The 72089-nt window shown below is 43.6% G+C and overlaps 3 protein-coding genes across 7 annotated transcripts in view; 1 reads left to right on the top strand and 2 right to left on the bottom strand.

Annotated features, from left to right (window-relative positions):
* The window catches only part of trim44 (tripartite motif containing 44), a 38279-nt gene extending 31524 nt beyond the window's left edge, over positions 1 to 6755 (bottom strand). For 2 of the 5 annotated variants that reach the window (XR_004775756.1, XM_027029101.2), the window contains exons 1-3: positions 6507 to 6754; positions 5307 to 5857; positions 3906 to 3983 (exon numbers count right to left, since the gene is read on the bottom strand). Coding sequence is in view for 3 of the 5 variants with exons in the window: in XM_027029101.2 (XP_026884902.2) it covers positions 3906 to 3983; positions 5307 to 5804 (576 nt within the window). In the remaining 2 variants the exon portion in view is untranslated. Of the gene's footprint in view, positions 1 to 3905; positions 3984 to 5306; positions 5858 to 6160; positions 6407 to 6500 lie in introns of those variants that run through there. The other 3 variants (XR_004775757.1, XM_035523784.1, XM_027029102.2) reach the window with 3 other exon arrangements.
* A 12597-nt stretch (positions 6756 to 19352) lies between these two features.
* fjx1 (four-jointed box kinase 1) lies at positions 19353 to 21607 on the bottom strand. Its single transcript, XM_027029095.2, has one exon. It carries the CDS (start codon positions 21203 to 21205, stop codon positions 19922 to 19924), a length of 1284 nt encoding a protein of 427 aa, XP_026884896.2. The 5' UTR covers positions 21206 to 21607; the 3' UTR covers positions 19353 to 19921.
* Positions 21608 to 41475: 19868 nt separating this feature from the next.
* Positions 41476 to 68223, top strand: pamr1 (peptidase domain containing associated with muscle regeneration 1). Its single transcript, XM_027029099.2, has 14 exons — positions 41476 to 41618; positions 49078 to 49254; positions 50425 to 50550; positions 51048 to 51162; positions 57932 to 58149; positions 58678 to 58785; positions 62514 to 62684; positions 62986 to 63174; positions 63786 to 64970; positions 65106 to 65291; positions 65484 to 65550; positions 65829 to 66061; positions 66556 to 66917; positions 67116 to 68223. Exons 1-14 carry the CDS (start codon positions 41489 to 41491, stop codon positions 67671 to 67673), a joined length of 3825 nt encoding a protein of 1274 aa, XP_026884900.2. The 5' UTR covers positions 41476 to 41488; the 3' UTR covers positions 67674 to 68223.
* The last annotated feature ends 3866 nt before the right edge of the window (positions 68224 to 72089 follow it).

The following is a 72089-nucleotide window of genomic DNA, read 5'->3' as shown; positions in this document are numbered from 1 at the left end:
TGGGCCGAAGGACGTCGAGCTGAGCGTCAGTGCGGTCAGCGACAGCTCAACCCCTTCCCAGCCCTGAACATCAGCAGAGAAACTCAGAGAGAGTCTCTGGTGTCCAGCACTGACCTAGGACCAGGCGGGGGATTCAGGGACCAATCAGTGCTCGTCCCAGCCCAGATTGCATAGACGTGGGCCGGTAGGCCACGTTTCCCCTCTGTCATCCCAGCCTGACCCAAGACCAGCTCAACACGAGAAAATGAAAATAACCTGATCTCAGATCAGAGTGAAAAGGTAATTTTTTTTATTTGACCCTGGGGGAAACCTGTGCTCATGGGAATTGATGGAGAAACCAAGAGAGGAAGACCAGTTACCCATTAGGGTATCAGCTCAGAAACCCTGAGTTTAGTGTGACCCTCAGTTTAGCGAGACAGAGAGAGAGAGAGAGAGAGAGAGAGAGGAGAGAGAGAGAGAGAGAGAGAGAGGGAGGGAGGGAGATGAGGGGCAGTAGGAGGACAAAAACAAAAGGAAGAGGTGGTGTGGTGAATGTGGAAAAGAGAGAACCATTCTGCCTGCCTCTCTCTCTCGTTCACTGTCTGTTGCGTCTGTCATTGACTTAAGCCTGTCCTTGAGCCAGCTGGAGGGCACATCATTCCATTTCCCTCTCCCCACTGATCTGGATCTCAAACAATTACCAGCCCATGGACCATGCCCAGTGGCACACAGGTCAAACGCTCCCCACGTGCCTCTCTCTCTCCCGCCAGCTTCCTTTTGCCCCCCGACGACATCACGACGACGATGTCCACTGATCGGCCTTCCGGAGCAGCGCACGCGGAGGACAAGCTCTAATCAACGACGTGGAAACGCCACCTGCTTCCTCAGTGCCGCTGCAGGAATCATCCCGTTAACTCCACAAACGGAGCGGCATCGCTGAGCCAAACTGGAGGGAAGAGAGGCAATCGTGAACATGGCATGAGCTCTCAGGACCACCCAGGACCAGCGCACGGCCGTGGCGTGTGAAGGATGGTTCAGTGTCCAGTGTCAGCAGCTACAAAGAGCCATCGATAGGAGGAACGCATTAGCAGCGCATTAAAAGCAAATGGCTTTGATCCGTTTGTCACCCTCGACCAGAGTAATGGCACTCTTCTAAATGAGCTTTTTCAGGACAAATCTGCATGGCTTTCTACCTCCATTATTAGTGCATCTCTGTGGTCACAATCAGATGATCAAAAATGACACATTAACTTGAGGGGGGGGAGGGAGAGTGAGAGATTTTTAATTTAATTTATTTTTTCTCCCCAAGCAAAAATGTGAATGGGGAAGCAGAATTTATGAATGACTGCTAACATAATGACTTCAGTTCCTGAGTCCTACATGTATCTGTAGCATAATGGCACCTGAAGAAACTATGAGGCAACACTACACAAGCTAATTAAATGAGAGTTCTGCAGAGGGTGAGCTGAGACAGACTATGACAGACAGGGATCACTAAAATCCACAAGCAGTCACTTGCTCACTTCCTATTGCAATGTTAAGGCTCCAGCAGACTTTATGGTGCTATAACAGAAAAGTTAAGCAGACTGGGAATGCAGGTTGTTCTGCTTATTATCGAGTCTGTGGTTTCCAGAAAGGGAGGGAGAGACAGAGGAAGAGTGTTGGGGGGGCGCTTAGTGCACAGCTCCCCCACAATAACATTATGCCCTATAAAATTACACATACATACATACATATATATATATATATATATATATATATATATATAAAAACACTACAGAGTCCTGTTGGAATATATTAATCTAAACTGGCAGACATGGAGCTTCTACATGACATCTAAGGCAGGGCACATAAGTAAACAAGCGGACTAATGAGTCAACAATCTGTGCTCCTTCACCCCTAAAGCCCAACATTAGCAGCCCCAGTGCTAGAGCTGCAGATTCCCCATAAGGCATCTGGCATGTCTCACTAGGCTGCCTCACTGTCGATTTCAGACAGCACTGGCAGCCACTAATGCAAATCAGACGAGTTCTGAAATTCCCATGGTAGTCATTCATAATTGGAGTAGGCAGCCAGTTCTTAGCTCCTCCCACACACAGACCACCCACCCTGGTCGCAACGCTGAGGTGAACGGGCCAGGAATAGGCCAGATTAAAGAAACACTGGGCCATGCCCTCATATGTTCTGTGGTATTGGGAAATTAGAGCGAGAGCGAGAGAGAGAGAGAGCGAGAGAGAGAGAGAGCGAGAGAGAGAGAGAGAGAGAGAGAGAGAGAGAGAGAGAGAGAGATGTAGGAGGAAAAGTCTAAGGCGAAATAGCAAAAAAAAAAAAAAAAAAAAAAAAAAAAAAAGGTCCCGGAAGGCCGTGGGCCAGAACTGATATTTAATCAAGTTAATACACAACATGGCCGAGGTGAGCAGCCCCCATTAAAGGACAGGTTCCCTGGTTTTCAGCATGTACCTTATTAGAATGGCGTTTCATCATTTAGAATCACAGCAAAGCATTTCGCCGCAAGAAATATACTGCTTGTGTTCAGTTTGGCACTAGGCTTAAAAACCTTCCAATAGGCAACTCATTTAAGCCTTCAGAAATGCAGATAAAACTAATTGTCTTCGCATATTTTATGTTTATTCAGGACATGATTTGAATAGAAGCTGGCATTAATATCGCATTGAATTTTTGGAACTACCTGCAATGGCCACAGTATATCCTCAATATCACAGATAAAGTCAATAAAACCTGACAGGAAACATGGATTGCAATTTATTTTTCATAGACCATCTAAAGATATGTGGTTTTTCCACTGTGAAAGCATATATACTGGCCCGCTAGAGTGTGTAAACCCAGTGAGAACCAGCGGGGCAGTTGTGTGTCTCAGACCTGCAGCTGGTAAAGTGGGCAAGTGTGCACGATTATACACGATGGCAAACAGGATGAGGTTAAATATGGTGTGGCTTGAATGAACACGTACCTCCCCTGTTGTGATACTGCCTTTTTACACAGTGTTCAAATGAATCTTGAGCATTTAAATAACTTACTTTCGCTGCCCTCCAGTGTGTTGTGATGTGATGGGATAACTTACATAATGTGATACAAGGGGTATGCCAGGCTAATCTAGGACTTCACTTTCAGGGAGCAGAGATAATGTCTCTCTTCCAAATTGACCCAAGGTTTTTGGGTTTTTTTGAGCAGATATTTTGCAGTATTGGTCTGGCCTGGAAGTCTGAGATGGGTCTTGATCTACAGGATGTCTCAAAAGTAAGAGAACACCCATATAAAACAAAAATGATTTGGCAGATGATGAGCCAGTTTTAGACACAAGCTATCGGGAAAGAGGGAAACTGTTAGGCCATGTGAACAACATGGCAGCCATCTTGAACTCATTTACAGCATTTAGCTGAAGCTTTTATCCAGTGACTTACAATTATGACTGAACACAAACTGAGCAATTGAGGGTTAATTGAGGGTTGCCAACAGTGACAACCTAGTGGTGGTGGGGCTTGAACTGGCAACCTTCTGATTACTAGTCCAGTACCTTAACCACCCACACATCAAATTGGTAGAGAAGTCCGCCATAAAAACAGCGGTGTATTTAATGTCAACGTAAGTGTGTTCACTCGTGTGAAAACAGTGATTTTTCTTCTGTACAGGCACGGTATGAAGGATTGCAATTATCCCAAGCAGAACGTGTAGAGCTCATCCTCATTTATGGAGAATGAAGCACGTGTTATTGAAGAAGATTTCGACCAATGCTACCCAATAGGTCTCCTATTGCAAAACCATTGTAGTTGGTGTTTCCTTACTTTCGAGACATCCTGTAAGGATGGTATATCCTAAGAAGAATACTCTACTCCATATATAACATTCAGACATTAAATATTTGGTCAAACAAAAAAAATGAATAGAAGTCACTGTAACCCACTTACATCTGGACTTGTCCATTTGGTCTTGATTTTCTCTGCCATTTCTTGAGTACATGCTAGCAGATCTATACCCTCTTTACTCTGTGAAAGAGAGAGAGAGAGATTTTAGTTCACAGTATATTCACACTTGTCTATAGATATTCTACAATCATCTATCCCAATCCATGTTATTGATTAGGTTTTAGGGGCTATTCATGTTGGATTTTTCGTTTAATGGATGGGATGCAACCACGGTAACTGGTAGTGGTTCTAAAAATAAAATGTCTTCTATTAACTAAAAGGTGCATTAGTCAAGATTCAAGAAACACCACCTCTAGTTTTTAAGTAGATGAACACAACATGGAAACCATTTTGTTTTCTGCCTTACATTCCCACCCATGAACAGAACGCAAGCCTCTATGAACAGTGTTCAGCAAGAGTTCAGTTACCAGTTTTCTAGTGTGAGCAAAGCTGTCATGACTTTACTTTCCAGCGATGAGGTAAGCTGTTTATTAAGAATATTTCATTATTTAACATGCCACTATCAAAAGTGAACTACTTAGAACTGATTTATCCCACTTGGCAAATTATAATGACACAGCATCACCTTTCCCCCGGAGACACTTATTGTCTAATGTTAGCCAAGCAATCTCTTCTTGGTGCAGACCCTTTCAAAGTTTGTAATGCCCATGTTTGTGCAGCATCATTGTGCCAGGATAAAAGTGGAATGTTCTGACACGTATGCATATAATATATTAACATATTATCGTGCGCACGTCATAAATGCATCAGGGCCTCCCATCTTTAGGTAGTCCCTCCCTTTCTCTCTCTCCCTCTCTCTCTGTATGCAAGTCTGTTACTCAGCCAGTTGAGCGCATTATACATATCGTGCTTACATATCTGTCCAGGAGGGAAGTCATTAACTCTGCACCCAACTACATCCCCTACACCACAAACACGTGGCAATGCAGGACACCAACCAGATTCCGCCATGTTTCCTTAACCAAACAGACGGGAACGGGGTGGAGGAACAGCTCAGCAAGTGACTGACAGGAAGTCAATGTTAACAAAATAAGATTCCGTCCCAGGCACCAAATACAAACCTGCTGATGCCATAATTCTTTTTTTACTTTCTACATATTTAGATTTATTTGAATTAGTAAGATGAAGGAGAAAATGTAACATACATTTTCTATAAACATAAGATGTGTGATTAAGCTATACTGTTTATTTTTATTTATTTATTTATTTATTTATTTATTTATTATTTTTTTTTAAAAAAAGTAAACAAATGCCCCATGCAAATGTATTTCACCCCGGCAAAGTTCTTCAGTCCTAAAACTATCAGTGTGCATGGGCTGTGCCTCACCGTGTGTGTGTTTGTTGACGTGTGTGTTCTCGGTACTCCCCTCAGCTCCCACTCACCTTCTGCCACCTGTAAGCCTCCCTGAGCGTGATGATCTCATGCTCCCTATGCTCACCCTGCACTGCACACACCACGCACACGATCTTCTCGTCCTGTTTGCAGTAGAGTGAGCCCTCCTGCCCGTGTTCCTTACACCTCAGCCTCTCCACCGTCACCGTGTCCCTCTTCCCCAGCTCCGACCCGCACGGACGCTCCGCCTCCTCCAGCTTTCCGTCTCCGGTCGCGGCAGCCCCGGAGTCTCCCGCCTCGCTTGCGGGCTCGTCGGGGCGGGCGGGGGCATCCGCTTGCGGACCTGGCAGGCGGTAGGGGTGGAGCTGATGTCGGGTGGCACGCTCGTGCTCGTCGGCGTGGGCGGGGCAGAAGGCAAAGCGGCAAGGCGGGCACACGCGCGCGGCAGGCAGAGCTTCGTCCGGTTCGCAGGCGTCACAGGTTCCATCCATCTGGGGCAGACCATCCTCATCCTCACGGCCAGCCTGGCATGCTCCAGGAGGGTTCATAGCAGAAGCGGGCGGAGGAAGGTAACACTGGGTGGAGACGGGAAGTCGCGAGCCTAGAGGCGGATGAAGGGCAGTGTAAAAATAGCACCAGCTCAGGGCCTACCGCATCCACACATGGAACTAGTATAGCATAGCTTCACTTTCCTCAGTTGTGCTGGGACTCGTGTGCTAAATCACTCTCTCACTTGAACACCCCCCCCCCCAAACACACGCACAAACTGAAATTGTAAACAAAGACCTGCAGCTGTCCCAGTGTAGCCTAGAGACAAACACACACCACTACTCACATTTAAACCGTGAGCACACTGAAAAAGACACACCAAGAACACACACACATTCTCACTGAGAGAACTGACATGAGCTTCAGCCAAAGTCAGAGATTCCAGCCCCTCCTCCAGGAGTCTGGCAGCAGTTCCTGACCCTCCTCGCTCGCTCTCGTCCGACATTCCTCTCCATCCTGCTCTTCGCCCCCACTGCAGGACGGCATCGAGGCAGCGAGAACTTCCTGCTTCATCCGCCTATTCGCACAGCAGGATGTGGACATCCCCACTTCCAGTACAGTCTTTCGCACACATGCACACTTACTCTGACAGGCTGAACCCTCAGTACCAGCCTGCAGCACGCAAATGCTCTGGGCCTCACACACTGCATACAAACAGAAAGCAAACACACACACACACACACACACACACACACACTCACCGTGCTTTCTCCCCTTCCTTCCTGCTGGCCTGCGAGGAGCTTTAATCCCCTCTCTCTCCCCTCTTGCCACAGAGCAGTAGTCCAGCAGAGCTGCAGCTAGCACTTCCCTAGCACTGCTCACCTCTCCTCCTCCTCTGCCCTCATCTACTTTCCCTTTCAAGCCGAGCTCGGCTCACTCCACTTCCTCGTTTTGTAGCTTCCTGTTTCTGCAGCTGGAGGATCTGTTTTAACAACACACGCACGCACGCGCACCCGCGCGCGGATACGCGCGAGCACACAGCGCGAGGGAGAGAATTGCTGGGGGAGGGAAGCTGCCAGCAAAACGAAGAGCCTTTGAGGTAGAAAGAAGATCCACAGTAATCCCACCGACTGGCCATTAACCGCGAATAAGCCGCGTCTGCTTTTGACGTTTGACAATATCGTCTCATCGTGCAGTCCAGGGAAAACATTTCGGCTATTAAAAAACAACGCCTAATGTGTTCTTGTTTTTGTCTTTCTTTCTTTTCATATTGATCGCAGTTCAGCCCTGATGGGTCTGTCATGTGTGACTTGTGCAGAGATCAACGCTACACAAAGAAGCCATGGATTTAGAGGGCCCAGTCCCCTGGGAAACTAAAGGAGGGTCTTCTACTCAGGCCATTACAATCAAATTATAATCGCCTAATTCTACACCTACCCAGTCTACTTCTCAGAGTGTACTGTCAGTTTAGTTTACATTTCACTCACAGCCTCTAATACCAAAGCTCTGATGCAGCATCTGAAGTAATTCCGAGTGCCAAGTTTAAGACCTTGAAGGACGGATTCAATGACACGTTGCCTCATGCACTGTAAGTGAAGTTTTCCCCATGTAGCCCTGCACAGATAATTAGCCTGCTGTGCATGCTGACCAAGGGCCAATTTATTTGAATAGAACAGGCTGATGTAATGATGTGATCTCACTGCAGAAGAAAAACTCCCTGTCGTTGTTCCATCTGACACATTGTTTTGACCCATGCCATGGCCCAGATCGGACTATACAGCATGCTAGGAACGCCCCAACACCAAGGCCTTAAATGTGCCAGAATCTCTCTGTGGCAGAGAAAAGATGCCACAGTAAATGTCTGACACAGGAAAGCTGCTTTACACAAAAGCCCTGAATGTGCAGTTCTGCCCTTAAGCATCGCGTGCGTTCCCACATGGAGCAGCACAGCAATGACACACATTTACACGCGCCGCAAGAATGGCGTAATTCCTGCACTCCCAGCCTGGGCTGCCTCAGTACCTGCCAGGCCTAAATAAGTCTTCTGATCAGTCATCTCAGGGCTAGGCCCCCTAATGTCTTCTGTCACATAGCAGGACGCATATTAAAGCCTGTAGCACCTGACAGCCCAATCTGTTTGAAAGGGACAGAAGGAAAGGGCTTTGCTACGTCTCTCCATATGTAATATTTATGCCACAGACTATGACATATGTGAGTGAAGATAAAGAAAAGGACTAAAGTGAAATACATTTTTCAGGCTTTTATAGGATATTTAATTTGAACAGAAGTAAAATTTGAACAGGTTTTTGGGCAATCCCTTTTACCATGACCATTTATTCAGGTTTAAAATGCAAGTGTAAGGCTTCTGTGATCATAGCTACATTTTTAAATAAAAACGTTTCATGAACCAGTGTGTTAACTTACTCCCCCCCACTATGCCATAGAAGACCAAGGGTCACTGCATTGTTTTAGATATAGTGCTCTTGGCTCTCTCCTCGTGTGTACTTCAAAAGGAATGCAAATGGTTCACAGAATTGAATACCAGTGCTGGAGATGTTAGAAAGCCCGGGTGTAATAGAAGGGCGTTCTAAAAGCAGTGGTCTCAGTGTGCACCCCGTGTGGTCTGGGCCTTGGTGGGGAATGATTTAGGAGGGGGGAAAAGTCCCAAATGAATATTTTATTGTAGAAATTATGCATGCATGTTCTTCAACTCTGTGAATAATAGCTACACAGCTGAGTGGTACGTCGAGTCATTGTAAAAAAGCTACTCCTCACCCCCAAAACTGAAGGAATGTTACATAAATCCTCTTATTAGTAATCTCTGCGGGGATCACAGCAGAATTTTAAAAGTCATTTCTGGGCTCCGAGGACAGGCGACAGCGTCACACGCTGTGCTCGCCATGCGGGTGCCGCTCGCTGTCGCAGCCGCAGCCGCTGCCGCGCGCTCGGCCTCGTGGACACGAAACGCAGCGCCGCGCCGCGCCGCGCCGCCTATCGCGCGCCGCTGCTCTCCCTGTGCACGCCGCTGCCGCGCACGCGCCGACGTCACCACCCAGCATCTCCTCCGGGAAAAACGCACCTGCTTCTCGATAGCGATAGAAACCCTGGCTGACATGCAAGCAATATTTTCACATTTCTGCTTTGCTTTTCTAGGTCTGGTTTTCTGCACTTGTTTTTCTTTAGGGTATGACGCAATGATTTCTTTGAGTTTGCAGGTACACTGCTGGGAAAAGCTGTCCTATTCTTGCCTCCTCCTGGAATTCTGCATTGTTTAGTTGATGGAAGTAAGATGCGCTATTAAATATTGATTGTGAGGTTCGATAGAGAATTAGAAGAAATGCAGTTAGCAGCATCTACAAGATGCCGACACCGCATGACAAGCAGTTGGGCCAAACAATGCTGCATTCATATGTTTCACTTTGCTTTATTGCTCTCCGAGGCGAGCCATATCATGCCGTATAGATGTTGTCAGGGAATTCTTTCCGTGGGTGGAGATCTCCATCACGGCCCTCCCGTCCAGGAGCCTGCTGCTGAGTTTTATTATGGGGGCCTCAGCCACTGCGGGGCCACCAAGCCGGGAGATGAAATGCCACCACGTCCTGTTGCATCTCTGGGGCTGTTAGTTAAGGGAGATAATAAGGGAGCATAGGCTCCGACTGACACACTCACACTCCTCTCTTGCATCTGGGGCCATTGTGGGGCATTGTGTTGCCAGCACCACGTTTTTAAAGTCGGTTCATTTGCTGGTGGACTGTGTGTGTCCGTAGCTGGAGCAGAGCAGGGCATTATGTCAGAGTACAGGAACCAACTGGAACCAGACTGTCTGCACTTGGCCTATAACAATAACACTCTATGTTTCTCCAGTCACCAGTTGCTATTAAATTTACATTTGCAGCATTCGCAGACACCCCCTCTGCGGAGTGACTTACAGAAGTGCTTTGTTGTCACCACCCCGCGTGCTGCTGGTTAGCCTAACTGCAATGGTCTGAGACCAGTTCTGCAGCTTCTATGATAATATATGAGATTCACATTTGGTGGACGTAGCTGGTCCAGAATCAGCAGGAAAATATCTGCACCCAAAGCTAGAAAGCCTGTGTTATGAGTGGACAGGCAGTAGTGTGCCACTGGCCAAAGCCAACGGTGTCATTAGAATACACCCAAAATGCACACACAGTGCCTCTTTAGTTTTGACTCAGGGGCAGGCCTTCAGTTCTGCTTTTAGCACATGCTTCCTGGAGTCCAGGTGGAGCACAGGTGCTTCTCTGCACCACCACTGGATTCTCCTGCTAACCACGACGTTTCCCCCTGCAGCGCAAGCTCAAAATCCTCCCACCATCTCCTGCCACTTTTACCAAGTGTTTGTTGCAAGTGCCTAGAGAACTAAGTGCAGGTGGAAGGAGATCATTGAATTCTGACGGTATTATAAGAGCAATTACCTCAGTCGGTACGAAGTAAAAAAGCGGCTCTTTCATATCGACAAGGCCACAGCAGGATAATTAAACTTGGGGTGTGTGTATGTGTGTGTGTGTGTCTGAGACAGAGAGGCAGAGAGAAGGATAGTACAGGTAGCGAGCAGAGATGGACTGAATTCCTTGCAGATGAAGAGAGGCAGAGATAAAAAAGATTCCTATTCACTGTGACCTTCTCACTTAGAGTCCAATATCAGCTTCTCAGACTCAGCCATTTAGACTGTGTGTGTGTCTGCATGTGTGTGTGTGTGTGTGTGTGTGTGGGAGAGAGAGAGTCAGTCTTTAATGAGACTTGATTTATATTCCTAAAACTTGAGGTGACTAACATTTAACACACATTGGTTACCAGTCCATTAGTGCGCTGCCAGTGATGATCGTGACCAAAACAAGGACAGAAGGATGGGAGATGGAAAACTCAAGCTGCTCATCCCCTCACTGGGGCAGCACGGCTGATTAATGCAGCACAGCCTTTCGGGGTCTCCACGCTTCTGTAGGTCACTGTAAGAACCATCAGAAAAATGGAAGTTTAATGAAAGTTAAGCTTGTTGGTTTAACTGTTTGTATGAATGTAATGTGTGTGTTTGTGTGTGTGTGTGTGTGTGTGCACGCATAACTATGTTTGAGAAGAAAACTGCTCAGAGCTAAAGCTGATTATGTAATTATATGATGAGCATCCAAAATAGATAAACAAAGCAAGTGCGAGAAGGTCGGTTGAGCTGTCATTCAGGCAGTAGTAGAGTGGCCCTGCTGATTTGTATGGTTCCTGCTTTCCTGGAATCAGGACACACAAGGACACTGAGGGTGATGATAATATCTGTCAGGCATGAAATTCAGGCCAGAAGGATAAAAGATTTTGATTTTTTTTTCATGCTGGTGTATGGACACCTGAAAATAAGTGTACAGTTCTCTCTCTCTCTCTTTCTCTCTCTCTCTCTCTCTCTCTCTCTCTAAGAGAGAGCATAAATAAAGCATAAATAAAAAACAAAATAAGATTATGTTTCCTGTTGTTCATTGTGTATTTTTATTTGTCTGTGTATGTGTGAGTCAGACTGCACATAGGCAGAGACAAGGGAGGGAGAGAGAGAGAGAGAGAGAGAGAGAGAGAGAGGTAGATATGGAGGTGTACGTGTGTGAATAGTTTTCTATAAATTGAGTGCAGCAGATGTTGCGTTCTGCCTAGCACAGTGATCTATGAAGCTTTGCTATTTATACAGCACTCTATCAGCCTGCCTGGTAGAGGAATCGAGGTGGGCTAGCCTGAAGGACAGACGAGACAGCACACACATTAAGGCCACACAGCTGGTCTCAGGGAGAGACCACGCAAAGGCTTCACTTCATCAACAAGACCTGATGGCTCTTTCCTGGTGGCAACACAGGTTAACAGATGTTGAAATTTGCTCTTTTTTTTTTTTTCTTCAATTTGCTGTCACACCACACACTCAAAAAGTCAAAAAGCCTCAGTAACAAGGCATCTGGGAGACATTGGCTCAGAGAGTTATGGAAGCAGATCTTTCAGTAGACATGGGTGTATATTGTTCTGAGCTTGAATGCATTACGGTTTAAAGAGCTGAATTCGGCAGACACATTTCTTATTCCGGTGGCATTGTGGAGACGTCAGAAAGATGTCCTGCATTAATCACCAATGTGAACAAAAGAAAAGGAAGAAGGTAATTTTGTCCTGTTCTATTTTTTTTACAGTAGCCTCAGCAAAAAAAACAAAACAAAATGTAACAGATGGGTGAACAATACGCGTTAAACGTTCTCTTTATTTATAATCAATCAGCTCAAACATTGGGAGCATAAAACGAAGCCCCATCACACGCGCACACACACACACACACACACTCACACACACACACACACACACACACACTACTAGATCCTTCTATTTACACTTTATAACAATCTTAAAGGCCCATGCTGCCACACTGTTGATGTAAACGTGTGTCCCCTTTGATGTGAGCATTAAGTGCACACTCTGATGCTACCAAACTCTAGACTCTAACACTGCACTGTGTACATCAGGCCCCGAGTGAGCAGTAAACGTTGCCAGTCGTAGGAAACCCCGCGTTCACTCCGCGTCATTCGTGAGCCGGGCGCCTGACTTTGAACTGACGCTTCATGTGTGCGGTGCTATGTTGCCTCTAAAAACGGCAGGGTCAGCGGAGGAGAGGAGCGAACGCGCCGGCCGCCCGGAGGGGAGGAAGGGAGCAGATGGGGAGGGGTGGAACAAAAGCAAACGTTGGCTTTGAAGTAGCCCCGTCACCTCCTCCTACACCCGCATACTCATCAGCATGTCATAAATCGCGTTGTGATGTGTGTGTGTGTGTGTGTGTGCGCGTGTGTGTGTGTATGCGTGTGCGTGTGTGTGTATGCGTGTGTGTGTATGCGTGTGCATGTGTGTGTGTGTGTGTGCGCGTGTGTGTGCGCATGTGTGTGTGTGCGTGTGCGCGTGTGTGCATGTGTGTGTGTGTGTGTGCGCGTGTGTGTGTGCGCATGTGTGTGTGTGCGTGTGCGCGTGTGTGCGTGTGTGTGTGTGCGTGTGTGTGTGCGTGTGCGCGTGTGTGTGTGTGTGTGTATGCGTGTGTGTGTGTGTGCGTGCGTGCACGTGTGTGCGTGCGTGCACGTGTGTGTGTGCGTGTGCGTGCGTGCACGTGTGTGTGTGTGCGTGTGCGTGCGTGCACGTGTGTGTGTGCGTGTGCGTGCGTGCACGTGTGTGTGTGTGCGAGCATATTTTAGAAATGCCTTTGCCAAATTAGGACAGTGTGAGTTACAGGAACACCTGGAGAGAGGAGGAAGAATGGCTACATAAATGACTGAGATTATACACGCACTCCAAATCCCCTCTCAAACATGTTCACTCTGCACACACACACACACACACACAAATATCGCTGCCTGTCATACAAGCACTTTAGTGTGTGTTTACGCACTTGTTCAAACACGCAGCCCGAGATGAGGTGGGCTTTGTGGAGAAAGTGAGCAGGCCGAGAAGAACCCCAAAGGCGTCAGCTTCATGCATGGTGATGGCAGCGTGAAATGCTGACTGACTGTGGAGCTCTCGTGACTCCCAGTAAAAAGAACAAAGAAGGAGAGGAGTGAGAAAAAGAGAGAATTAGAGGACAGGAGGTTAGGTAAACACGACATAAATAAGGCCGCACCCCGACCGAGGTCTGCTCGCTAAAACACAGCCAGGGAACATTCCAGAAAACACACTGTCCAAACACTCCAGTCTGCTTTTGCATGCACATGCACACACACAAACACACACGAACACACACACACACACACACAGAGCGAGAGGGAGAGAGAGAGATGCAAATTCAAATGTACGCTGAGCATTTGCTAGTTGTAGGAGACTGAAACTTGTAGAGGGCATGAATGTTAAGACTCACAGTATGGTGGCTCCGTCCTGCCCTTAAGCGCCACCTTCCACCTTCCAGCTTCAGGATTAATGGGAGAATATGAGATGAATTCCTATGAATTTCTTCTAGAACTTTGGCTCTCTGCAGCAGGGTCACGACATTTATCTTTAGAAACAGAACATGTAGGAGTGAGGAAGAGGAAGTCATAAAACACGAGCGAGAAAGATGAAAACGGGATAAAATTTCCCAGGTGACTATGGAAATGCTCCACACTGAGAGGCAGGAGCTCAGGTACTGCTCTCCTGCCGCTGACTTTAGTGAGGACGTCTTTACAGTAACCTCGATTAGTTCCAGCCGTCAGCTGAGCCAGGGTAAAGCCATCATCAGTTCTGTTACAAATGTATACACACACACACACACACACACACACAGAAAGAGAGAATGTGAGATGGAGAGGCGTCTGTTAAAGTGTCAGTGGAAAAAAAAGGATCAGGGAACATTTCAGACTACTCTGTGTGGTGTTGTCATGCCAACCAGCCTGTTGTCCTAACGAGTATTAGCTCTTTGAACCAGCTTCTGGAGCTGATATGCCCTGTCCTTGTGTCTTGACGTTTCACATCGAAGTGCATGTTTGCATGTGTGTGTTATATTTTATTTGTGCGTGTGTGTGTGTTTGTGTGTTGCTTCAGCTACATTTCTTACATTTCAGCAGAGTCTAGGTGCTGTGAGGAACAGTCTCTTCTTCATAGAATCAAAAGCCCCACTCACTATTGTGCCATAATTACTACGTGTCTCCGAGCAGAAGGCAAAGACCTGCGAGAGAATGATGATTTAGGGTGATTCACTCCTCCTACCTCCTGGCTGCCAAACGCGCTGAAAGCATCCAGACAGGGGACTTGAAAACATGCCCGCCACTCTGCATTGCATCTTGAATGGTCACACGGATAAGCAAGCCCAGGCGGGCCTGGTGTTCACTACTGTTGTGAACCCCCATCTCTCCCCGAACAGCTCATCTCACAGCCAAACGTGAGGTATAAGCGCTTGGGTATTGGCAACCTGAACTACCATATGCTGCTGAGTAGCTGCCCTACTGTAACAGTTCGCTTGTAATCACCTTGCATGGGGCAGCGTGGCCCACGTCATCACACTGACTGGCCGAGTGTGCCACGTCCGTGCGCTTCACCCGGAGACTCCTGCATTCTGATAGCAGCAGCCTGTGGTGTGGCACAAAGCTCTATTTACATAGTAATGGCTGTATTAGCATGGCCCTGTGTAAAGGCAAATGACAGGATTACTTAAAGGAACTACGGAAAACACACATGCTTCGCACGCCTTCAGTTAACAACGTAAGAAGCCAATCGGCCGCGCTTGGGAAACGTGTCAATTCGGCGTGACGTAGGCTTCGGCCAAAGGGATGCCACGCGTACCCGTGTTGGTGGTCCAATTGATCGGTCGCCGGGCGAAACGAGAGTGGGAGAGAGTGACAGTGGAGTGACATAGAAGACAAACTAGGCTTTTTCTCCCCCCTCACATTGTTTCTAGCAGTATTCAAATATTTGCTCCAAGCGATCATATACACAACAGCATGCAATAGCGCAGAAAGAGTCAGATGTTTAATAGAAATAGAGGTTGCATGCATCTGAAAGGAGCAAGAGATCTCTCTCTCTGTCTCTCTCGCTCTCTCTCTCTTTTCCCACCCACAATAGATGCTGACAGCACCTACGGGCGTGCATGAATGCCAGGCATTCATTGCATATGTATTTAGTACGACGGATGTGGAATGAAGAGTACAGGCAAGGAGCTGGGGTGGGTTAGAAGTAGCAGAGATGGCCCAACTTCTGTGGTAAACAAACATCACCACACATCCCGCCAAGCCGAAATTCTGACGCAGCTCCTAAATCCACTGCAGGATCCACTGCACAAGTTCAATACAACAGACTTAAATAATCAAACATCATTTATACCCACAGATATTATCTGCATAATTGGTTGTTCTTATTGCTCAGAACTGTTTTCTATTGTATTTTGTTTTGCCACAATACACCGTTCATAATAGGATATTGTCTGTTGACATAGCTACGTAAATAGAGAGAAAACGTATTATTCCTGGATGTGTGTCTTTCACGAGTATTTCAAAACTGCACACATGGATCAGCAAACTTCACCCTCAGGGTTTATACTAATCCCATGAGTATGTCACCCCGCACAGTTTGCTTTCCAAATCAATCAGATGAAAGCAAATGCTGGAAATTCTGGACCAGAATCCATTGCGAAGCCTTGCAACAGTATTTGAAGGCATAGCTTGCTCTGAAGCCAGGGTAAATTACAGCTGGTGTAAAGACAACAGACATTTTCGTTGGTATCATTCTTTTTTTCCCCTTTAGTTAAAATTGTGTTGATGCTGCACAACAAGAAAATCAGAGTTTAAAAGTCGGGTTTGTTTATTATGTGTTTTTATAATTGCATTTGAGAGAGACACTGATGATGAACAGAAAACAGGATATTGAGACTGATGAAGGCGTAAAATAAATAAGAAGTATGTGGAGTGCTTCAAGTGATCCATCTCCGCCAGACAAATTAATCCCAACATCTTTCTTTCTCCTAGCTCTCTGCCATGTTTCTAGAACTTTGTGGAGATGTTTTTAGCTGACGTTTCAAATGGCTGCCTCATTAGCCAACCTGCCACCAGGCTAAGCTAGCATGGCCTGAGAGGATGTAAACTGGAACACCGTGGGTGGAACACAGTGTTTGCAGTACGTGTTGTGGAACAACACGCAGACACACGCATGCAGGCAGTTTGGCAAGCTTTGGCTGTCCACCCTCAGTACGTTAGGCCTCCTGACTGCCAGGGCTCAGGCCACGCCCAGCGGTTCATTCCCCTCCCACTGGCCGGCCCCTGACTGGATTTTTGCTGTAATCAAAGCCTTTGTGCACAGAAAGTTTGTAATTGGCCTTTTCTGTCAAAGTTTATCTTTTATTTAGGTATCCTATTAAAAAGCACACCACATCTGAGGCTTTAGTAAAGGAAAAAAATTGGCTTAGAATGGGCTTAGTTTTAAGAACTAATTTTAATTGGTTGTCAATCATAGGAGTTAATTATATCTAACAGTACTGTAAGTTGCATATCAGAAACTGAATTTGTTTCTGCTCTAATGGTTTTACTTGGTCTGTGAAACCTAGGAGTCAGTATGTGTCTGTGAAGACCGTGGGCTGTGTATTTGCCTCTAACAAGCCAGGCTGTGCCTTCTTGAAATGATCAGCAAAACTAATAATCAAGCCCACACCAGTTGGAAGCATATTAGACCAAACAATGAATGAAGAGGCCAGATGCATACCTCCCCGCCAACAAAGAAGCCTCTTTAAACAGCTGGGTTGCTGGTGCTCGGAGAATGTGCTGTCCCACAGAGAATGCACGCACAGATCCACCCTGGCTTCTTCTGGAATGTCGGCAATGTGGGTGCCTCTTCCCCCCAGACACCAGGCAAGCAGACGAGCGCCTGTGATAACCTGCTGACAGGCCTGCATCCATCCTGCTGATCTGGGACCAGCTTCAAAGGTTCTCAAGTAACATTAATTGTGATGAGGTGAGCAGAGCAAGCTGGTTCTGGTTTAAAGCAATAGTCCAAAGTCCCACGTGCAGCTACCCTTAACTAGAGGCTACGTTCTATTGCTGACCTGGGATCATTTTTACAGCTTTCTGTGGCAGCGTTTTATGGCTTCAGTGAGGCTCAATGAAACAGGTCCTAGATCAGTACTAATGGCCAGCTTTGCCCCAAGGCTATCTTTAAGCAGACCCAGGTCCCACTGATGACATTCTAAACAAGCAGAGGGGTTGTTGGGTTCTACCATTAGAACGCACAGGCCAGATGGAAGGAGGTAAGGCACTGGCCTCTGCAGAGTCCCGGGGAGAGTGTGGTAACCAGGCCATGCCACCCAGCGAGTGGGGTTTGGGGAATGGCCACTGAATTAGGTGTGGAAGGAGTTCATCTGAGGGATGTTTGTGTGGTTTTGTGGTGCGTGCCTCATGGTATTAAACTCAGACATGAAATAGAGGCACATTTATGAGCAAGTGAGCTAACCGGCATCAGAAAGGTGGCCTTGATTTGAGCTGGCAGTGCTACTAAGGGAGGCTTGTTAAAGGAAAAGTTTTTCTCTTTAAAAATGACTGCTAAAAGAGGAACTGATAAAAAAAAAATGCTACTTTTCTACTTTACTTTCCCATTTATATTGTGTGGCACAGATGTGAGGCTGATGTTCATGTTTATTAGAGAGTTAGAGAGAGAGATTATGCATGCAGGTGTGGTTGTGTTTGACCTGAACACACAGGCCTCAGCTTTGCTTAGTTTTTGTAATCCCGGCTATCACCCGGCTCCAATCCATGACAGATGAGTTGTAGAGAGAGACGCACAGCACAATAACCCACGGTACCCCTGCGACTACTCCTCCTTCAGTCTGTACACAGCAACCCCTCCAGCTCTACAACCACAAATGCACAATGTCTGAAGTGTGTCCCGATTTTAAGTGGTAGTAAACAGGGGCCTAGCAGAGATAATTCAGGTGCTAAATGCTGGGCAAGGCAGCCGAAGCTCTTCCTTGGCTGGTTAATCTGAAACTTTTGATATATCTGACAGTGCATTTTCTATTAATCCTCACCTAGCCAGCATGGCTTGTGGAAAAAAGCCCTCAGGAAATCCACAAAAGGTGCAAGCATGTCCATCATAAGCTGAAGCAGATGCGAGTACAGACTGGAAAGCATTACCGTAGCTTTGATCTGTTTATCCCTGTGCTGGTTTCAGGGAACATCCCTAAGCACTTCTCCCACGTCCAAGTCTGAAAAGCGAGGTTATTATGGCAGACTTGTTAAAGAAACCCAAACCCAAGCAGATCAATAACTATTTTAAGCAATTTAGCCTCACTCACAATTCGGCCTGTATCAGAAGAGTAGGTGCGCGCTGATAAGTGAACAAACATAAAACAGCCCTCCGAGTAAAAGCTCCACTTTCCTCTCTGTGTGCATAAGAGGGCTCGACCCAGCTGTGAGCAACTCGAATTAACATGACACACACACCGAATGGGCTATTACAACAGCTTCCCGCGCACGAGCACCAAGTTCACGGAGGTTCATTCATTTCGAACCTCGATCACAACTCGCAAACAGAAAACGGCATTAATCTGGACCTGTAAGATGTCTCTGTGACACAGCTGAGACCAGTGGCTCTGAAATAAAAGGAACCAAGTGTGTCTGGAGCATCAAAATGATTCTCCACCATGAGTGAGCTGGTTGTGATGGGTGAGCATAAGAAAGGAACCTTTATGAAGTATGAGAAGGAGTGGGTACAATGTTATTGGCTAAGAATGTAAGAATGTGTGCTTGGCATTCCATTATCACAAAGGCCCAGTGTTAGAAAACAGAATCTTTCTCACACATCATCCATTATGATGATGTGATTAGGAGCTACCAGACCAGGGCTTTATCGCCTGATGATTTGACTTCGTAATAAATACTTTAGTTACACTGAGTGTAATAGCAAATTAAAAATAGCACACGTTTATGTATTTACTTATTTATTTATTTAAAAGGAACCGGAATGTTATCAAATAATGTCATTTAAATTAGTTAAATATAATTCAGTTTTCACAAAGCAAAATCCCACAACACATTTTCAGTTCAACGGACATTCCACCATTTCAGTAAGAACTGTATCATTTCAGTGAGAACTGTATCATTTTAATAAGAACTGTATAATTTCAATAAAAACTGTAAGGCTGTGAAGGAATGAAAAAAAGGGATTTTAATTGCTGACTTCTTTGAGTATGAATATTGCCACTGACCAAACTCTACATTACAGTAATGCATTTCTGACATATTTTTAAGAACAAAGCATTTGCCAAGAAAACAGAGCACTTAGCTCACACTACTGTTCATTCAGTTGTAGTTTTGCATCTACCAAGTACAACAATGTTCTCATAAATACCCCCCCAAAAAAAGGCTAAAGCAGCAAACATCATATCTTACATCTGTGTTTAAGGATTGATTATAGTTAGGCAGTTATTGCATTGCCAGGTTAATTCTTTCACAAGCAATATGCTTTGTCTTTCTAGAACTCCAGATTCTGACATTTGAAAACCAAAAGCAATGTTTTCTTGTCATGGAAACTCATATACAAAACAAATATTACTTTGACACATTAAAGGTTCATCCCCACAGGAGGTAGTCCGTCTAGATGTTCAAAAGTTACCGTGAACATAATTAATGACGCACACATTATCATAGTCACCTTAGTAACTAACTGTCCTTTTTTTTTTAGTGTAATTTTGTGTAAAGGTCTATATGTGGAGACGCTACTGGCTGTATTTTCCTTTACAGTGCAATATGTGCTTGTACACTCTTTCTATTCTGTCCTGTAATATCCTTGCGTGCTCGTCGGATAAAAAGCCCAGATGCGCAGCCAAGGGTTCATTGTCCCGGTAGAGCTCCAACAGGCGTGTCCGCGCGTCCCGGTCCAGATGCAGGTCTATGACCCGTTGCGCAGTCCTCCTCCGAAAAAGACACACGGACCTCAGAATGGCGCTGTGGTGTCTCTCCCACATGTCCAACACGCGGTAGCCGTGCACCAAGCCCGCCTCGTTGTCTATGAAAACAAGCGCACCGCGAGGCGTTTGGAGCAGGTTGCTCGTGTCCCTCTCCATGACGCGCGGGTCCCACTGCAGGCTGAACAGGTTACTGGCCAGCCTGTCGAAGTTGGCCGTCAGGTAGTCGAATATAAGCAGGTCGCTCCACTGCATCAGCGCAAGCAACTCCGCCTTTGTTTTGCGCCGCAGGTCCTCCAGGAGCGGGTGCAGCCGCTCGCTATCTTGGCGGAGAGGCGCGGGCGTAACGACCCCGGTCAGGTTTGCTATCCACTCCGTCAGAGACACCACCTCTCCCCGAGACCACTGCAGGCTGGCAATCCTGCTCCTCACAGACGCCCATCGTTCGCCATCAACATTTAACTGGGCGAGGACCAGCGGCGGGATGTTAGTTATGCCGAGCAAACAGCCCAAATAATACGACAAAGTTTCGCCCTGCACCTGGTCCGCGTTAATTCCGTAACGCACGCAGGCTTTGGTACCGTCGGAGAAAGTGGCCAACTGATTCGAAGTCCTGCCGCAACCCGCCTCCAAGGAAACAACACGGCTGCCCCTGGCTCGGCGCCTCCATGATCGGGCATGCTTCTCGCTGAAGCCGACAGAAAGACGATCCTCTAGGTTTTGGCTCCAGAAGATACCGTCCTCGACTGCCTCGGTGATGTCGGGTCCTCTCCGAACCTCCGGATCGATCGATTTAAGATGGTTCACCTTCACAAGAACGTTATTTCCGTTACCAGTAGAGACTGTTTCAGCTCCGGTAACGTTGTGAATGTGTATTCTGCTAGCGAAGTATAATTTTTCTGCAGCTGGAACGGCAAGTAAGGCTCGAAAAGTTTTAGCTGAAAGGTCCGAAGATGGTCCAAGATAGGGCCCCTGCTCTTGAAAGTCTCGTTTGTGTCTCTCCAAACGTTTTTCCAACCTGCTCCAAAAGTACAGCACGCAAGCACAAGTGCACAGGAAAAGCAGCGCCAGTAAGTTTGCCCAAATAGCTCTCATTTCTGACAGCTACCGGTCCATCCGCCTCTCAGAAAACTGCCGTGAAACTTCACTCGCTTATTTATCCGTGCGATGTTCACCCACGAAGCTTTAGCGGACGAGTGTGCGGCACCACAGCACGGTCTGGTGCCATCCCCAGCGCGCCCCTAAGCGCAGTCCGCGCTATTGCCACATGGCTCTAGGGGCAAATGTACTCTCATCTCCGCTCGGTTCAGATTCTTACCTTTGCCCAGGATCCAACATAATCTTATTCCGCGCAAATAAAACAAATAAATAAACTGATCAGTTTTCTTTCTTCATGTTACGTAGACATCGATTCGATTCTTTAGATACTGGCCGCAAGCGAACGGTGAGCGATTTGTGTCTTCGTCCCTCTGCCCGTTAGTGAGTTTGATCCGAGCTGCTCCGTCAGTGGGAGACGCGGGGCGACTGGACACGTGACCGAGGGGCCCCGCTGGTGGGCGTATCATGGGTAGCGGAGGGTCCTAACGACTAACGGCAGCTCTGCTGATGGGAAGCGGAAGATCCCACCGGCAGGTCTGCTGATGTACCGGCAGGTCTACTGATGTACCGGCAGGTCTGCTGGAACTGCTTCGCCAGAAGGGTGCGACGGTCTGTTCCGGGCCTATTCGGACACGAGTCTCGGAAAACGATCACGAATAACGCCCGGTGATTATCTTGCAAATAAACAAAGTACGCGATGTATCCACATCAAGGTCTAATCTGACTACTAAACTAAATTTAAAACACAAATTTAAAAAATACTTGAAAATCATACTTAGAAAATTCAATTATTGAATTGATATTTGATTTATAGACTCTTTATTTTTGTCAAAATCTGCAAATATAAGAAGCTTACACCACAACAAATGGTTTAATTGCATTCATGTTGATTGCACAGTAGAAAACCTCACCTCGCATAGTCTATGAAAGTCTCCAAGACATGGAGACATGTTACAGCAAGACCTTCTCTGGTGTGAGTTCCTGCCTTGAAATATGAAACATCCTATGGATGCCAAAAGCCATAACTATGCTACCTTTTTATATAGGCTATATTATATGTGTGTGTGAGTGTGTGCTTGTTTGGAGAGTACAGTGAAAGCCAAGAGAGAACTGAGTCTTAGAGCCGGAGGAGCCTTGTTCTGACTGAATTAGAAACCAACCAGTGCAAAAACTAAAAATACATGCAACATGCTAATGGAGGACAAAACCATATTCACCATATTCATAATGCAAGTGTGCTCCCATGAGAGATGTTCATGCAATAAAGCTCTGAACTGATTTAATGAGATGAAATGTGCAATTTGTCCAATTTTCTGAAACTCATTCCAATGTGCATTGAAGTAGAATCCCATTTAGATAAATTTTGGAGCAGCATCATGTGCTGGTGTAATGGCATATGTTTTGTTTTTACCCATACTGTCCTTAAGGATGTAATGCTATGTAATGTTTCAAACTTATGGCCCAAAGTTCAATAATGCATATGTCCTCAGTCGCTAGTAATGCTCGGGCAGTCTGCTTGAAAATCCTGACCATGGTGTTTGCACAGTGGAAGAAGTGGCATGTGCAGAGGTGATCAGGGGTCATCGACGCAATCTATGAGATTAATGTAAATCAGATTAATCCAACGCACGAAGGGGACTTTGTGGAACAAATCAATTCCTGCTCTTGAATAAAAAGCCCAAGCTTAAATAATAGAAAGGAAGCTCACATAATAGAATGCACAATCCCATAAAGATATCTCTACATATAGCAAAAGAATGAAAATCAAGAAATATTTACCACATATAAAATGTGACATATTAAAAGGATTTTAACTTTTTTTGATTTTTTTTAGAAAGGCAAGGGAACTTATGTATCCAGCAGGAAATATGCTGGATAAACAGGATCCTAACATCCTCGTACTTGAAGAGGAGAATCAGATTGTAGGATTCCAGATTCTATTTCCAGACCTCAGAGTAAACTAAAAGTTTCCCATAAAATGTGCATAAAAGTGCATTATGGTATGCAGTTAAATAAATTATAATGCATTCAAATAAGTGGAATTCAAGGCAAACAATTTGGCTACAGAAAAATATTTTCTTTATATTGATATGAAAGTAGAAGGCTTAACATTTGCATCTATTTTTGAAACAGCATTAAAGTACTAAAATTAAAATTCTATAAAGGTCCAGTGAAAGTAATAACAGGAAATAAAAGCTACACAGAGCTTCACTTTTGGTTTAGACTACAAATTCTGAGTCAGATTTGAGCTTTTATCGGTTCTCCCTTAGCAGTACTAAATGGGGACATATATACAAGAATAGCTCAACCTAGTTCAACTTAATTGAAATTTGCTGGAACATATAAGGAGTGTTTTATCTTAGGCAGTCCCACAGTTCCATTTTAAAATTCCTCTGCCAGAGAGTTGGAATTAATTAGTTTCGTAATTGGCCATTTATGAAACACACACACACACACACACACACACACACACACACACACACACACACACACACACACACACACACAGCCCTCACATAAAAGCTTTATTCTCATAATAAGTCAACTATGAATTTGAGTTTCTAATCAGAATAATTAAGATGTTTTTTCAGCTGCTTGTTGACTGCAGGTCAGTTACCAGAAATAAACTGGAAGAACATCAAACATATACACAGCCAGAAGTGTCTGAAGGCAGATGACATTCATTTACCCAGAGTCTCATTCACCTGACCCTCCTACTGAAATATAAATCTTATAAACGAAGTGTGGATGCAAACACACAAACACACAAACACGAACACACACACACGAACACACACACACGAACACACACACACACGTAATGGGTACAACCTGCGTGCCAGGAATCCCTCACCAGAGTGTGTACTGGGCCTGTCCCAGGTCTGTAAGGACTGGTGTCAGTAAGTAAAGTAACCAGAGACACAAACGTAAAGGGTTATTCGGGAGTTTAGTGCACAATGTTCTGTTTACAAATCTCAGACACTGGTGGACAGTGGTTTTACAGGCAGTACCCAAGATAGAAATATATGACATCCAGTACTCATACCTGCTGTGATCTTTCCAGGGTTTACTTTAGTTAAAGATTATAGCTTATTCAAGTCTCAGTTTAATGTTGGGTTATTAGTCATTTTGGGTTATTAGTTGAAATTAGGTTCCTGATTTTAGGGCTGTGCGATTATGAATTGAAATGAGTTTTTTGTCTTTTTAGTTTTAAGGCTATTTAATATCATTATTCAAATTTATGATTTCCACCTTTTTAGTGTAATCAAGTTTCCAGGTCTGTTTTTGGTCACGGTCAAGGTAAGTATATTACTCATATGAGTGTTACAGTTTATTATAATAATTCCAATAACTGCTCCCTTCAGTAAAACTATCAGGTGGCATGGAGAGGGTCCACATCCAAACCGTGTAGACTCTCCACCGGCGTTCCACAGAGCTCAGTATTGGGCTATCTTCTCTTCTCTTTGTATACTCATTCTCTTGGTGATGTAATATCTTCTCATGGTTTCTCCTACCACTGCTATGCTGATGATATTCAATTATTTCTTTCTTTTCCACCCTCTGACACGCAGATAACCAGACGTAGCTCGGCATGCTTGACTGACATTGCGTCAGTGGATGACAGCCCACCACTTGAAGCTCAACCCCAGTAAAACCGAGCTTCTGTTCTATTCGTGGAATATTGAAATGACCACTGACCCTGCTTCTATATTGACTAACTAAATTAGTACTTATTGCAGGGTATTCTTTGTTACACCAATGTTGACTAAAAACCTAATAATTAGTTTATTGCACTTATCTTTGTCTAAGATAGAGCTTATGTATTTTGCACTTCTAGGTATCAGCAGTGATTCCTGTATTTCTACAGTATTCTAGTTCATTGGTATCTTGGACTCTAACCTACTGTACTGGCTAGGATATTCTGTGAGTAAGTGACAAAGCATTTTTGTAAGTTGCTCTGGATAGAGCGTCTGCTAACTGCCGTAAATGTAAACGTAAATGGAAATGTAAACTAGTATGGTGAATACTAACCTCTTTTCACTTTGTTTTATCAGGCTATTAATACACAATAGAGAGAGTTAAGGTGAGAAGTCACCTTAACTCAATTAACTCAACTTCTATGAACACAACAATATGTACCGTTACAATAAAAGTAAAAAAGAAAAGGAAAGAGTTGTCTGTCCTTCCTTGTTGTCCTTGGTGGGGTTTATCTCCTACTGAGTAACTCAGCTGTCTGAGCGGTCCTGCCCAGGAATATTCCTTTGTAGGAAAAGGGCCATTCAGTAGTTAGGCAGTAGTTAGGCAGTAGTTAGGCAGTAGTTAGGCAGTAGTTAGGCAGTAGTTAGGCTTGGCTCGTCATCTTGTATCTGAAATGTGTCACTCAACTCCTGTGTGCAACTCACATGATAGATCAAGGAAAAGAGAAGGTAAAACCTGACCTGTATTACAGGCCACGAAGGCACAAAACATCCCTTCGCATCATACAGCAATCATTGTCATGCAAGCGGTAATTACAAATCACATTATACAAATAACTGAAAGCTACTGTCAGGCTGCATGCTCTGTAATACTGACGGCGCGTTAGGAAGCAAGTAATTACTACATGCTAGTTCTCACCTAAACAATGTTTACTCACAAAACTCTTCATGGTTAAGTCTCTATACATTGTGTACTCAATTTAATACAACATACTTTTATAATAATTTTCTGCCCAAGCTAAATGCAGTTTTACGGTTAAGTTAACCTAGTGAATTGTACTTTTTAGTCTAATAGTTAAAACTCAACAAATCATTTGATGAACAATGGAAACAGTTTGTCTTCAGTCTTAGTTACTTGCAATTTAATTTTACAAGCACTTATGTTGGTTTTCTTTTGAAAACTATGTTCTTTTGTACTTTTTACCCTCACTACTTCTCTCTTTTGTCTGACTCCACTGAACTAGCTACATTTTTCTTCGTTCCCATCATTTTTATTTTCATTTTTTTTTTAGCTCATTGAGCTTATTAAAAGGAGATTATACCTTTATTTTACATTGCATACAGTCTGATTAATTGAATAGTTTTAAAGCTGCAATAATAACCAATTTCCATGTCTGTTAGTTTAATTGTCCTACATCTCTGAAGATTTATGCAATGTGCAAGCAGAAATATTTTAACCTGGGTTAGACACACACACACACACACACACACACACACACACACACTCACACACACACACACACACACACACACACACACACACACACACACACACTCACACATACACACACACACACACACACACACACACACTCACACACACACACACACACACACTCACACACACTCACACATACACACACACACACACACACTCACACACACATACACACACACACACACACACACACACACACACTCACACACACACACACACACACACACACTCACACACACACACACACACACACACACACTCACACACACTCACACATACACACACACACACACACACACACACACACACACACACACACACACACACACTCATTGGTAACAGTAGTTTCTTTATTGTCTGATGTTACACAGTTCAAGGCTTTTACAAGGTCATTTCACAAATCAGTGAAAATTCAGTGAGTCAAACAGGGGGCAGCACAGAGCTGAGTGCACAGAATGCTCAAATGCCGGCTTCCTCACATATCAAGCATATCCATTTCTTGCCATGTGTCATCTGGAGGTCTGGCATGGACAGGAGTCCCAGACACATTCCTCACTTATTTTTGCTATAAAAATGTCCCATCATTGCCCCTTAGAGACTCGTAAGAGCGGCTGTTCTCTCTGCCCGCCTCTCCATGCTGAGTCCAGTTTTTTAGGAAGCACAATTCTTATCCCATCTCTGGAGTTCTTTTTAACCAATCCAACCATAACAAAAACACTGTATAGTTTTGTTTATCCCTATGCTGTAAATTCTCCACTTACAGAGATAGATCTAGAATTCTGACCTGTCTTTCACTGTGGGCCGGTGACACTCAAAGCCACAGCTGGCCAGCTCACATTCTAACTGGTGCCTGGGGCAGATCAGAAAACCAACAGGATTCCAAACACCTGGCTCATGTTGTAAACACACACACATAAACCTATACATGCACGCACATGTGAACTCACACCCACATATGCCCATGGAAATGCAGACATGCACACATACGCACAGACTTCCAGGCACGTGCAAACACACACATACACACACGTACAGACAGAAAACTGTTATTAACGCTTGCCTTCGATCCCTTGCTCAGGCATAGATGGATGTTCTGGCCTACCATTAGTGTTGAAAGCTACAATCATTTCACTTCAGCTGACAAAAACAGGGGCCAGTTGAGACATTCTTTCCCCACTATGTCCAGTTGCAGTGCACACAACAAATTCTGGATAGAAGTTGTGCTTGTGTGTGATTGTGTTTGAGAATGCGCTGGTGTTTGAGAATGCGCTAGATATTGTGTACCGCCACATAGATTGCAAACAACAAAAAAAAGTTACTACCATAGAACATTGGAAGAAATGTTGAGCAATATGGATTTTCAACTGCGTGTGAGTGAATAGGAGGGTGAGAGCAGGAGTATTGATGTGGGCACTGTCAGAACGATCCAGTGCTCATCCTTTACACCACAGGAGAATTCCGATTTAGAGTTCCCTATCCGCCTTTGGCCTGGCTCTCATCCGTGGCGCACTGGCTCCCAGTATCACTTTCAAAATCCTTCAGTGTGGTGAACAGAACAGAATATAAAACAGGAGCATTTTACTATGTACAAAATTGTAAACAAAGACATAAGGAAAAGATGTAGAGAGAGGTATGCGCTCATTTTGATAACATTTCTGATTTTACTGCAATATACACTGCATGTCAGGAGTCAAAGTTGCTATGTGGAAATGTGCAGCTCAATTTCAGCTGTCCTGAAGCTGCATTTACTGTAATACACACTGCATGTCAGGAGTCAAAGTTTACTCTTTAAACATGCAGCTCAATTCGAGCTGCTGTGAAGCTGCATTTGGTGCAAGGAGATCAGTGCCATTTTTTACACTGCCTGCCAAATCCAGCCAGCTGGCAAGAGCCCAATAAAACCCAACACGTCAATGCTGTATTCTGGGGGGATGCTTAGCACAATAGTTCATCCAGATCTAACCGCCTTCCATATTTAATACTGTTTTATTAGCCTGCCTTTACCAGACTCTCAGAGGTCTTTGGTCTTCCACGATAAGACCTGTGGTTTCCAGAAATTACTACTGTAATACCACTCCAGTTTAGCCCAGAGGCTGCCCTTGGGTAATTGTTCTTTAGCCACATGGATGGAAAGGTTAAAGGGAAATGATGGAATACTTGAAAGTTTGACGCAATTGTCTTTATCTGCAGCACCTGGGAGTATTTTCCCATATACTCCTAAGTGACTTCAGGTACTGCTGAATACACAGCCGCGAATGCACCTGCTGGTCATATCTGAGAGCAAGACAGGTTGGTTGATGCACTCCTGCATACCCTCATTACTTTAAGAGCCTTCCAATCCTCCAGATTACTGGCCATAGACCAATGGCCCTTAAATCCTCCAATTAGACAATTAAGGAGTCCAATCCTTCACTAACTGGCTTACTGACTTCTGCGAGATTAAGTGTTTTATGATGGAGCAGCATCTAACAAGAGACTGGCTAGTTCTGCACAAAAGCCAGCTCATTTAAAATGATTTTCTCTCTGATGAAATGCCATCGCAGCTGACCCATGCGAGGCAGTATTTGGGTCACACGGCCATTAGGATTAGCGGTTGTGCCCCAGCGTCTCCCGCGTGCTCTTCACAGACGGAAAAGATGAAAGAGCAGCTCTGCACGGGCTCGGTTGCGTCATGTGAGACGGGCCTGACCGGCTTACACCGGACCCTTCAAAGCCAATTATCTGAACAGTGATTAACAGTTCCATTACAGCCAAGCCCAGCTGTAGGAAACTGACAAATGGCTCCTCGCCTCCAAGATCTTGCATGTAAAACATGGAGGTTAAGAAGGAGTAAAAATGAAGTTTCTGTCAGCATTCATCTCCTGCCTGGGTAATGGGATTCATTTACCACGAAACTTCGGGTCAGGAGATGCCATGCTCCGAGATACTGTACAAAAAGCTAAAATCCCCATGTATATCAGTCTCTGATGCCCAGGACAGAAGAAAACTCTTTAGATCCTCCGTAGTCACTTTACCAGTCCTTCCAAACCTCACCTGTGAAGCATGTTTTTAAAAGGGAAAAAATGCAATCTATGACTGTTTTGATTTAAGAATGAATACCTAACATTTTCCCCAGGGAAGATAAGTGTGGCATGTCTTCTAATAGTAATTGCAGCTGATGTATTCCCACCAATAAAGAGCAGGTCAGATCATGCATAGTTTGATCCAGTGTTCCATGTCAGTGGGTCTGAGAAAAAGGTCAGCATTAAACAGCATGGCGTCAGACCATCATGACAGCTCTCTCATGTTCAACGTGTGCTCCAGGACCACGGCCTGGGGAATCATTAGGACACACAACACAGGGCGTGCAAATCTCCTACCAAGTAGGGATTTCATGGAAAATAACCAGGAACCTCATTTTACTTTTTTATGTAAGTAAAATGTACTCAATATGCTTTCAGTATTTTGAAAATTTTAAACTTATATGAGCGAATATCAGGCCCATATAATATGTTCACCCTTTTTTCTGAAGGATATCTGCTACATTCTAACATCCTGCTTTACTAAGTACCCCCTACGCTGTTAATAAATGTTTCAGAGCCTATCTGTTCTGATATACCCTGGCCAAAGATGCATCACAGCGAACTGTGAGCATTCACATTACACTCTTTAAGCAAGAGTGATTGCCACCATTAGGAACAAAGGCACCACAACTGAATTATTTAGAAAGCCAGGGGAAAATGGAGGGACACACAAGCCAGCTGATGAGTTATAGAAGGTAGTTAAGACACGCACATTCACACACACACACACACACACTCACACACACACACACACACACACACACACACACACACACACACACACACACACACACACACACACACACACACACACACACACACATGCTATGCTAGCTCTCCTTTTAAAGTTCACATAATCGGTCAGAAGGAGTCTGCTTCATCAACAATGAATTCGTTCATGGTTCAGCTTCCTCAGCCTCAATCAACTCACAAATCTCACACACTCACTGTTGTACCTTTGCTGTTGTAACAATTTCAATAGAGCTCAGGATCCATCATCATAACCCTGTTCATTCTTTCTGTCTCACATTTCACACTCTGGGTAGAAGATGATTATTTTATGCTAATTCAAGGCTACAAATCCTGTTACTAAACTCTATTTAAGAAACGGCAGGTCTGCTTTCCTAAAGGGCCGCCATAGAACTTATCTGGAGTTAGGTTCCAGCGCCCTCTACAGGCTGTTAGGCAATAACATACTAAACTGCCCTTAAGCCTTTGTCTAAATAGTACATTAATCCTGAAGAGTGATAAGCTGCATTTAATGAATACTAATGAATGGCAGAGCTGATAACACAAACATCTATTTAAATAAGCCTGCACTGGGGCTGAATGCAGCATCTCAGCACTATTCTTTAGTCCTAGCCCTGGAAGCAGGGGGACTAATTATGCTTGTAGAGCTTAGATATGCCCTTGGGCCCTTTCACAACAGGATTTGTGTCTCTCATTTGCATACCCTACTTCTATTACATTGATGTGTTATGTGATTTTGGGTGTGTTGAAATATGAATTAAATATTTAAGTGACTTTTAAAAAACTGTTTAAGTCAACGAATTCCAGAGTGGGAAAATGAACTTTGGTCTGTTAAAATGCATTTGTGACATGGTAAATTACCCAGTAAAGTATCATATTTTAGTAGTGAGATAAACACTGTAAGCCAGATATTTTATAAGACTACAGTGCAGAGAGTATCAGGCTGACTTCAGTATCAAATGTACTTAAGTTGCAATGGGCTATTCAAATGGAGTGCTTGGACTATACCCTAATTGTCAGTTTGGGTCATGACTGTGGTGGAATTAAACTCACCAGAAGAGAGTTGGATGCATACGCCTAGGCCCCGAGACTAATAGTAACACAACAGCAGGAAGCTATACAGAAAGCCTCAATGTGAACCAGAGCAGAGAAAAGCCCAGATAAGGGATGCAGGGATGCCACCTTCAAAGCTGCCCCTGTAATACAGCCTCCTGCTGCTGCTGTTTTATGCTTGGATCTTGGAAAATGACTTCAGTGCAGATTAAATGTGAAAAAAGACCCATTTCATAGATGACCTGAAAGTTGTGAGTTAACCTTAATATTAAGTGAGATGTAAGTGAGATACCTGAACGTGTGTGAGCTAAGCAATTATAAGATAAACATTATATAGAGGACATTATATAGGGGACAGTTTATGTGGTATTTTGTGTTCCTCTGGGAAATAATTTTATACTTCGTGGACAAGTGAGTCGCAGGTTAGACATATTTCCTCTTGTCCCTAGGTGCAGATATCTATCTTGCAGAATTATTTGACAGAAATTCCATTTAACAGGTATATGGAAGATTCAGAACAGAAGATTCCCAACAAAAACTTGCTGGAATATCCAATGCAAATGTGACAGTAGAAAGTGTGATAAAAGAAAGCTGCAGGGAAAATTGAAATTTTTAAGAGAAAGAGACCTTGAGAGAGAGAGAGAGAGAGAGAGAAAGAGAGAGAGAGACGGGGGGGGAGGGAGGGAGGGAGGGAGCGAGAGAGAGAGAGAGAGAGAGAGATAGCGAGAGAGAGAGAGAGAGAGAGAGAGAGAGAGAGAGAGAGAGAGAAAAATGGCTTTGTTCTCATACTTGGTCTTCCATCTGAGCTGAAAAAAGTCCATAAATCTGGTGGCCCAATGAGCATTCTGTGTTTTTAATGAAAATCCACCACAAAGCAGTTCAGCTCTGAGCTGCTCTAAGCATGTGTGACAGACTGCAGACACTGCTGTCAGAGGGACTTTCCACTGGCCGTCTATAGACATCAAAGACCAGCAATAGTGTTTCTGCCTTGTCTGGAAAGTTGGACCCATGAGCCAGGTTTACTTATTACTTAACTCGCCTGATTGCCGAGTGCTTGTAGTTTCTCTAAACTTGTGTTAAGATACTTATACATGAAGCTGCGTATGATTACGGTATGTGGTTAGGTCAGTACATCCACGCAGTAATACTATGGTATAGAATAATGTGGCAGGCATAATATGGTTTTCTGCCACTGGAGGGAGCTTTGGACTGGTCAGTAATCTAGGAAGCACAGGAAGAATATGAGCTTGTTTAATTATCTATTTTTTAAAAATATATGTGTTAAAAAAGGTTTTAGCTGTGGTCATGTCATAATGGCTTCATTGTGCCATCTTTTGTTTTCTGTGACACTGGGAACATTTATAGTGCCTGCAGATGAGCTTAGACAAACTCAAGTGTAGGTAAACATATCAGCTATAGGGCTGTGCGTGTACACACACACAGACACACACAGACACACACAGACACACACACGCCCCCGCGCACACACACACACACACACACACACACACACACACACACACACACACACACACACACTGGAGCTGGACAATAAGCCTGATTGGTGTGTATTTATTTGGTTGTGGGTCACCAGTGTCTGTGGAGTGCTGTTCTCACTAAATCTCACTTCAATCCGTTCAATCAGTGTTTAGGATTACCTCTGCTAACATAATCAATGAAAACTTCTCAAGGCAAATATTTTCAATGGACACCACCAGCAAAACATTACCTCTGAGAAGTGGACTGATCTAATGAGGCCACTTTAGACTAAAGAACTGTGGTGCAGGGCTGCTATTGTCTGTGTATTACTCATACTGTTATATGGCTGTAGCTAGGGGACTCTCTTTGAAGTTTTGTCTTTTTCTAAGCAATGCTCATGTAAATGCAAAAACAGACAGTCAGGCAAGCACCCATGAACCTGGTTGTACATACAGTCTCCCTCTCTGTCTCATGCTTACAACCCTATTCAACCACCCACCCATCCACACCTACACCCACAGCCCCTGCCGACACACATGTACATTAAATAAAACAATGATTTAACATAGCCACATAATTACACTAAAGCACGCCATAATGGCAAATGTATATATATATTCACCATGTTCTTTTGCTTTGAAAGAAAAATGCCTGAAAAATGCATTTAACATGGAAACTTTGTTGCCATGGAGAACCAAAACAAACTGAGTCTGATGTGTTGTTTAATTTGCCTCTGGCCAGTCTGCCGTGCGTTCTTACAAAAATACACACTGGATTTTACCGTCAAACAGTGAAACACACAGACACACACACAAAAACAAACCCACCCCCACACACAGTGATGAGTAAAGGCTAAAACCTTCAAAATATCAGCTGGTTAAGTTCAAGCAGGGTTTAGTCTCTCAGCAGAAGGGTTAAGGGACTTAGAGGCTCTGCTGTGAGAATGGTTTGGTTCCACCGTGTAATTTATTCTGCACTGTGTGGATGTGTGAGTGGAATGCGTGCATGGCCTGAGTTCTCGTGTGTGTGTTGGGCGTGTGATGTGTGCAGTGGATGGAAAATCTCAGAGCAGCCGCCTGCTCTCTGGGCTTTTCCTCCCTGTCTGGTTCTGCCTCTGTGCTTTCCATTATCTGACGGCTATTTTCCGCCTGTGCTCCCCTGCTGCAGAGCCACGACGCGAGCTGGAGCAGACCCCAGGGGCTCTCAGGGGCTCCCATGGACTCCCAGGGGCCTCAGCCTCCTGCACGGGCAGCTGCCCTTCACACAATGCCTGATCCAACAATGATTGGTTTTAAAGGCACCAGACACATTTCTGCTGGTTTTATCTCTATGCTTTAACCAGCACTAGAAAAAACCCTTTCAAGATGTTAGAAAGTTACATAAATTACTTATAATGACTAACTGTCAATCTTCATTTCCAGTACGCTCCATCTCTCAGTCTTTGTAGTAATCCAGGATTGTCTCACTTTTAAATTCTTTCACACAATGAAAAACAGTGAGTTGAGTTGAGTCTGTTTATTTCTCCCACCACTCAGTATCACTCTAATCACTATAAATATCTGTATTACCTGTGTCCTTTAGGCTGGGTAAGAAGGCCACCTTCAGTTAGCTTGGTAAATAACCTACAGCTGCAGCCGGTTAGCTGAAATAGCACAGACAGTTAGACAGCAGATAGACAACTTAAAGTAGCCAATAGCTTGCTGTCTTTTGGGTGCAAATGCCTTATATATCCACAAGAACTGTACTGAACACTTATCCTAGACATAGTTCTACTTAAGACTTAAGACATTAAAAAAAAATGCAGCCATTTGCCAGTATGTCTACATCATCAGGCCTAAACTAAACTATGAATTCCAGGGACCCACACTGTTAAACTAATGGAACATGACTTCATCCAAGGCATGCTACACCAATCACACTTGGATAAAACCAACAGCATGTGTGTGGTTGCATGAGGCAAAGATGATATAACCAGCCCTGTAGATGCTTCTATGCCTGTCTGCTTTTGTCTTTCATCACCTTGTACATTTTGACATTTTTAAATTTTTTTTTTTTGCGCCATAACGTAGTCATACGCTACTTCATTCTCCTTCATATGGATCCTTTTTCCTCTGGCTATGCTAGTCAGATTGCCATCTTTGTAACATTAGTTACAAGTCTTAGCATTGCAGAGACTTCACAGCAGGACAGGCCTGAGTGAGGAGGCAAGATGTTAGGCTCCAGCGCTTAGGATTCCATACCACATCCAGCAGGGGCATTTAAATGGGGACATAAACAAAGGACACCTAATGCAGGTGAAATGGTCCGGGTTCACGAGACAGAGCCCGATGACCTCACATATGGGGTTACAGTGCTTTTAGTCATGCGTCTCCTCTACCCATCACAGAATTGCTGTGGTTGATGGTTTGCATGTAATGGACATCATGTAACATTATGACACATTGCAGCCAAAGCCACCGCCACATAAAACAAAATAAAACAAAAATCAGAACTGATAACGCTTGAAATCTTCAGCCTGATTGGATGACAGATGATGATCAAATGCCTCTTTTTATCACTGGATCTCTGCAGACTCTTCGATGGCCTAGTTCTCAAAAGCACTACTCACGTCAGTCTTATTCCATACATTCCTTTCACGCAGACGACAACTCTTGTGTCCCAACAGTACCGAGGATTTATGTCAAGCACCTCTTTGAGCCTAGCAATATTACTTCACTCTGTGATGTGTTCAAAACTTATGAATATGAATAGGGAGCATATGAACAAAATAGCATGTAACTGCATATTGTCACGGGTAAAAAAATGAACATCAAAGTACACTAACAGAACTAAAGAAAGCCACTGTAACAGTATTATTAATGACCGACAATCTGTCAAAGAAACATAAAAGATTTATAAGGGGAAGAACTTAATAATGCACCAACCCCAGGTGGTGTGGCAAATGTGAGCACACACCACCTGATAGGAGTGCGTAAAGAAACCAAAACAGAGAGAACACGTGAAACAGAACACAAAAACATTAACAAAAAGCCGTGTGTAATTCCACTGCCATCTAATGGAGGCTACTGGCAGACGTGCACCATCACAGTTCCCCTCAGCAAACACCACAGTGGTGGCAGAGCAAAGCGAGGAAGGCTGACCCAGAGCCCTGGCATCCCCAGAGCTTGGTGGCTATCTTCTTCCTCCATGTGTCCCTCTCTTGCTGAATAAGTAAGGAGGAGCTGTTTCCTCAATGGGGACCTTGAGGTTGACTTCCCATTAGATCATGGACATGTCACCTACTTTCATCGCCTGGGTCCTGGCGTGAAGTGGTGGCATCTCCTTCAAGAAAAGGAAGCATACTTAAGTGCATTAATAGTGCATTTGAAATGTTCAAAGTATGCTAAAAGTAAAAGTTTCATTATATATACTTTGCAGCAATAAATTATAAGTTGTATTTTATTATGCTATAAGGGAATACATTTTTAATAAATATATTTCTAAACATACTAAAACATGCTTTTGCAAAAGTATACTTTATTGGCATTTCTTATAAAGCATTATTTCGAAAGTATATTTTGAAATAATACCTTTAAAATTATATTTTAGTAAGCTATAAAGAAATACGGCTAAATATATTTCTTTACATAATAAATCATACATGTATGAAAATATATTACATTTTTCATGTCATTTTAAGCATGTTATTCTAAAGAAATGTATCATATAATTTTCATAATCATATGAGTTGATATCTTTGTTTTGTTGGTACAATAACTAATATGAGCTAGTTATTAAGCTAGTTCAGCAGACCACGGTTTTGTTTAATGGCTAGTGTTGTTAACGCTTAGCTTCTTCTACTGGTAGCAGAGCCATCTAAGCTGAAGAAGAGAAAACCAGTTCCTTAATTAGTTGGGCAAAACAAAATATGACCGTGAATGTAATGTTCCTGTAGGGTTCACTTTGTAGCTCGATAGCTAGCTAGCTACATAATTAATATAACATATTTTCAGGGAAAAAAATGTTATGAAAACTGCTAGTAAGATTTGTTTGGGCTGCTGTCTAGTGATGTTTCGATGGAATCCATAGCTTGCTAGATAAACTAGCTAGCTAGCTACATTTTTTGCACTTATTATAGACTGACGAAAAGTTAAATTAGCAGAAAATTACAGAAAATTTGAGCGTAAAAAGATAACGAAGAAGATAGCTCCCATTAAAAGGAAAGGAAAGACTAGCTACCTAGTCTTCTAGCATTAGTCAGTTTTTAATCACAGAATTTCATTTTAACAGTTTCTCCGAGTCCTAGTCCACATTAAGACAGATACATTGGAAATTTTTGATACTTAGTTTTAATACTTTTCATCAGAAAATGTCACATCTTTTCAAACTGCTCCAAAGTGACTAACTAGCTAACTAACCCTAGCCTGCAGGTTTGGTGTGGCAGTGTGGATAAAGGAAAGTGTATCTCTTAGCCTGAGATCTTAGTTTGGGCTGGTTTTATTAAAATATTGTGTGATACACCTGATTATGTGACAACAGAGATGAAATTCAAATGTGATGTTTCCACTTTGCCGTTGTATCAATGACGAAGGTCCCTGTTCTGGCTGTTTGCAGACATGGGCAATGTTCTGAAGCAATTGCCTAAGTCATAATACTCACCTGCAGCTCTATTTGGGCTTCCTTATATTCCTTATAACAGTATTTAGTGTTGAATTAAAATAAGCTTTACAACAAAGTGTTCTGTGTTTAAGGAATTTACATACTCATTTATTTAAAATTATTATTGTTGTTTTCATGTTATGGGGGTGAATAGCATAACTGAACCCTTCTTAACTCACAGTGATTCCCTGTGCCTAATTTTTTCACAGCTCTGTACAGGTCGATATTTAATTTTGATACCCAGCCCTGGGTTCAAAGTTAATTGGCAATTTGCAGCTAGAAATGTTAGTTATCCTATGGGCGTGGAATACAATTACAAGGTCTGATAAAACTAATTGAGCGTACAGGACAGGTCAATAAGCAATGGCGTGTTTTTATATGGATGGACACATGCATCCGACCCTTGTTTTGACCTACAATCTGTTGTTATTCTGTGAATAGGTCACCCTTGCTGGAAGACTGGTTCCCAAAAGATTCCCAGTGATCACTTGATTGCCCTTTCCAAAACAAAAATGTCAGTTTTTGAGTTGGCAGTTGTGCTTTTTGGACACGAGGCTCTGGACACATCAAGCCTCAGAGGGGAAAAAAAAATGGAAATGGAAAACTAATAATAAATGATACTGAAACTGAAAATGATCTGATTTGATATTCATACACCAATGACTTCGTCAGACATTATTAATTCAAAATTAGTTATCAATAGGAATAGACTTGGGTTAACTTATCATTTCATCTGTATTTTTTTATAATTGCAGATTCTGTTGTAGCAAAGTTTCCTGGGACATCTCCATCAGATATCAGGACTGTTCTCAGAGGAAGGCGCCACAATGAAAGCTATTCAAAGAGAGTTCATGAAAGTGATAAAGCTTACCAAACGATAAAGACCAACTGGCAGACAGAAAAGGACCTACTTGGTAACTGTAAACCTGAACTAATAGGCAGAACGGGGTGACTGACAGATAGAGATCTTAACCGACAGATGGGGGCGATAGCAGGCAGACAGACAGACAAGGGGGTTAACAAACAGGCATGACAGGCAAACAGAGGGGGTAACAGACAGATGTGCAACCTGACAGACACAGAGGGGGTAAGAGACAGATGTGCAACCTGACAGACACAGAGGGGGTAGCAGACAGATGTGCAACCTGACAGACACAGAGGGGGTAGCAGACAGATGTGCAACCTGACAGACACAGAGAGGGTAACAGACAGATGTGCAACCTGACAGATAATAGTGAAAATTTAACAACTGATCTTTAACAATGAGGCCTTTGCTTAAATAGAATTGTTTTGTGGACATTTTATGTTTTCATCTTATTTCTATAGAAACTATAGCCTAAATATGTTTAGGTGGTGTTTCCGCAATATACATTCTATCAAATATAACTATCACTGTATTTCAGTGCAATTTAACTGCAACTCAAACTAAGTTTGTTGAATATATGTATCAGTACAGCCAAGAGTAGAATAAAAAAAATAGTGTAGTAGGATTTATCAGTGCATTATTATCAATGCATGGATTACTGTACGTAACTGCAATATGCCATTCCAGTATAGAATGTGCATACGTACTTAAGTGTTTTAATTGAAGTATAACAAATAAAGTAGAACTGCAGTATATACAATATGTGTATCAGTACAGTTAGTAGTACATTTATAATGTACTTTATGTGTAATAACAATTATGTCTAAAAGTGACATATTTAATTAAAATTAAGTGGTATGGAAAAGCACTCAAAAGCACAGCTTAATGCATTTGATATATATTTAACCATAACATAATTACAATTTAAATATACTGAAGTTGTCGTACTGTGTTTCAAAATAATACATTAAGTTTGTATTAAAGTATGTACTTTTTATACTAAGTATACTTTAAAAAAATACACTTAAATATACTTTTATTTAACATGGGCTGACATCCCCAGTGACCTTCGGTGAACCATCCTTACTTCCTGGGAGAGCTCTGGGGAACATGGCGCTAGCATGGCAGGCTGCCAAGTCTGCTGAAAAGCCAAAACAACATGCAGACACACAAAAACAACACCAAATTCAAGTCTCCAACTGAAGAGTTTAATGAAACGAATGAAAGTGAAACAAAACATAGAAGTGCACTAACCCGAACTAAAGAAAGCCAAGTAAAGAATGCCACCACCATCTAACGGAGGCTACTGGCAGTGAGGGCGAGAGAGAATTGTCACACAGATTTTACACAAGACATGATGAATGTATATCACAATCCTACACCACATTAATTCTGCCCTATGAAAAAGAGGCATGATGAACTAATTTGAACAAAAGTGCTATTGACAATGCATAGTACTTTTGTTATGATGAAACATTTGGATCCAGCCATTCTTAGTACTTGGATACTTCCAGTCCAAACGCAGTTTCCAGTGTCTTACTTCAACTAGGAACTTCCCACACCTGTAGTGTGTGCAGATATACTGAGACACTGTATGCAAATCAGGGACACTGTCTTATGAAGTGGTGTATTATTAATAATAATGATTCAGACTTAGAGGATGGTGGATGACGCATGGTGCTATAAACAACTCTCAGCAATCCAGGATCAATATTTACATTTCCGTACGCCTTGCTTTTATGGAAAGCCGGCCACCTGAGGAGTCATTCTAGGGTTTTCACTCTTTAGCAGGAACATAACGTTGATCTGCTCTGAATATGAAACATCATTGTATGAGTGTTTGTCTATATAATCGCTGTGTGCTGGAAAAGGGACAAGCCTTCTCGGTCTTACTGTCTTCTTAAAACAGCAAGCATCATAGAGCATAGCTATGCAGGCAAACATACACCCATGGAACATCAAATAGACCCAGCTGTGTTCTGTGAGTCTATCAGGAAGGCCAGAGTCATTTCTCCACCAACCCAGTCATTCATAATAAACACTTGGGCAACTGAGCAAACAGTGTGAAGCTGTTGCAAGGTGAGGGGATGAAAGAACGGAGGAATCAGCATAAAATCTTGTGTTTTTTGGGGAAGCTCATTGATATATGAGCTCTACACTTTTTGGAATCCTTTCATTTTAAGCTGCTTATACAGTATCTGTATACCCCGCACTGCATATAAATGATGCTACATATTCACTATTCAGATGCTATACAATGCCAATGGCATGGGAGGCAGAACATGCAGGAAAAGAAGGAAGTCTCCAGCTGAAAAGTTTAACAAAAAGAGTCAAACAAAACCTAAGCGCGCACAAAAGTAACTAAAGAATGCAATTTTAACATAAACATAGTAAAATCACAGGTGATGTGGCAGAACACTACCTGAGTGGGGCATGGCATAAAACCTAAACACAGAACATGTGCAACAGAAAACGAAACATAAATAAAAGGCCACGTGGACGCCGGCGTGGCCTGACGAAGACTGCTGGGGGGGGCACCGTCACACAAGCAAGTAACCAGGAGCTGGAGCGAAGCTCATACTTAGGTCAGTTTTTAAATGACCATATTCACTAGTTTCTTCTGCTTTGCTTCATTGGCATCATGATTCAATAGTGTGAATTCTGCTTCTTGAAACATATCATGAGTTCTCAGAAAGGGGGAGGGGCATGTTCTTTGGAGTAAAAATCATTAAACAGATCCTTGTTAACATGTGCTTTTCACTGTGTTGGTTTTTATTGTGTGTAAGGCGGAGGAAGGGGGCGAGGAGAAGCTGGTGTTTGCGGGCTGAGGGATAGGGCATCTGCGAGGCTGGTGAAGTAAGCTGGGGTCTGCACGCAGGGTGCCTGCGTTCATCCAGCAGCAGTGACCCTGGTCCCGGGGAGAAGAGGCACTGTGAGGCTTTTTAAAGGTGCATATGAGCAGAGTGGAAAGTCTTATGGGGCTTGACTGTAACATGAAGCCAAGCGAGAGAGAGAGAGAGAGAGAGAGAGAGAACAAAAGAAAGAAAGTATAAAAAAAAGAAAAACAAGACGGGAGCATGAAGGTGCTGAGTTAAAGGGAAGAAAGCGGAGCGCCTCTGTGTTTTCTTTTGGGGGGGGGGGATGTAAAGAGAGGGAGAGGGTGGAAGAGGGAGGGAAAGAAAGGGGTGATGTCAAACCAGCTGAGCTCAGAAAGTAAACAGCGATCCAGAGAGCAGCATGCCTTTAGCCGCACCACTGCAGAGGCTGCCTCAGCGGCCATGCCGCACACTCCCTCACTGCTGCCTGCTCTTCATCCCTTCCCTCATCATCTTCATCCTGGTCTCCCAAGGGCAGGCTTGGCCATACGGTAAGGTCTGCCTCATGTCGGTCATCCGGGGTTATCTCTTTTACAGACCGTCCCGACCTTTTGTTCTCTGAACGGCAACAACTGCAAATTTTTTTGGACTTAATTTTATAATTCATAGTCTGAGTGGATTACAGAAGACCTTTTCACACCTTAATATTCTTTCTTTCTTTCTTTTTTTCTTTCTTTCACTTTCTTTCTTTCTGTCACTCTGTATATTTAGCCCTCTGACTGTCATTTTTCGTTTTTCTTACTTGTATTGATAACCATTGTTGAGAAATATGAAAATGAAACATTGTCTCTGGACAAGAAGTAACTTGAAAAAGAGTGATATCCTCCTACGATGATCTCAGATTCCACTGTGCTTGTACACGGATATGGGTTCCCGTGAGAGCTGCATCTGTTTTGGATTTGTTGTTGATGTTGTTGCTTTGGGTGACTCAGGAACATAAAGTGGAGAATGTGCCGTATGGGCCATGTTGCTGGCTTGGCTCCTGGTGTGGAGCCGGAGCACGCGCCTCTCTGGCCGTGCTCAGGAGGGGCTCGTTGTGCCTGCTTTCTTTCCCTTAGTCACACTAGAACAGTTGGGGCACATTAGACAACAAGTGGAAAATATTTACGCAAGTCTGTCTGAGGACATTCCTGACGAACCAGAGCGATTAAGAGGTGATGAATTGCCCTGCAGTAATCCCTGACAATTCCCTCTGTTGTAATGTTTTCGAGGAAACCACCTTTCCGTGCCTTCTTGTAGCTGTTATTAAATACTCGTGTTGCAAAGTGTTGTTGCACCACTACACCAGAAATGCCGGACTCACACACAGACAGTCGGGGCACTCGGGTGATTTTACAGTGCTGGGTGCCTCTGCAGTTAATTCAGTAAAAAACCTTTTCCATTCTCCCTTCATGAACAAATTTTTTATTTGTATTTATTTGTACCTCTGCAAAAACAGACGTTTTCTCCTTCAGGTATATACGTCATGTCATAAAAAGCATGTCGAACCTGCATGTTGATTAGGGTATATCTGTTACAGACACTTTCCCTTGGGGCTGGTTTAAAATCACTGTGTGCATTAGATTCATTGAAACTCTATATGTAATTACATGGGTGAAAGAGAAGCAATTAATGTCTCACTGCGCAGTGTAATCATTCTCATGGCTGATAAAGCTTGTGCAGTGATGTGGTCGAGCTTAAGCATGGCTGGGGCCGTGGGCGTGGAGAGGTCTTCTGCATATAAACACAAAACTGAAACGAATAGTCACCTGATCCACTTCTCTCATATGAAGAGAATAATGAAGTTAAAATGAACTCTGCCATATTTACATTTACATTTACTGTATTTGGCAGACGCTCCTATTCAGAGTGACTTGTTTACTGATTTGAGGGCGGCTTTGTGGTTTTTCTTATAACGGTGGAGATCAGGACTTTGTGAAGAGCCACTGGTCCTAGATCAGACTTAAAAGGGAACTTCAAACATGAGTCCGGCAAGCTGTCCAAACATTTTTCCTGATGTTTTCAGGATCTCTCCACAGTCCTTTTGGACATCTTTCTTATTTCTGAGATTCTACTAACTTTCTGGGCGCCACTATTTATTCGATTTATTTGGACTGGATCCTCACGCGATCTTTGCCAACGGGTGGTGAAGAGTGGAACGCACAGGCCAGGGTCAAGCAAGGAGAGAGTGAAAAACACATTTAGGAAAGTCATGTTCATCTGAAAGTTATGCCTTGGCTAATGTGCTTATGTGTATAAGACAGGCAAGGGACACAGCATGGACACATTTCAGGCTGCCATATGACCTACATTAAATGTGCCCCTCAGCAAAGCAGACTGAACATATGTTGGTGTCACAGTGTCAAAGATGTCTAAATTGGTCTGTGGTTTCCTTTTGGAATGCAGGAAGTATATTTAGAGCATTGTGCGGGTTGTCAAGACATGGGGATACACAGCGATACACTGTGTGTGCGCGCGTGTGTGTACATGTGCATGCTGTGGCCATGGCAATGCCCAGAGCAGTTTCCTGTTCTGTGACTGCTAAATCACTCAGGCCTCTAAAGAGGGCAATGGCCTGCAGCAGAAGGAAAGGAGCAGTGTTCCTGGAGCAGCTCTGTTCATCACACCAAGGGTCCCAGCAAGCCCACCTGGTTGGTCAAGGAAGTGCCCACTGTGTCTGCCTCCATCTAGTCTTCTTCCTCCCAATGCCCCTTCCTCTAACCGTCCCCGTGCTCCGCCTGTGTTGCGGGGCCCTGCTCCAGACGCCCCAGGCCTGGCCCGCTGCAAAGCATCCAGGCCCATCCTACCACGCCAGAACCTGCACAAAGCCCAGTTTTCGGGGGACTGAGGGAATGGTACGGCAGAGGATAGTAGAGCAGATGCTTTGTGTCACATGAGCGGGTTTCCTGAAATACATCTGCTGCTGACGCAGCGAAAGAGCAGCTGCAAGCTTCAGGCAGCATCCATGATGCATCAGTGTGGCAGGGAGCTCACCATCCATGATATAAACACCAGCACAGCATGCCCCATAGACCTCTGAACCTCAGAACAGCATTTCTGCAGCATGACTTGGCAGCTTACTGGGCTTCGTGGTCAGCCTGGGACAGCTTGAGAGAAAAGCAATGGATGAGACTAAGGAGCATGACCAAAGATGAGACGAGACATGGAATGGACAGCTGCACTGGTTAGATGATTTCAGTCTTAAATCAGAGGTCTAGTAAACAAAGCCATTTGTTCACATGGTCAAGTACAGAATTACATATGGATTTCCAGATGTTACACTTATGACTATTGTGTTGTCTTTTGACTGGTGCTCAAGCAAACATATAAAATATATTGATTCTACCAGTCCAGATGTTAATGCTGGTTGAAGTGCATCCAATAAAACAACATTTTGTGTGAAGTTATGGCTCTCTTGTGAAGTGAAAATGATCATTTTTTCTCTTTGCTTTAGTATGGTGCATGTTTTTGTTAGATTGATGATAAGTAAGCAAATTTGAACAAATGCAGTATTGTCTGTAGTCAGCACATATATATCAAAGTTTAATGCCTGTGGTGGTGTTAAAGGTCATGTGGTTTGCGAGGATCAGTGATGATTTCAACGTTCCTCATCTGGAGGAGCATTTCCTGGGCCTTGTTCCCAGGCATGATGTCAGAGTCTTGATACATTTCAGAGCTGAGTCAGTACCCCAAACTCACGGGTTCCAACTGCTGTAGCGTGTCCTTGTGTAATGGTGGCGGTAGCAATCTTGGCATATGTACAACACAGAAGTCCTGTGAGCACATGCCCATTGTTCTGGATCTCCCCTCACTTTGTCTTTGTCTCATATCCTGGATCTCCCCTCACTTTGGCTGTCTCTCATATCCTGGATCTCCCCTCACTTTGGCTGTCTCTCATATCCTGGATCTCCCCTCACTTTGGCTGTCTCACTGTTCCGGTTAGTGAACAGGGCAGGAAAGGTGCTTCTGCTCGAACACCTGGAGCCTGTGGAGAGTTTGGGGACCACGGCAGCAGCTCCTGTTATTATTCCTCCTGCTTCTGCATGGTAGTGTCACTGGAAAGCACAGTACACATCTGGGATGGAAAAAGTTAATCCCCGTAACACAAAGATAGGACCAGAGAGAGGCCTGCATTGCTGCGCTCCGATAACCTTGGAGAGTCTTCTTCTTTTCTTTTTTTTTTTTTAGGGGGGTGGGCAGAAAAACTGTACTTGGCCATAATCATAAACAGCATGTATGACAATGCACTACATCCACCATAAACAATACTATGTTTTTGGCTACAAAAAATACATAGAAAGAAAATTAGCATTAAGAGTGTAGGCTCTCAGCTGTTAGTGGAAACTAGATTAATATGAATAAGAAAAAAATTAAATGTATGAATAACGTGATACATTAAACAAAGCCTAAAAAAATCAGATCATGTTGAAGGCAAAGCCAATTAAAGCTGATTCATTTCATTTATAACTTTTTTTGTCACACACTTAACCGTGGATGTGGTGAAAGCTGTTTTTCGTTTCCATGTACAGCGAATGATCATGTGGTATGTTTTAACAAAGTCAAGTCCAAAGCGTTTTCTGAATTATTTTCCCCTCAACACTTTTCCAATTAGGCTGTCAAGTAAAGTGTCCGCACAAAACTCATTAGGAGCAAAACACATGTGCACACAAATATGCAAGCACGCATGCACACGCATGTGCACACAAAAATGCAAGCACACACACGTGTGTGCAGACAAAAATGCAAGCACACAAACACATACATGCTCCTGATGCTGACATTCAGGAACTCCTCTCTGCTTGTAAAAGCAGCAAATTTGAGCCCCAGAATCTGTATGTGTTTTGCAGGTGTTGTATGAATGTCTGGGTGAGGGGCAGTGTGGTGCTCGTGAAGAGGCCACTGGAGATGTTTGTCTCCTCCCAGACCTGAAACTTAACCATTACTGCAAGAACCACAAGCCTGGCCATGGTTAGGAGATAAGCTTGTGTTTAAGATTTCTGGGTAGAAGTTGTTTTTCATCTGGGATCACCTACTCTTAAGACGATCTTAACCTTTACCGTGGCATAAATAACAGCCAAAAATTATTTTAGTGGTGAAGAAGTGGTGAACACTAGTTTGAATGGATGCTGGTCCAAGACCATGCTATATCCACGGGTCTTATTGGTTAAAGCAGGTTATCCATGATCACCTTAACCGCATTATCTGTTTCAGAACACGCAAGGTGATGAATGTCATGCAATTAATCGATTTACCAAAAAATGAATACCACTTCAACACACAACGAGTCGATTCCATAAGTCGCACTTTGATGAATGCCATAGTATTTCAGTAGGATGACCATCACCTCACAGATTTTATGACTGGCCTATGCCTTACAGGCAGTTTGCATTTTTACCACTGTATCAGTTTTCTTGTAAAACTTGGTAACATTAACATAATGGCCTATAAAGTGCTCATAAATATACAGGGTGTGCAGCTCTTTTCCAAGGGTCTTAAGACTGGTTCAGAGATTGGTATATGCTCAAATGTCTTAACACACAAACTTGATCTGATATATGAACAACGGTCAATCAGTCATACTTAATCTGACGAATAAAGGCTCATCATTACTTACAAATGGTTTACAACATCTATGACATCCATTCCTATAATATTTTTTTATAATCCTATAAATTATGTTGTTTTTCATCTTAATTTGCCAGTAAAATACTGATCACAGCTTGTATAGTAATAGGCCTAACAATAATTGTAAAATTATAGCATTAATGTCTGGGCAACAACTGCTGTAAACCTACAATCAACAGCTATGGTTTTGATACAGAGCAAATAGACATTAAGTATTAAATGATTCAATGTCCAGTGAATTACATCCATGCGCTCAGATGGGAAAAGCCAGCACATGACTGTCCTTATAACCACAGCTTATTGGCTAAGTCCTGGGGAGGACTGTATCACTCTTTCCTTCGAAACAGAAAGTGGTCTGCTGTGTTCTGGAGGACCTCAGACCTTACCATTCCAGATGGGATTCATTGTGGTTACAGTGTATTGATGAGTAGGAGAAATAAGCACAATAGAGTAATATACAGTAAATGCAAAACAGTTTATCATCTTCACAGTCCCTTTATAAGATGGTGATGTCAGGACTCAGAGGATGTACTCTGCCCATTGCTTTTGTTTCCCACAAACAAATGTAAACATGTTTGTTTTTGTCTTCTATCAAAGTCACATGCAGGGATTTGTGAGCTGTTTACTTTAATTAGCACATGCAGATTTTTTAAATGATGCATATGGATCATACACTGTCAATATGCCTTGACTGTTTACAATCTCACCGGTGAACCGCAAATTTCAAACTTTTATAACTATCTAAATGTTTTTGTGGGTAAAAATATTCGCCACATACTTTTTTCAGTGTGGAGCGTTCAGCACCTTGCACATTGGGAGAAGAGCCCAGGACACGGGAGAGCACAGCCAGAGCAAATCAGCACAGATGCAAAACAGCTCGAACTGGGCACATTCTTCATGTGACTGTAGCATTTATTATGAGCCCTGTCGAATCTCCAATGCTTTCAGTACACGCACTCAGACACACACAGATATCAAAGGGATACACAGCCTGTCTTCACTGACCTGTGGTCAGTTTTTCCACGCTATGATGTTTTGAAATGTTGCTGCTAGTCACGTGTGGAACTGATTCTGGTGGAACTGCTTGAATTTTATGTTCAGTCAGTAAATGTCATACCTGTTAATGTCATTGGCCCATAAACAAATCATTAGCCAACTCCTTTTCTTCTTTCATAGCCAGTCCAAGAATACATGCGGGTTTTCACTTTGTTAGAGAAACCCACAAAAAAGGTTGTTGTTATTTTTTGTTTTTTACAGTTGTTTCTTAAAGAGCAGTCAACACACTGAAGAGTACACAGAAATTATGTCACTAGTTGGTAAGATAGGATATGAAACATGTTCAGCAAGGTTTGATTATGTCTGAAGGAACTGTATTGAGAAATGTATTAGTCTAGATTCTAATTATTCAACTCCACAAAAGCTTGAGAAATAGTATCTAAATATGGCAGCCTACATGAACTTACACATACTGCCTATGGTTTGCCTTTAACAATTAATCATTTTAGTAGGGCTCATTTATTGTAGTCTACATTTTGTTAAGTCTTTTCTCATTCACACAAAATATCTTAACTGCATTATCTGTTTTACAACATGGAAGGTGATAAATGTCATCCAATGAATTGATTTACCAAAAAAGGAATTTACATTTCATACCACATCGACACACGATGAGGCGATGACATAACGGCACACGGAAGCTCTGGGAGCTCGTGGGGACAGACGCTGACATTGCTCTGTGTTTACCCAACCCACATATGTTCAGCTGAGCTTCCAACTCTGCTAGCGACAATAAACTCCGGGTTACATAACGTGGGGTGCACCATTTAAAGACGTGCTCGAGCTGCAGATGTAGTGGAATACGTCCTGGCACAAAACCTGTTTGAAGGATTTATGGGATTTCAACATCTCATCCTATTTTGGAAAGACGAATAGAGAAAGATAAAAACATCATGCACAACAGTCACACACACACACACACACACACACACACACACACACACACACACACACACACAAGGTTGTCCAAGGTTGACACTCCACATCACAAGATACAGGTTCATCAATAGGCTTTATTGTTTGACTACTCTACGTGCGTGACTCAAAGCACACAAAGTGGTCAAATGTAGATCATGACAAACTGAAAACCTTGAAAGTATGAACATAATCTAGACACAGGTTATGGCCAGTTGTAAAAGTCTAGCATGAAACTGACAGTGTAATTTAATCCACAGCGCAGTCTGTGTGTGGAAAAGTAGCCCTTGGTGACTTAAACCTTTTCGCCATCTCATGCGTTACCAAACGTTGCTGAGTTCAGTTTTGAATGTAACACTGCCTTTCCTCCGTCAGACTACAGATTCCTGTATAACTACTGCCCGGGGCCAGAGTGGAGTGTGATGTGCAGAGGGTGCTGTGAGTACGAGGTGATACGCTGTAAGTGCCCTCTCCAGGGTGCACCAGTGGGCTACTCTGTTCCCTGCTGCAGGAATGCCCGTCACGAGTGTGACCCCTGCATCATCCATCCAGGTGAGCCCACCTCCCGACCTCACACACGCACATTCTGCCTTCATCCCACATTTTCCACTTGCAACACACATAGATGCACTGATAGGCAGGCATTAAAGAAATAATTAAAGCTGAAGCAAGATATCTTGCGCTTATACGCGCACACTTTCATCTTCATCTCATAAGTCTCTCTCACCATCAGTCTGTGAGATCGAGTTATCTCCTAAACCCATATGGCCCTGTTCCAAATGGCCTCTTGATCCACCCCTTCTTCTGTCTTTTATCTCTAAAGTTCAATAAACCGTGCTCCTCTGTGGACCCAGGATTTCATTTTCCCGCCCCTGACAATGTCTTCACTGTTTCCCCACGTATTTGATTTGGCTGTTTACTCTAACTTTTAACTGTCACGGGCCCCAGGAACTGGAGGGCAGGAAAACATTTAGGTCATTAGGGGCCGGAAAATTGATTGTAATGGCTCACTTTGAAAGCCTATATGACACAGCCTATGTGGGACTCTTTATCACTATCTTATGGCATTTTGGCTTGTTTTTGCTCTTTAGCCCAGTGATGAACAGAAAAAATAACATCTCCTAGGTTTAGTGTGTGAGTGCTTGCACAAATACCAGATGTTCACAGTCAGATTCATACCTGGGCAACTGTTTTACTGCCAAAGTTCTTTTAAAATACACCCTCACATAGTCAAAAGTGCACAGCGCATTTCACGCCACGCACAGTGATGTAAGCATGGAACATCTGATTTGTGTGCGCAGCCTTTTACATGTTCGGCTCCAGCTTGTGGTTCTATGTTTCCAAGATTCAGGGTCCTCGGCCCATGTGCAAAAGCCATCCTCACTAAGCAGAGTTCCTCCCGGGCTCTGTGACCCAGTCTGCTTCAGGAAGTCAGTGAGGGCTTATGTTCTCTGCTCAGGGCCCGATGGCTTTAGTATTCATACCATAACAGGCACAAGTGGAGAAGCCTGTGGTGCAGAGAAGAAAGCAGTTTTTAGAATTCAAAAACATAGTCGATATGTCACCTCCATTAGCCTTAAGTTAGCAGTTTTGAGGCACATCAACCTCTCTCTCTCTCTCTCTCTCTCTCTCTCTCTTTTTCTCGCTCTCTTTCTCTCTCTTTCTCTCTCTTTCTCTCTCTCTCTCTTTCTCCCGGGATTTTGTTTTCCTCTCTCACCAAAGGGTGCAGCATATTTGAAAACTGCAAGCGCTGTAACAATGGAACGTGGGGTCCGAGAGACGACTTCTTTGTGAAGGGTCAGTACTGCGCAGAGTGTCGCCCGGGCTGGTCTGGGGGCAACTGTATGAGTAAGTCCTCACCTGCACGCGCACCCTCTCATTCTTCTCATGTACACTCTGTAGAGTGATAAAAGCTGCACACACTCTGATGCGTTCCAGTATGTGTTTGTGGGATCTATGTCAACTGCACTGAGTCAAGGAAACACATGCTTAAAGACCACGTACTGATATTAAACGGTGACACTGGTCACAAGATTTTGTTAAGATTGCTGCAGTATGAAAATACAGAAGGAATTAAAAAAAACACAAAAAAGTTATACATAAAACATAATTCCAGCAACTGTAATGGATTAACACACTGGAATTTTTAGACCTGAATTATGATTTGACATGATTTATGATTTGCAATACAAATGGCCTATAACGTAACATATTAAATCACAGGGTAACTGATGATTGGTGGATGGATGGTTGCATAGATGTATGGATAGATGGGGTCAGTAGTGATATAAATGGATAAGTGGATGGTTGAATTAATACTTACATCTTAAACCTGATCCTTTCAGCATGTGGTGGTGTGATGAGGAAGCGGCAGGGACATCTCGTGTTGGAGAGTTACCCCACTAATGCCCGCTGTGAGTGGACCCTGCAGGTGAATGAGCCGTTCACCGTAGAACTCAGGTGGGCACTGACCCATACACCATAGCTGTGGGTTCCCTCCCACAGCCTCTCAAATTAGTCTCCTTCGTCAGCCTCTGTGGAACCTCTCTACCACTAAATCACTCTGGATATGCAATAAAAATGTGTCACAATGAATCTGGAAGTACCATATACAATGGAAGATCTTTGCACACATGTACAAAATTCACTTAACAGATGGTTATTCTGATTACAAACATGACTTTACTTGGACATAATGTCATTTTGGATTAATGTTGGCATAAAGCACTTCTATGGTGCTTGCACAACAAGTACTTTTACATTTCACAATTTATTGTTGAGGCTGTGGAGAAAAAATGGTTATTGATTTTCAAGTTGATGCTGTTAATCTAATGGTACAATTGAAATGACCTGAGTTCTGTGCAGTGTGGGTGCAATACATATCAACAGCTCTAGAATTTAAATATGTTTTTTCATCATGGGTTTCACAGCTGGAAGTGAAATGTGATAGCACCTGTTTGAAAGTATTAGAGGATGAAGGTAATCTCCCATCAGCCAGAAGAACCTTCTGGAAAAGAAGTCCTTTGAAAAGATGATTATGGTGTGTGGACAAAAACACTCCTCTGCTTAACAAAGAACCTCAAACTCTCAAACTATCTGATAACAATTAACTGTATTCTTCACCTACATTGCCAATACCACAAAGGTTCTTTCTTTTTATCCATGTTACTTCATTCAGACTAATGACGATGGATTAACGGAAAGTTGCGATTCCTGGCGTGTTCCGACAGAGTCTTGCTGGCAGGGAACATGATGCATTTATTATTGCTGGCAGGGTCCCTAACGCTGTAATGATTCGTACGTAAAGCAGATGGTCTGGGCGCTTCCCCCTCTGCAGATGCGTCTGTAGAGAACCACACTTTCTGACCTGCTCGGGCAGTTTTCCCAGATGTACCTCCCGAACCAAACAGTTCACCATGTAACGCAGACGAAGAGCTTGGCAGAGGGTCATGATGTGCTGTACCAGAGGAGCAGCATGACTCCCTGGTCTCTGTGTTGCTGTGGGCTGTCTCAGGCCGGGCAGCCAAAGGCACAGTAGAGCACCTTATCAGTCACATTCTTTGTGATCACGCTTCAAAAGCACCCTGAGATATGGATTACAGTTCCATCCTTCATTTGCACTAGACCTACTGTCTTGCCACTTTGGAAAAATAAGTCAGAAAACCAATCTGATTTTGCAATTTTTATTTATATGCTTGTTCAGATAAGCATTTTTACAGGAACAGTCATCAGTGTAAAAAACACTGAAGTGGCCTAGAAGTGGAGTTTAACTGTAGGGAGGAAGGGAGGGGCTAGAGAGAGAGAGAGAGAGAGAGAGAGAGAGAGAGAGAGAGAGAGAGAGAGAGAGAGAGAGAGAGAGAGAAGACAGGGAAGTCTCTTAGTTCTCATGTAAAGTCACAAAGCCTTGCCAGTATGGTTTAGGGCACAGTATATGCAACTACATCAGTACAGCACTCCAGATTTTCTACTGCACACTGACCATGGGCCAGATCTGCTGGTTAATCTATAGTCTAAAGACTCTGCATAATCACTGTCTTATGTAATGACAGGATAGTGTGACGTTGTACCCTTATTTCTCAATGAAGGAAAATGGTATAACATACACACAGTTAGTGAATGCAGCCACACTAGGTCAGGGAAAATAGCTTGAACTAGTGTTCTCCTTCTCTAACATGCCATTCACTATCAGTTTGTTATATAATTTTTTAGGGGAGGTGCAAAATGCAGCTTTATTCTCTTCTCACCTATGACATATTCCAGCTGACATGATATTTTAGAATTTCCGCCTAAAATGCAAATGTTTTGGAACTTTGTACACAATATGGAAATCTGTTTAAAGTGATGAGACCAGTAATATTAGCCCTTGACAGTAAATTAGCATCTCATATTCTTTATTGTTAGATAGCATATGTACATATTGTGGGCATTGTTATGACAACTATAGGAATATAACTTGAATTATGTAGGCTAGAAAAAATGACTGTGTCACTTAGAAATTGGATAGGCAGAGCAGAAAGCTCCCTTATGTACACTCCCAAGCTGAAGAGCACAGAAAAAACATTTTTTGAGAACGAAAAGTGAGAGTTAACATACACCCTGCTGACTCAAATGAAGTCACTAGGATATGATTTCTACCTGTGCAAATTCTCACCATCTTATCTACTTCTAACATCCAATATAAAATGTCATTTGCTTCTGAGGCCATCTTTCATACTTCTATTTGGCAAAATCTGAATGCTCCTTCTGGTCTTGAGTGGCATAGATTTCCACCCAAAGAAGGTCTATTCCATTAAGTAAAGACTAGTAGCATACAGAAATGTAGCACTATTGTGGTGTGTGAATCAGTGCAGAAGTATTCTGAATGTACCATGTACATTGCAGGGGTTGGTTGTTGATCATGCAGTCCAAGGGGGCATGATAGTTATCTGCAGTTGCAGGTCCCATGAGTTAACATAATTCAGTACAGCACGTATGGCATAGGACCAGCAAATGCACACATAACGTAGGCCCAATATCTATCTATCTATCTATCTATCTATCTATCTATCTATCTATCTATCTATCTATCTATCTATCTATCTATCTATCTATCTATATATATATATATATATATATATATATATATATATATTCATCCTTTGCATTCAGTTCAGACTGCTGGATAGTAATTTGCCTTAGACTGTTGTTTTTTGTAGGCTATATTGGATTATATAGTTTCTTGAACTCCTGGTTGCCTGTAACAGGAGAATAGAAAGGGATAGCTAAACACACACACACACACACACACACACACACAGAAGCACAGTGAACTATTCATCACTGTTGATTCCATAGATTCTTTTATCCACTCATTGTGGGTTTTTCTTCTTAGCCACTACCTGTCTTTAGGAAACTGGCCTCACTACACAAAGTATAATGCTCACTGCCTACAGGGATTACTCCACAGCCTACAAGCTATAATTCTTCTTTGAACCTGTGTTCTGTCCACCCCTGGGAGCCTTGGCTTTCCCAATGATAACGGAGTAAATACACATGGACTCAAGCCTACAGATTTTTTGCTGGTTTTCTTTGCACTACACAATACTCCAGGCAGGGCCTGGGACCATTTGACATCATAACTGTAGAGTTTGGTCAACCACACCTTGGTTCACCAAATGGTTCACAAAGGTTACGGACTGTAAGGTTAATGTCATTTTCAGTTGACTTACAAAAGTCACCAACCCTTGTGCACAACCTGTTCAAGAAAACAAGCAAAGGTCAAAATCGGCACCAGATGGAAACAATACCAGAGTGACAGTCATAGCGAAGAACCAGGGACAAAAAGGCAATGGAACCCAGAAGGCAAACTACAGCCAGGCAAAGAGGCAACAAAAAAATCAGATATAAGAACACCCCCCTGCCACCATATATATATATATATATCATGGTGTAATGTAATGTAATGCAGTAGGACATTTGAAATGTTATTACAATAAGTAGCAGTTCCGAACAATGTGTGCCTTTATCTGAGCCAACTATAAGGGCTGGACATTTAATTTGAATTGGTCGGAAAGGAAATAATTTATTAGCAACTACCTTTCTCCCTTCGGCCCAGACACCACACGGGCCAACATTGGCACCTGAGCCTAGTAATGTCCAAGTTTCCTAGGTCAAGTAACTGAACTGCATCCCAAAATGGATGGAAAAAGAAAGGACAAAATGTGAGGTTTTTTTGCAGGCTGTAATTTTAGGAAAGTGAAGAGCCAATAGAAAACCTTCTTTTGTACCTGCTTCATTAGGGAACTTGTAGTTTATTTATCACTCAAATTGTTATTAATGTGTGCTTTGACATGCGACAGCTGTTTTAAATTAAATTCGGGTGACTGCTGCTGTTAAGATGCCTCTGGGGCAACTCAGATGTCCAAAATCATGAGTTACCCAAACATATATCAACATATGGCTCTCTGGGTCTCTTAGTTTACGTGTCTTAGTAATTGTTGGTTCAGCATGTTGGGTTGAGGATCATGGAGTGGTGGGCATCACAGGCTAGAGTTTGATTGCTGTGTGTTACTGACCAGAACAGCCAGACTGCTGTTGCCCATATGTTTGAGTTGTGCACCCCACAATAAAAAGATTTGTTCAGTGGAGCGTCCTGTAAAACAGCCATGTGAAGTTGTGTAAATAACTCCACACAGTTGTGCCCATCCCTTTCCTCATGAGCATCAGGCAGTGATAAATGAGTAAGGACTGTTAATGAATGACTGGCACTGAATAATCTACACCTTACCCAGAGGATGCTGATTTGATTCTTGAGCACTGCCCAGTAGGTGTTTGGGAACAACACCATTGCCTGGACATCATCTACAAGACATGAGTCACAATGCAGTTGCATGCAGGCCAGTTAAAAATACCTGGGGAACTTCCAGTTACACGAGAACCAGTCACAAGGCCGAGACCAGTAAGACAGCAACATCCATGTAACTCCACAGAGAATGGCAGGTCCTAAAAAAAGCAATTGAATGGGAAGAATTAAACCAAAGCCATCGCGTGTACATTCCGCCATTAATCGGATATCCAACCGGCAAAGTAAGATGGTCAAGAGTAGTGATACATGTGAACGCCTGGAACTGGAACGCGTCATCCCCAAATCTAACCTCCAGACACTGTAGATCATCCAGAAGACAGGGAGAGGAGGCACAAAAAGTGTCACGTTCACTGTTCTGGATGAGGCACCATCTACTGTGCGATGTCCACCAAGGATGAGATGGTTAAAAAAAAGCCTCCAACAGACAGAAATGTGGATACTTGGAAGCAAAGGAGATGCGTATCCTGCCTTGATGGAATGTACTAGCCACAGACAGCGGAGATGGCTGGCAGGGGAAATCCTGGCTGTGGGAGAAATGAAGCACACTAATAAGACGGAGGCACTAATCATGGCAGAAGAAGAAATAGCTACAAAAAGTGGGCTACAAAATGCAGACAGGAATATGATACACTGAGAAGAGAAATTAAATGGCAGGGATTGCATACAAGTAATAAGGGATGGACTACCCCCGTGTCCCAAAGGATGAAACCACAGGAAGTGGTGAAAAACAAGAACACTAAGATCCCATGGGCCCTCCAGAGGCAAAGAGATAAACAAATGATAGCAAGCCAAGCTGATATAATGATAATAGAGAGGGAGAAGGGAACAGCAGAGGTAATAGATGTCAAGTGATAGTAACATATAAAGAATGGAATATGAGAAACTGGATAAATACAGGGAACTGACAGAGCAACTACTGAGAACATCAAATGTTAAAACCAAGGTTGTTCCAGTGCTGACAGGATCACTGAGGCCTTCTCTAAGCAGGGCGGGCGGCCCCAACAGACCTCAGGAATAACATCATTTCAGCAGAGTGTAATCATAAGTACAATATAAATACTCCAGTTCCCAAGTGTCTGGTAGGAGGTGAGGACAAAAAGGTACCCAATGGAAAGGTGAGACAGGAGTTTTTAGATATGCAAAATAATATAAAGAACATTTAAGAACCACGTAATTTTATCTCAGTCTCGCTTTTTTTTTTCAGTTAAAGAAACAATAAAGAAATCCACTAGAGGTTAGACGTAGACAGGGCTTTCTTTGCCGAATCAGTGGTGGTCATTTTGACAGTCATCTGTCAGAGGGACCAAGAAAGCAGCTAATGTGAAAAAGCCTCGGCAAGTCGAAAAACATAAACAAACAAAGCTCCAATTGCTCTTATCTTCTTTCGTAACTGTACTGTCCACTAGACGCATGCACTTGAGCGAAAGTGTAAAGTTCTTGTTGAAAAGACTAATTGGAAGAAAGCAGCATCTAAAGCAGAAGGTAATTATTAAAGTATTAGAGGTCAAAAGAGCAGGCGCCATTAACAATGGACTGCACCTCCTTCTGCACCTGTCCTATGTTCATCGAATGCAAAATCACAGTTATATAGGCAGCTGGTTCTTCTAATTCCCAGAGGATATGTGTGCATGCATATGTGTGCATTTCCACATAACACCACACTTCAACCTGGAAACGTCCTAAGAAGAAATGGGGTTTTTTTACACATGAATATAGTGTGCAAATATGTCATAAACAACACTCTTCTTATCATTAGAAACAGAAACAGGCCAAAAGAACCTTTTTAAAAATTTGAAATTCATATTAGTAGTTGCCAATGAGATGGTTAATGCTTCCAACTGCCCTGGTTTTGTTTTTTGTTTTTCCCTTTCTTGGACCATGAGCAAATTTACCCCGAGCACCAAATAGAAACGACTGCAGCCTTGTTCCCTGAAATAACACATAAAGGCACATATTCTCCAGGATGTGGATTGATTTTAGAAAATAATGATAATTAGAAAACAATGACTTCATTTCCTGAATCACAGGAAACCAAATGCAAAATTCTCCCCTACATTAAAATATGTAATTTATGGAATGGGGATGAATAGTTTGCATAAATTTAAACAAAAAGACAAAAATAGTGAGAGAGTGAATGTGCCAGGACCGCAGCGCCAGGAAAACATCACACTCTTTTTCTTTTTCTTTCCAGGAAAACAAGTCACTATACCTATAATGAGCTAATTTGGGGTAATGATACATGGACCTTGGTTTTACACTCTGTGACTCAAGTTTAATGATGGAATTAAGCACCCATTTGTCATTCAATTTAAGGGCTACTAAAGAAAGGCTATCTTGCCAAAAACAACTTTTTCTCTGTCTCTCTCTGCTTTCTCCTTGAGACAGGTTCATGATGCTAAGTCTGGAATTTGACCATAGCTGTCGCTATGACTATGTGGAGGTTAGAGATGGTGACAGCATAAATTCTCGGGTGATTGGTCGATTCTGTGGAAATGAACGCCCACCTCCAATACAAAGCACTGGCAACTCCTTACATATACTGTTTGTCTCTGATGGCTACAAGAACTTTGATGGATTGTTTGCCATCTTTCAGGAAAACTCAGGTAAGAAAGCACAGAGCATAACAGTAGTTCACATTTTAAAATAACTGATTCTGAAAATTAATCTTATTTTCAACTTTATACAAATTAATTCATTTTACACTTTCTCTGACACCTAGTCATGTCATATTAATGTAAACAACTGCTGTGTCCATAGCTGCTTATCCAAAAGGCAAACTGCTCTTAAGCCACAGATAAATCACACCACTACGAACAAATGTGCAGACTGAATTTATTATGACTTTCATTATTTATTATGGCTTATGAATTTCAGATCAGGAAATTACAGGTCATTGAATTACAGAGATAGTTATGACTCTCACTTCACTAATGTTTTTCATTAAAGTTTGCACATATTTTAGAAATTGGTAAAAGAAAACAATCTTTACCATATCATAACAAATCAGACAATAGGTTTGATCCAAGTTAGTGCTGTGTTAATATGAAAAATGCGTGTGTGTGTGTGTGTGTGTGTGTGTGTGTGTGTGTGTGTGTGTGTGTGTGTGTGTGTGTGTGTGTGTGTGTGTATAGCGTGTACCTCCTCACCATGCCTGCATGATGGCACATGTATATTGGACTCTTCTCACTCCTATCACTGTGCATGCCTGGCTGGGTACACAGGCATGAGATGTGAACACGGTGAGTGATCCATTAGCACTGTGGAATCAGGATGACCACTTAACTTTAGTATTTAACTTTAGCATATTGTACATCAGCCAAACATTAGAGAGGAAAATGAAAAAAAAAAACATGAAACCACTTAGCCCTGTATTACAGTACCAAATCAAGTGTGACATTTTTATTTACAGTTTAAGCTCATTTAGGTTTGCACTGGGAAATACACTGCCTGGCCAAAAAAAAAGGTCACACACTCTAAAATTTGGTTGGATCGCCTTTAGCTTTGATTACAGCACGCATTCGCTGTGGCATCGTTTCCACAAGCTTCTGCAATGTCACATTTATTTCTGTCCAGAGTTGCATTGATTTTTCCCCAAGATCTTGTATTGATGATGGGATATTTGGACCACTGCACAAAGTCTTCTCCAGCACATCCCAAAGATTCTCAGTGGTGGCCAATCCATGTGTGAAAATGATGTCTCATGTTCCCTGAACCACTCTTTCACAATTTGAGCCCGATGAATCCTGGCATTGTCATCTTGGAATATGCCCGTGCCATCAGGGAAGAAAAAATCCATTGATGGAATAACCTGGTCATTCAGTATATTCAGGTAGTCAGCTGACCTCATTCTTTGTGCACATAATGTTGAACCTAGACCTGACCAACTGCAGCAACCCCAGATCATAGCACTGCCCCCACCGGCTTGTACGGTAGGCACTAGGCAGGATGGGTGCATCACTTCAGTCGCCTCTCTTCTTACCCTGATGTGCCCATCGCTCTGGAACAGGGTAAATCTGGAATCAGACCACATTGCTCCAGAGTCCAATCTTTATGCTCCTTAGCAAATTGAAGCCGTTTTGCCGGTTAGCCAAATGGTTGACAAATGGTTTTCTTAAGGCTATACTGCTGTTTAGTCCCAATCCCTTGAGTTCCCTTCGCATTGTGCGTGTGGAAATGCTCTTATGGTCACTATGAAACATATCCCTGAGTTCTACTGTTGTTTTTCTATGATTTGATTTCACCACACGTTTAAGTGATCACTGTTCACGATCATTCAAGATTTTTTTCCAACCACATTCCTTCCTCAAAGATGATGTTTCCTCACTGTCCTTCCACTTTTTAATAATGCATTGGACAGCTCTCAACCCGATTTTAGTAGTTTCAGCAATCTCTTTAGATGCTTTCTCTGCTTGATGCATGCCAATAATTTGTCCCCTCTGAAACAGATTAACATCTTTTCCACGACCACAGGATGTGTCTTTCAACATGGTCGTTTAACAAATGACAAGCTACTCACTGCCTCAGTTAGGGTTAAATAACTTGTTGCCAGCTGAAACATAATCACCCATGCAGTAATTATCCAATGGGAGGCTCTTACCTATTTGCCTAGTTAAATCCAGTTGGTGACCTTTTTTTTGGCCAGGCAGTGTATTATGCAGTTCTTTTATGAAGGGTTTTAGGTTACTGTACACAGGTACAGTGTACAATCTAAGGCTGTTGTGTCAGTAGTACAACTGTAATATTTCTCTTTGAGGGTTTAAATGTATCAAGAGTGAGTGCGTGTGTATGATGCCAGCAGAAAATACACAGGTACCCTTCTGAACCACCTGCCATAATATCCATCACACTCCTCACTACCACCTCCTCTTCTCTCCCTCTCTTTAAGTCTCTCTCTCTCTCTCTCTCTCTCTCTCTCTCTCTCTCTCTCTCTCTCTCTCTCTCTCTCTCTATGTCTTTTGTGTTTGTTTGGATTTGGATGCTGTCACTGGTTTCCAGGTTTGTTACTATACCCATGACTCCAGTGAACCCGGCCTGGCCAATGAAAAAAGTTTCTCCCTCTTTCTTATTTTTTTGTGACTGGTGGTCTCATTTTCATGGCTCTATAAAACTAATAGTGAAACAAGTCCTGCGTTTAATATGAGCCTACTTTTTCCATGCCCCATAAAGTCTGCAGGAGCAACTGCATCCTGTATTACCAGCAGATACATATCCCTGCGTCCCTTGGGCAGTGGTGCAGACTGCCAGGCTGTGTCCAGCTGCCTCTCCCGCACAGCCTTTGTTTTCTCCGCATATCTATTCCACCACTAGATTTGATGGATGCAGTTAAGCTTTATTTGCATCAAACTGAGAATATTTGAGGGCTTGTATTAGTCGCGGCATCCTTTGCAGGCATTCTTGCTGGAAGCAGGGCTATGCTCGATGCTGGGTTTGGCTTTGGAGGAATGGGGTGTGGGCTTGTGGTCAGGAGAGCTTTCAGTGCAGCGATCCACCATGAGGCCAGTGAATGGGACGGGTCGTGCACTGAGTGGCTCGCTGAGGTTTTCCAAGCCAGGATATCCGAATTCTCCCAAGTTTGCAGGTTGAAAGTGACAAAGAAACAAAGCAACATGAATGATGATTCTTTTTGTGCTTGGAGAATAATTAGCTAGATAGTGAGCACAGATGGTACAACACCATTTCACTTTGTCCCTGAGTATGTGCATGCTGGGCATTGCTGTAGGAATGACTCAGCATCATTCCGTTCTGCATATCTAATCCCCATTACAACTACATGATAACCAGACAATAAAGACCGCCTTATCCCCGCGGAATAAAGCCGCTTCATCCACCGTGACTCCTCAGTGCTTTCCGACTAAAAGATCTCTCCAATGTAGGCCAAGCCATCGTATGATCGCTAGCTAATGACTCCCTTAAATTGGATGTTATAATTGAATGTGGCAGTAACATAACTGTGGTTGTGTGATTTTGTGAGGTGTAAAAGGAATTATATGAGCCTGGAGCTTTGGGGTTTTAAAGATTGGAAGGTTTGATTTATTTGCACACACTCATACAAATATCTCTCTTTTTCTTGCTTCCTTGTTTCATTCTTTCTTTTTTGTCTGTCTCTCTCGCTTTCTCGTTCTCTCTCTCTCTCTCTCTCTCTCTCTGTCTCTCTCTCTGTCTCACACACACACACATGTATGTACATAGTTATGCAGGCTGAGCAGAGCTGGGGCCTTTTCTGATAGGAGAGTGACAGTGTAATAAATGATGTCTGGACTGGGGAACTGCAGCAGATAGTGTTCTGAGTGGCCTGAGCTGATGACTGGAAACCCAGTGTGTGATGTGCTCCTAGCACACGCGATCCAGGCTGTCGGAGATGGAGCAGACACCGAGCTGCTCTATTACATTGCTTACGCTTCCAGTCCTGTGATCACCGGAAATGGTTATGCAAGATGTGTCAGGGAAGGCAGATGGTATTCTTCAGCTTTGCATTGTTGCACACAAATCACATTCGATATGCCTGGAAGACAACAACAAAAAACACGTTCACATCCAGTACTTTTGATGAACTGTGTGGAAGCACTTGAGTGTCAAATCAAACTGCTTACTAATACATTTTTAAATATACAAATGCGGAAACATAAATGTAAAAATGTACACCTAAATAGATTTTAAAAAAGCTAAGTAAATCAATACATTTGTTTATTGTTTATGTACATTGAGATACATTAATGTTTATTTAAAAATGCCTATATGAATGGTTAGATTTGGCCATTTCATTCATACAACTAAAGATAAACGATTTAAAACCAATCACAGTACCCTTAAGGTCTTATTCCTTTAGGTCCCACAGTGAGATGGTGAATTGCTCTGAACCCACTCAGCCATATGCCAACTTTTAGTTTTGTAAAGAGGCCCAGAACTGCAGAGCCAGAGGTAATGGCCCAGTGTGGCTGTGTGCTGAACTGTCTGTGCCCTTCACCAGTGTTGGCGTGTAAGAGACCAGCCCATCCTGAGCACGGGTCCGTGGAGAGTGTGGACGTGAGGGTGGGTGGCCAGGCATTGTATGCCTGCCATCCGGGCTTCACCCTGAAGGGCTTCCGCATGTCCACCTGCATGATGGATGGCTCATGGAGTACCCCCACCCCCCTGTGCGGTAAGCCAGCCGTGGAGGACCAGACCCGGAGGCCTCGTGGATGTGGAATGGGGGCTATGGAAAACAAATCAGAGTTTTTCTTTACTGCCAAGGTCTGCAATGTAATGTATGAGCACAAATAAATAATAGACTTGAACAGGAGCAGCGATTTGGCTGTGCATTTGGTATCCGAAACGCCCTGGAATTGTCTGTTGAAAACTTTCCAACAGTGAATTGTCCTTGGGATGGCATAAATATAGGCTAAAAATTCTCAGGAAATCACACGTGCACACTATTATGTTACATCTTCTTGTCTCCCCAGTGCCAGAAAAAAACTGCGCTATTCCACCAAAGCCATCACACGGAGACCATTTCCTGGTGTACGGGCCCAACGATGTGCTTCTAGCTCTGCAGTACCTGTGCTATAGGCCATACACACTGTCTGGAACTCCTCAGAGGATGTGTCTGGACAACAACACGTGGAGTGGAACTGCACCCACCTGTGTGACAGGTGCATTTTACATTTACATTCTACGAATTTGGTAGGCACTCTTATCCAGAGTGACTTACACATTTTCAACCCTTTTACAGAGGTAGGTGAGTGTAGTGTTAGGAATCTTGCCCAGGGACTCCTACTGGAATAGCATAGAGCACTTGCCCAGAGAGGGAGTGAACCCCAGTCCCCCACAGGGAGGCCGCGCTGTTACCCCCTACACTGTACAAACCACCGTCAGGTACACCTGCATCATGGTATTATGATGGACTCACACTAGTCCCATTAAAAATGGAATGCTTTGGGTTTTTAGATAATGAGCATCTGCAACTCGAAAGACTTGCTGATGAGTGCTTATCTGTCTTCATAACTTGCTTAAATGACAGCTCTGCATTACAGGAAATGCTATGTGCTTTTCAAATTCAAGTACAGAAAACACTTTACAAATTCATGATCTTAAAGATTTTAACTGACCTATTTGAACTATTGCAACTGGTCATAAGACACTGTTCGACATTTGATTTATGTCTTAGTAAAGTATGACTTCAACTGGTGCACAGTTCGTATTTAATGAACAATTAAACTAGCAAAACTAAAACTAAAAAAACTAAACTAGCATCTCTTTACAGACAAGGATGTTTCTGTACCAGACAAAGACATGAAGAAATGTGAAGATGGTGGAAAATGCAAACAAACAGAGTTCTTAGACAAGACAACACAAGAGAAAGAGACAACTCCCAACAAAACAGTAAGTCTAGAGATACCAAAAAGAGGGAAGGAAAGGACTGACTCAGAGATTGGGAAAGACATAGAACAAGAGGTGGGGAAAGATGCAGGGAAAGATGTGGGGAAAGACGTAGAGAAAGATTCAGGGCAAGACACAGTGAAAGACCCAGGGAAAGACCCAGGGAAAGATGCAGGAAAAGACGCAGGGAAAGACGCAGGAAAAGACGCAGGGAAAGACGCAGGAAAAGACGCAGAGAAAGATGCAGGAAAAGACGCAGGGAAAGACCCAGAGAAAGACGTAGGGAAAGACCCAGGGAAAGATGCAGGAAAAGACGCAGGGAAAGACGTAGGGAAAGACGCAGGGAAAGACGTAGGGAAAGATGCAGGGAAAGACAGTGGAAAGGAGAAACCTACAGGTGGGAGCAAGGATAAAATTCTCAGCAAAGCTCCTGATGACAGCATGAACACGGTCAGAAAGAAAGACTCAGACAATGGGAAACCAGCGCAGAAACCCTCAGACAAAGACGGAGACCTAGACAGTGGAGACAAAGGCCAGACTAAAGGTCTGGACGTGAACAGTGTGGACTTTGTGTTAACTGATGACCAAGGGGTGGATGAAGGGACTATGCCAGATGCAGACAATGCTACTGAAAAGGACAAAGAAGAAATGACCACTGACTTACCACAGTACACAATAGTCAGCTTGAGGAAAGACGAGAAGGACAATGTCTTTTATAAAGTACACACTTCAGGCCAGAGCAATGACACTGGGTCTGTAGACAGCAATGACATAGACGGTGGCCTGGGGACACTGCTGCCAAAAGAGACTCAAAAGATCCCACTGGAGGCCACTGATGACAACAACACAGAGAAAGCCACTGCGTCAACTCCGAAACCTCAGACCGAGGGACTGACGGTCACAGTGAAGCCTCAGGAGACACAGCATGGTGTCGAACACGAGCAGGAGAAGCCTCCGAGCCCAGCTTCCAACGCTCAACCTAGAGAGCAGGCCCAGGAGGAGAGCGGCGCTGAAGCAGGAGGCCGACAGCGTGAGCAGGAGACAGGAGCAGAAAACCTCAGCATTATCGGTAATCCACCGTGTCGGAGATGAACTACAGAACTGTCCAAACATCACAGCAAATTCCATTGATCACACTATATCACACTCTTTTTTGTCTTTCTTTCTTTCTTTCTTTCTTTCTTTCTTTCTTTCTTTCTTTCAGAGGCAGAGGGCAGGAAGTGCCCACCACCCCCCTGGTTGTACCACGGGTTCTATAAGTGGGTACCTGGTCTGGATCCTGAGACGGTGGAGTTCTCCTGCAACCACTCATACGCTCTGAGTGGTGATGCTCGGAGGACGTGCCTGGCTAATGGCACCTGGGATGCCGCGCAGCCCATCTGTGTAAGGGGTACGAGCCGTCCCAGCACTCCGATGAGGGAGAAGCCTAGCCCACTCAGATTTAGAGGAGGAAACAGAGTCGAACATTTTCTCGCTCTGCCTGTCGCCTCTGCCAATTCTGAGAATTTTTTGTGCGTGTATGTCATTGGAGATGAGTCCGTTAAGATTGCATGACACGGTGCTCTTGGGTTTGTGTGCACAGCCTGCCGGGAGCCAAAGGTGTCAGTACTGGTGAGACAGAAGGTTCTGCCCCCACAAGTCCCATTCAGGTATATGCACGTATTCACCACATAGTTGAAGCAGTATGCTGAAGTTGGGACTCAGCGAAACACCAAACTCCTTTTTCTGAACAACAAACCCATTTTCTGTATACTATAACATTACTGCCCCATAGAGGCTATATGAAACATTACAGTATGACCACTAGACTCTACCGCTTTGGACTTTTTAGACTATATTTCCGAAGAAGTTTGTAATTAGCAGGAAAAACTCCTCTCCAGGACTGCACGGTACCTCACCTTTATTCCTTTTCTGTCTTTCTAACCAGGAAAACCCCCGTGCACAAGTTCTACTCGTCCACCGGCTTGGCGAAGTTCTTCGGGCCGGTGGGTCCCACGAAAGGGCCGCCGGTTCTGCCCCGACTCCCCCAGGGTTTCCACCACCTCTACTCACACATACAGTATGAGTGCACCTCTCCCTATTTCCACCACACTGGGAGCACGCGCAGAACCTGCCTCAAGACTGGCAAGTGGAGCGGGCGCCATGTCTCCTGCACACCAGGTGAGGGACGCCAGAGACAGTGCAGACACGAATCCTTGACATGAACAGGAACCCCAACGTCAGCTGGTAATGGATGTTTATATGTGTATGGTTGAGCAAATTCTTAAAGTGAACACATTCATGTATCTTATCAGGAGCAGTGCAATATGTACCTACCAATGGCAAATGTTTTCTTGCTGAAAAAAAAAAATATACAAGTTTGGTTTGGAAAATGGGTGGGATGTTGTAGCCTTGTGAGAATGGTGGATAAAAGTATGTTATATATTTTTCAGATTCCACTATGCAGCCTAGACCTAAAGACACAAACATTCATGGCTCCTCCACTTAGTGTGTCTCATCTGCTGAAGTGTTTTATATTGTCACCTTGTACCAGGTTGTCGAAGGGTATCTCTTTACTCTCCCTCTCAATGTCTCTCTCTCTTTCTCTCCCTCTCTCCCTCGCCCTCTCTGTCTCACTCTCTCTCTCTCCCTCTCTCTTTCTGTCTGTATATCAGTGTGTGGCAAACTGCCAAACTTTGACCCACAACGCCCGGTGGACTCTCATTGGCCCTGGCTGGCTGCCATCTACCGCTTCTCTGGCAAGTACGAAGAAGCCCAGCCACAGAAGGAGGCCGCCCTGGTCGGGGGGGTGGGGAAGGGTCTGGGTTTGGCAGACAGTAAAGGAGACATGGAGGCAGGCAGCTGGCAGCTGGTGTGCAGCGGAGCGCTGCTCAACCAGCGCAGTGTGGTGGTGGCTGCCCACTGCGTCACTGAGCTGGGGAAGCTCCATCCGCTGGATGTGGCCAAGCTGCGCGTGGTGCTGGGAAAACATTACCGCAGTGACCAGCAAGAGCGCAAAGGCCTGCAGCATCTGCGGGTGAGCGGCACAATGGGGAACGTGGGATTGGTCGAGGAGAATAATGTTCAAGAGTCACTGAGGATCAGACACTTCGAAATAGCTGGTCCAGAAATATTGGTCTATATGTTGCTTTTAAAGGAATGCCTGTTGCATTTCACCACTTCTCTGCCCTAACCTATTCTTTTCTAAATCTGTATCTCGTCTCTGACTGAGAAGGTCTCCTCCATCACCGTGCACCCCAACTATGACCCTCTGGTGCTGGACTCTGACCTGGCCTTACTGAAGCTCCTGGACAAGGCTCGCATCGGGGAGCACGTGCTCCCCATCTGCCTGCCGGGCGCTCAGGACTACGAGACCACCCCCCCCAGGCGGGCGATGGTGACAGGCTGGTCCCTGATCCCGGACGCCGGAGCTGGGGAGAGCGAGCGAGCCCACGTGGGCTCGGTGATGCTGGGCGATGTGGTGCATTGTGAGCAGCAGTACGCCCAGCATGGCGTCCCAATCAGCGTGTCGGAGAACATGCTCTGTGGGCGCCAGGGCCCTGGCGCCAGCCCCTCCAACATCTGCCCGGCCGAGACAGGGGGGGTCCTAGTCCTCCCGCCCACTACCTCTCCCAACCCCGCCTCCCTGCTCTTCCCAAACCCTGTGCAGGAGTGGAAGCTCCTGGGTTTGGTCAGCTTCGGGTATGACTCGCTGGACTGCAACCCAGAACTTTATACTGTCTACACTCAGATTGGTAACTTCCTTGACTTTTTAGACGGGAACATGAAATAGTAAGAAGTTTGTGCAATTTTGTTCCTCTTTCCCCCAGGCCCTGCCTGTTTCACTCTCCTCCTCTTTGGTTTTCACCTTCATAATCCTTGCATTATCCTTGTACCTTATGTAAAGGCTGAGCTAACACTGGACTATGCAGTGTGCTGCTGTGAGCAGACAGCAATAGATAAGAAGGGTATGGACTCTTGTTTATGTAGAAATAACTCTGTACTGAGCTAAGACTAGCTTCTACCAGCTATATCTTTGACTATAACATGTAATAAAGGGAACACCAATTGATCCTAGAATAGAATCAAAGAGAAACTTCTACCAACACTGATCCCCCTGCCCCTTTAAAATGTCTGGGTCCTCAGGTAATCGGGTGCTGTGGAATTGACCAGAAAACCAAACCTAATGCAATATTTGATATCATTGGTGTTTGGTCTTCTGAATGTTTTTATGTACATATATTGTAATGTATTATTCTGCAATTGTAAACATGACTGAAAGGATGTATATATTGTATAGCTTATGAGCTTTTAAATAAAAATAATTAGATGGTTGTGTTCTACAGGAAGCTGTTTGTTATATGTTGGAGGCTTTCAACTACTCTAAACATTTATGAGAACATAGACAGAGAGAAAATCAAGCTGATCTACACATTATTTAACAAGGGAAACTCTTGGTAAAGTCTTGGTATTTTGGGAGCTGTGATTCTGAAACATTGCCACTAGATGGGAGTAATGAATCACGTATGTATTAGACAAATCTGCTGCACTTGTTTCGCTGGGTTGGACTTAGAGTTAGGGTTAGTTGGACTGGAACCTCCAACTTTACACTGTCTACCCACACATCACTAACATGAAATGACTCCACAAACAGCTAAAGTGAAGGCAGATGTCACTGGAGAAAAGGCAGCTGGTCTCATTATCCGTGGTATAGTCATATGCCGGTAGACTTTGCCGGAGTTGCTGCTCCTGTAACTCATCCAGTAGAGGCGGCAGGTAGCGCAAGGTGCTCCCAACACCTAAGTTTGGGTTTGTTTCCTGGGGAGCACACATACTGCCATGCAGGAAAATATGTAATCCACTCTGGATATGAGTGTCAGTCCAATTTTGTAAATTGTTTTTGCTGTATGAGTTACTTTCTCTGGATCAGTCTTTAATTACAGGAACCGGGTACAGGCCTCCCTCTGAACATTTTGTGAAGTGCTTACGATTTGTCTTATGCGCAAGAAAAATCAGGAACTTGTAGGGAAACCACAGTCTTGTATACTACATATGCGCAAGAAAAATCAGGAACTTGTAGGGAAACCACAGAGTCTTGTATACTAAATATGGTGCCGCGCATATGAAATACCGATCGATGTTCTTCTGCGCATTTCGGCTGTCTCCACAACTGTGTCTCTAATACAAGCTAACATATCGCTCCAGATTACTACGTTTGGTAGTACTTCTCTACACACATACACACATGATGTGCCAGAGAAAAGCTTGCCAATTTAGAGCTACTGATCCATGAATGCATTAATAAATGAGGACCCCCAGAATGACTCTCACCAACACACAGTGTAGCTTTGCTCACACACACAACCAAAAGCAAACACACCACAGTCTCAGATGGCGTAGGATTAGCTTCACCTGCAATGACACCTCTCCGGAAAGATGCACACAGAGATGAAGGTTCCCATCCTGAAATGATAATGTGTGTGTGTGTGTGTGTGTGTGTGTGTGTGTGTGTGTGTGTGTGTGTGTGTGTGTGCACGTTCTCTGATCGGGGCCTTTTGTCACTTTACTTCTCTGGGGTACACACCCTTCCCCCACACAGAAATGTATTCTCACACACACACACACGCATGCACGCACAGTGACATACGATTCTTAGCATCTAGTGTTTGCCTGAGCATGTCCTTGCACTATTCAATACACAAACAAAGTCCTCATGGGCGTTTGGATTGAGAGATTTTCCCATCCGTCTGCACTAAAGCTTTCAACTTGTGTATAAGATGTGCTGTGGGAGGTCATTTCGCTTGGGGGCCCTCATCCCCAGCAAGAACCACCCTTTATAAAAGGGCTCTTGTTGTGTATGCCTTTGTTTTACCAGAAATGGTACCGAATCTTTAAACGTCCTGGAAGAAGTGGGGACGAGCTCTTCCAGTGCTGCTGCTACACCTCTTCTCATGCTCCTTTAGCTCACAGGGCATCATCAGCGATTCAGGAGAAACAAACTTCCCAAAACCCTGATTGGTTGCAAGCTAGTGGCTGACCTCGTGACTGCTGAGAGCAAGTATGCTGGGAAAAGGGGGACTATGGGATTCTCTCAAGAGAAACAAGAGACATTTTATTCATCTCATCACCTCCATGCAGCCCAAAAAGACTGAAGGCTGCTCCTGCATGCATGTGTGTATACAGATGGCTGCTATGCATATGTTAACAGTCAGATATCGTAGATCCAGAGGTCTAGGGTTTATATCTATATATACACACCCATTCACAGTAGAAGCAGTAAGGGACAATCCAAACAAATCAGGCAGATATCACTGTGACTGGGGGGAGGGTCTATACTTACGAGTCAGTTTCCAGGGAAACCTCATTAGCATTTTTACCATCCAGCCTGTCTTGAGCCCACTTCCTATCCTTATGCAATCACACGGTGGTGGATGGCTTAGGGCCACTGTGGTAAACAGAGCTAACGTTCATTAGAACTGAAATCTCAGTGCTTCCATGTCCAGTGGCCTGTGTGTCCCATGCACATGTATATGTGCACCATGAATGTATTTGGTCATTGCTTGCATTGCTTGCTGGTGGGGGCTTAATGGGTGTGCGGAATGACAGCCTGATTTATAGAGCTGCAGTCCAGGACACCATGTTATGGATTGTGAGGTTAGTGACTGCAGCTGAGTCAGGTTTTCGCAAACCATAATTAATATCCTTAATCTCAGGGGGTTACGCCAGAAAATCAGTCGTCAAGTGCAACTCACGTTTCTGAGTGTTTACCCGACGCATTACCTCACAATCACAACTGGTAATTTCTTGCTGAGGTGAATAAATGCTAGTGTTCGAGTAAATGCATTGCAAGATAATCACAAAGACCCCAACCCAACACCCATTACCAGTATGCCTGCCAGACGGTAATGAGGGACCAGTGGCGTAATGGGGCCAGCATCTCTTTTTCCTCACCTATAATGCGAAGCCTGAGGTGATGGCTCCCTCTGCCTGCTTGCAGCCCTTCCCACCAGCTGTGGGCTGGCTCCCAGGAGAGGTCTGGCATGCTATGACTTTATTAGGCTTTAACGTGCTGGAGGGAAGCCTCTGCCTTCCAGGTTAGCCCCCAAAGGGCAAGAGCAGAGCGATGAGCACGCCTTATTAAGCCACAGCCAATAAGCTATATTGTAAGAGGAGAATGAGCTTTTCACTCTCATGCTAATATACACACATACAAGTACATACCCCCCCCCCCGACACACACACACACACACACACACACACATACTGGGGAAATGTGCGGTATGGGGATTAGAAAGGGAAATATTGCTCAGTATGTCACAGGGAGACTCAGGTGGGACTGACCTGTGCTCCATGTGAAGGAGTGATTGTTCGAAGCAATCTCTAAACCAAATCTATGAACCAAATCTCTAAACCAAATCTATGAACTAAATCTCTAAACAAAATCTATGAACCAAATCTATGAACCAAATCTATGAGCCAAACCTATGAACCAAATCTTGACTTCTTGCTGTCTTTATGCTCTATGTTGGTGATGGATCTATTAGACTTGACTTGGATAAAAAGATTTGAATGCAGCAAGACGCATCATCACGTCCAGGTTTGGAGTTCAGTCTCTCAGGTGAGGACATCAGTGCCTCACCTGCCTCTTAACTGCAATACTCAGTTCACATTGTAGTTGTGAGTTGTAAGCATTCAGCATTTACCTTAAACATTAATAATACAATATATTCAGATTTCAACTGGAGGCATCAGTATTTCAAAGCAACCATTCCATTAAGCAGATCTCTGCTTCAAACTTGGATTTCAGGTTGGAAATTGAATTATAAATGACAGGGAGGTATGACAGCTAACCGCCACCGCTGCCAAGCCTCGAGGATCTAAGAGAGCGCGCTCACTGTAGGACCGGTCTGTTCCAGCGAGGTCACGACCTGAAGTCTCTGAATTTGTGACATCCCTGCAAAAACATGATCTGAAGTCTCTGAATTTGTGACATCCTTGCAAAAGCAGTTATCACATGGCTTGCCTTTGCAAGTTGGCTTTTTTTTTTTACATTGTTTCTCCGCTTTGTCAAATTTATGACGTGGCAAGTAGAAATCTTCACTGTTACCACAGTGAATCTGTAACCCTTGACAGGGTGCAGATCTGAGGGTGAAATATATTCTTCTGTTCTCAGATTAAAAGCAAAATGGATCACTAATGATGTAAGATG

Source organism: Electrophorus electricus, chromosome 2 (genome assembly GCF_013358815.1).
Source record: "Electrophorus electricus isolate fEleEle1 chromosome 2, fEleEle1.pri, whole genome shotgun sequence".
NCBI lineage: Eukaryota > Metazoa > Chordata > Actinopteri > Gymnotiformes > Gymnotidae > Electrophorus > Electrophorus electricus.
The sequence above is the reverse complement of the archived record's forward strand: the minus strand, read 5'-3'. Positions and strand labels throughout refer to the sequence as shown.

Coding starts and splice junctions, on each gene's coding strand:
- pamr1 (XM_027029099.2), top strand. CDS start 41,489: ATGCCTTTAGCCGCACCACTGCAGAGGCTGCCTCAGCGGCCATGCCGC. Junction 62,685..62,985: donor TACCCCCACCCCCCTGTGCG/GTAAGCCAGCCG, acceptor TTGTCTCCCCAG/TGCCAGAAAAAAACTGCGCT. Junction 66,062..66,555: donor CCATGTCTCCTGCACACCAG/GTGAGGGACGCC, acceptor TCTGTATATCAG/TGTGTGGCAAACTGCCAAAC.
- fjx1 (XM_027029095.2), bottom strand. CDS start 21,205: ATGAGAGCTATTTGGGCAAACTTACTGGCGCTGCTTTTCCTGTGCACT.